General features: G+C 51.3%; 4 protein-coding genes across 4 annotated transcripts in view; 1 reads left to right on the forward strand and 3 right to left on the reverse strand.

Annotated features, from left to right (window-relative positions):
• The first annotated feature begins 12,599 nt into the window (after positions 1-12,599).
• CTSB (cathepsin B) lies at positions 12,600-29,666 on the forward strand. The gene is made up of 10 exons (XM_054179727.1): positions 12,600-12,722; positions 20,144-20,295; positions 21,029-21,114; positions 21,555-21,669; positions 22,506-22,624; positions 23,442-23,527; positions 25,419-25,565; positions 26,247-26,363; positions 28,055-28,183; positions 28,288-29,666. Exons 1-10 carry the CDS (start codon positions 12,605-12,607, stop codon positions 28,383-28,385), a joined length of 1,167 nt encoding a protein of 388 aa, XP_054035702.1. The 5' UTR covers positions 12,600-12,604; the 3' UTR covers positions 28,386-29,666.
• A 2,643-nt stretch (positions 29,667-32,309) lies between these two features.
• On the reverse strand, positions 32,310-48,707 carry FDFT1 (farnesyl-diphosphate farnesyltransferase 1). The gene is made up of 8 exons (XM_054179728.1): positions 48,537-48,707; positions 47,324-47,421; positions 38,878-39,061; positions 37,606-37,734; positions 36,935-37,126; positions 35,632-35,808; positions 34,306-34,458; positions 32,310-32,611 (listed from the first exon to the last, which is right to left on the reverse strand). Exons 1-8 carry the CDS (start codon positions 48,651-48,653, stop codon positions 32,390-32,392), a joined length of 1,272 nt encoding a protein of 423 aa, XP_054035703.1. The 5' UTR covers positions 48,654-48,707; the 3' UTR covers positions 32,310-32,389.
• A 3,574-nt stretch (positions 48,708-52,281) lies between these two features.
• Positions 52,282-57,226, reverse strand: NEIL2 (nei like DNA glycosylase 2). The gene is made up of 4 exons (XM_009907765.2): positions 57,089-57,226; positions 55,123-55,454; positions 53,538-53,734; positions 52,282-52,598 (listed from the first exon to the last, which is right to left on the reverse strand). Exons 1-4 carry the CDS (start codon positions 57,224-57,226, stop codon positions 52,282-52,284), a joined length of 984 nt encoding a protein of 327 aa, XP_009906067.2.
• A 10,906-nt stretch (positions 57,227-68,132) lies between these two features.
• The window catches only part of GATA4 (GATA binding protein 4), a 9,375-nt gene continuing 8,580 nt past the window's right edge, over positions 68,133-68,927 (reverse strand). The window contains exon 5 of the mRNA XM_009907745.2: positions 68,133-68,375. Coding sequence (XP_009906047.2) covers positions 68,193-68,375 — 183 coding nt within the window. The 3' untranslated portion in view covers positions 68,133-68,192. The remainder of the gene's footprint in view (positions 68,376-68,927) is intronic.

Genomic DNA, 68,927 nt, shown 5'->3' on the forward strand with positions numbered 1-68,927 from the left:
GAATACTGGGTTCAGTTTTGGGCCCCTCGATACAAGAAAGACATTGAGGTGCTGGAGCATGTCCAAAGAAGGGCAATGGAGCTGGTGAAGAAGGGTCTAGAGCACAAGTATTCTGAGGGATAGCTGAGGGAACTGGGGTTGTTTAGTCTGGAGAAAAGAAGGCTTGTGGACACCTCTTCCCTCTCTACAGCTATCTGAAAGGAGGTCATAGTGAGGTGGAGGTTGATCTCCTCTTCCTAGTTACAAACAGTAAGACAAGAGGAAAGAGCCTCACATTGCACCAGGGGGGGTTCAAGTTGGACACAAGGAAAGGGTTGTCAAGCCCTGGAACAGGCTGCCCAGGGAATCATAGAATCAATAAAGTTGGAAGAGACCTCAAAGATCATCAAGTCCAACCTGTCACCCAGCACCTCATGACTACTAAACCATGGCACCAAGTGCCATGTCCAATCCCCTCTTGAACACCTCCAGGGATGGTGACTCCACCACCTCCCTGGGCAGCACATTCCAATGACCAACAGCTCTCTCTGGGAAGAACTTTCTCCTCACCTCCAGCCTAAATTTCCCCTGGCACAGCTTGAGACTGTGTCCTCTTGTTCTGGTGCTGGTGGCCTGGGAGAAGAGACCAACCCCCACCTGGCTACAACCTCCCTTCAGGTAGTTGTAGAGAGCAAGAAGGTCTCCTCTTCTCCAGGCTAAGCAACCCCAACTCCCTCAGCCTCTCCTCACAGGGCTGTGCTCAAGGCCTCTCCCCAGCTTGGTTGCCCTTCTCCGGACATGTTCAAGAGTCTCAATGTCCTTCTTAAACTGAGGGGCCCAGAACTGGACCACAGGACTCAAGGTATGGCCTAACCAGTGCAGAGTACAGGGGCAGAATGACCTCCCTGCTCCTGCTGCCCACACTGTTCCTGATGCAGGCCAGGATGCCATTGGCCTTCTTGGCCACCTGGGCACACTGCTGGCTCATGTTCAGCCTACTATCAACCACTGCCCCCAGGTCCCTCTCTGCCTGGCTGCTCTCCAGCCACTCTGTCCCCAGCCTGTAGCACTGCATGGGGTTGTTGTGGCCAAAGTGCAGCACTTTGATGGAAGGGCATCCCTGGAGGGATTTAAAAGCTGTGTAGATGTGGTGCCAAGGAACATGGGTTGGTGGTGCCAGGGAACATGGTTTGGTGGTGTCTTGGCAGTGCTGGCTAACAGCTGGACTTGATGATCTTAAAATTCTCTTCCAACAAAAATGGTTCTTTGATTCTCTGGGCTGGGGTTTGTTTGAGTCTCTCCTGTAGGCACAGATAAGGATACTGAAGCTCTGGTATCTCAACACCTCCTGATTTTCCTGACCTCTGATGTGGATTTGCCTTTGTTTCATTTAGGGAGGGGCAGAAAGAGGAGGGGAACACCCAAACCCTCTCTGTAGCGACAGAGGTCGTCTGGAGAGGGCTAGGAATTAAGGTGAGGTGGACACTTCCTGCCCATCTTTCCCCGCTCCCTTGGAGGGATGCTGGAGCGAAGGATGTTCCCCTGTAGGAGCTTAAAATGAAACGGGATGAGTAAGCCCAGCTCCCTAGGACAGCAGTTCTCAGGTGTGGGATGAGGTGGTGGAAATCCTCCTCCAGGAATGAGACATGTTAAAAATGATGGGGCCAGGGCCAGCTTTCACAACGTGCTGGGGAGCAGCAACCAGAAATGCCTGACTGCAGTTTTCTGCCCAGCCAAGGAAATTTGCTCCACGCCTCCCTTTGTAAAGCCTTCGCAGACCACGAGGTGGCATCCAAAACCAGCGCAGCCTGACTGGTTTCGCCTCTCATCTGGCCTCGTCCAGCAAATCCGGAGGTCCTGAGTGAGATCTTGCAAGGTTGGAGACCAAGTGCAAGGTCCTGCATGTGGGTCGGGGCAATCCCAAGCGCCGATATAGGCTGGGCAGTGACTGGCTTGAGAGCAGCCCTGAAGAAAAGGACTTGGGGGTGCTGGTGGATGAGAAGCTCAACATGAGCCACCAGTGTGCACTTGCAGCCCAGAGAGCCAAACACATCCTGGGCTGCAGCAAGAGAAGTGTGGCCAGCAGGTCGAGGGAGGTGATTCTCCTGCTCTGCTCTGCTCTGGTGAGACCCCACCTGGAGTACTGCCTCCAGTTCTGGAGCCTCTATTACAGGAACGATCTGGAGGTGCTGGAAGGTGTCCAGAGAAGGGCCATGAGGATGATTAAAGGGCTGGAGCACCTCTGCTATGAGGACAAACTGAGGGAGTTGGGGCAGTCTGGAGAAGAGAAGCCTCCCAGGAGATATAATTGCGGTCTTCCAGTATCTGAAGGGGGCTACAAGAAAGCTGAGGGGAATTTTTAGGATGTCAAGGAGTGATAGGGCTAGGGGGAATGGAACAAAACTAGAAATGGGTAGATTCAGATTGGATGTGAGGAAGAAATTCTTCCCCATGAGGGTGGTGAGAGACTGGCACAGGTTGCCCAGGTGGTGGAAGCCTCATCCCTGGAGGATTTTAAGGCCAGGCAGGATGTGGCTGTGAGCAACCTGCTGTAGTGTGAGGTGTCCCTGCCCATGTTCCAGGGGGCTGGAACTGGCTGATCCTTGAGGTCCCTTCCAACCCTAACAAACCTATCATTCTATGGTGCAGGGTGTCTCTCCTCTCAGGCACACCCCTTCTGCTCATGGGAAACTGCCCATCAGCTTCCTCACCCTGCACATCTATTTATTTATTTCTAAATAGATTCAAATGAAGTAAAGAGTCCTTCCAGTTTCCCCTAAACCCCACACAGGCTCAGGCTGGCTTCTAGGTACCCATCTCACCCAGTCCACAGACCGTCACCGCTGACCCTTAGAAAAGCCTCCAAGCACTTTGCCCTTCCTGCCCCAGCTCCTCAAAAACGACTCTGATTTCCAGTCCCACCAGTCCTCCTCCTCTTTGCATTTCCTCCCCTGAGGCTTATGCATAAACAAAGCAAAGAACAGGGCAAATCAGGGTTACCAGGGAAAAACGGGTCCCGGGTGGCCTGGCCGCATGTGATGGACCCTCCCACGTCACCGAGTGCCTGGCATGATGCCTGCTGAGATAACCTTTCACTGGAGCACACACAAACACCCATTCCTCAAGAACCCTGGGTGGGTTCCCTTCCTTGCAAGAGCCAACAACCCTTCTAGTTTTGCAGCCAGGAGAAAGGTGCAGGCAGCATGATCAGGTGCTTGCAGCAGGGCTCCCCACGGGCCATGACTTCTGCTTTCACCACCTGGGCTCATCCTGAGATGGACTCTTTATGCCTCAGTTTCCCTTCTGCAAAGTGGACAAGGACAATGGCTCCACAGCAAAACTGATAGCTCCCTGAACCTCAGTTACAGGATGGTGGGGGTTGGAAGGGAGATCATGAAGTGTAATCCCCCCTGCTAAAGCAGGCTCACCCAGAGCAGGTCACTGAGGATCACATCCAAGGGGGTTTAGAATCTCTCCAGAGAAGCAGACACCACAGCCTCCCAGGGCAGCCTGGTCAAGTGCTCTGGAATTCTCAAAGGAAAACAAGCTTTGCCTCATGTTCAGATGGAACTTCCTGTGCTCTGAGTTTGTGCTCATTGCTCCTTGTACCGTCTCTGGGCACCACTGAAAAGGGCATTGGTAAGATTCCCTCTCAGTCTTCTCCAGGCTAAACTAACTGTGTAAGTTTAAGACACAGCTTTCCACCCCTAGGTCATCTACCAAACCCAAAGCCAGTACTGGACAAATCTTTTGGCCCTAAGGAACCCTCCACAATGCATTTTTCACACTTGAGCAGGAGAGACCAAATGATGGAGAGAAATTCAGTGGCACAGATAGGAGTCTGGGATGCTATTTGAATAGACAAGGGCAAGTAAAGCCCCATTCCTTGGCCAGTTCCTTTGGGAAAACATCCTTCCAACCCTGAACTGGGAGGGAAGACTTCCACAGGCATAAGAACAAGCCCCATCAACCAAGAGCCCAGGTGCCCACCTTGCTCATGCTCTTGTCTTGGCCATAGCCAACCTCTGAGCCTGCAGAGAAAGAATCATAGAATCAGGCAGGGTTGGAAGGGACCACAAGGATCATCTAGTTCCAACCCCCCTGCCATGGGCAGGGACACCAGGCTGGCCAGAGCCTCATCCAGCCTGGTCTCAAACACCTCCAGGGTTGGAGCCCCAACCACCTCCCTGGACAACCCATTCCAGGGCTTCACCACTCTCATGGTGAAGAACTTTCTCCTCACCTCCAGCTTCATTCCACTCCCCCTAGTCCTATCACTACCTGAGATCCTGAGAAGTCCCTCCCCAGCCTTTTTGTAGCCCCCTTTAGATACTGGAAGGCCACAATAAGGTCACCTTCTCTTCTCCAGCCTGAACAGCCCCCAACTCCTTCAGTCTGTCCTCACAGGAGAGGAGCTCCAGCCCTCTGCTCATCCTCGTGGCTCTCCTCTGGACACCTTCCAGCACCTCCAGATCCCTCTTGTAATAGGGGCTCCAGAACTGGATGCAGTACTGCAGGTGGGGTCTCACCAGAGCTGAGCAGGGGGGAAGAAAGGCAAAAGTGTTAAATACTCCCCAAAAATGCTGTAAAGTCAGGAGATGAAAGTCACTCTCAATAAGAGGCACTGCCACCCTGGTCCTGCAGAACAGCCAAGAACATGAAAGTGTAGGGCTGGTGGGGTTTTCACTGTTTGTTTATCTGTCCCTCTGTGCAGTGCCCACAGGAAAAATGCTTTGGATGCAAATTTTCGTGGTGTGTGTCAGCGCCCTGCTTTCTCTCTCACTTCCCCTTTTCACTCCATTTCCTCCTCCAGGGACAGCTGGAGGTTTCTTTTTGAAGCAGGAGAGCTGCTGCCAAGTGTGGCTTTTCTTGCACAAGTCTGTCATCTGAGTGGGGGATGACCACGGAGTGTGATGGAAGGGAAGTAGTTCCCACGTTCCATCACAAGCTGGGACAGACGTGATGGACAGAGACTGCAACTGAGCAGCTAGAAATTACAGGCTCAGCAAGTGATGTAAGGAGGAAGTCAGGATCAGGTGCCCAGGGAGATCTAGGCACCTGTCACTGCTCTTGAATTTCTTGACACATTCCAGCAGCTCAACATCTTTGCCAAACTGAGGGGCCCAGAACTGGACACAGGACTCAAGGTGTGGCTAACCAGTGCAGAGTACAGGTTGTTTCCTCTTGCCCTATTGCTTGCTCCATGTTGAGCAACTGCAGCTCAGTTTAAGAAGGACATTGAGACTCTTGAACATGCCCAGAGAAGGGCAACAAGGCTGGGGAGAGGTCTTGAGCACAAGCCCTACAAGGAGAGGCTGAGGGAGCTGGGGTTGCTTAGCCTGGAGAAGAGGAGGCTCAGGGGAGACCTTCTTGCTGTCTACAACTCCCTGAAGGGAGGTTGTAGCCAGGTGGAGGTTGGTCTCTTCTCCCAGGCAACCAGCACCAGAACAAGAGGACACAGTCTCAAGCTGCTCCAGGGGAAGTTTAGGCTGGATGTTAGGAAGAGGTTCTTCATAGAAAGAGAGACTGGCCATTGGAATGTGCTGCCCAGGGAGGTGGTGGAGTCACCATCCCTGGAGGTGTTCAAAAAAGGCTTGGATGTGGCACTTGGAGCCATGGTTTAGCAGTCATGAGGTGTTAGGTATTAAGTAATACATTGGACTTGATGATCTCTGAGGCCTTTTCCACCCTGCTTGATTCTATGATTCTATGACAGCCCTGCCATTGCCTTCCCACATCCCTCTAGGATCATCTCAGGTCTTAATTCACCCAGATCTTAATTCAGTCTGGGGCAGCAATGGCAGAAGCAGCTTTTTGCTTATGTCATCCATTCCTGAGTCACCCCTTGGCAAAGTCACCAGCTCCCTCGTGAGCTCGTCTGAGTCACCAGGAGCCGTGGGGTTGCACAACTGGAGTTTCCTGTTCACAAGAATTTGCAAAGGAGCAGGAGGGAGGATGGTGCATGAGCCTCCAGGTCTAGAAGGAACCTTCCATCTCTTAAAGAACCTCAGCAGCATAAGGCAAAAATGCTGCACAGGGGTTGGAGGATGCCAAGACCCCAAGATCTCCCCTCTCTTCCTGTGTGGATGGAAGGTGTCCAGAGAAGGGCAACGAGGCTGGGGAGGGGTCTGGAGCACAGCCCTGTGAGGAGAGGCTGAGGGAGTTGGGGTTGCTTAGCCTGGAGAAGAGGAGGATCAGGGGAGACCTTTTTGCTCTCTGCAACTACCTGAAGGGAGGTTGTAGGCAGGTGGGGGTTGGTCTCTTCTCCCAGGCAACCAGCACCAGAACAAGAGGACACAGTCTCCAGCTGCACCAGGGGAGGTTTAGGCTGGAGGTGAGGAGAAAGTTCTTCCCAGAGAGAGTTGTTAGCCATTGGAATGTGCTGCCCAGGGAGGTGGTGAAGTCACCATCATTGGAGGGGACTGGAAGTGGCACTTGGTGCCATGGTTTAATCATGAGATCTGTGGTGAGAGGTTGGACTTGATGATCTCTGAGGTCTCTTTCAACCTTGGCAATTCTGTGATTCTGGGTGATTCTGTGACATTTCCCTCTTGGCCAGAGACATCACCATGGCATTGGGGCAATTTGCTTGTCTCCTATCAACAACAGGAGCATGCAGCCCCGTCACCTGACCAGCAGCTGGGACACTCTGGACAGCTTCTTGCTCAATGCAGGCAGCAAAGCTCATTTTCTGTCTGGGTCAAAAAATTTGGTCAACAAAGCCCCAGCTGCCACTGGTCTATCCAGTAGAATTAGGCAAGAGTTGATGCAAGACAAGCTGCAGTCAATTTTTTACCTTTTTTAAGCCATAAAATCACAGAAACATCTTGTTTGGAAGAGATCTTTAAGATCATTGAGTCCAGTTGTAATAGAAATAGAAATAGAAATAGAAATAGAAATAGAAATAGAAATAGAAATAGAAATAGAAATAGAAATAGAAATAGAATTAACCAGGTTGGAAAAGACCTCACAGGTTATCGAGTCCAACCTATCACCCAACACCATCTCATCAACTAAACCATGGCACCAAGCACCCCATCCAGTCTCTTCTTAAAGACCTCCAGTGATGGTGACTCCAGCACCTCCCTGGGCAGCACATTCCAATGGCAAATCTCTCTTTCTGGGAAGAACTTCTTCCTAACATCCAGCCTAAACCTCCCCTGGTGCAGCTTGAGACTGAGTCCTCTTGTTCTGGTGCTGGTTGCCTGGGAGCAGAGACCAACCCCCACCTGGCTACAACCTCCCTTCAGGCAGTTGTAGAGAGCAAGAAGGTCTCCCCTCAGCCTCCTCTTCTCCAGGCTAAGCAACCCCAGCTCCCTCAGCCTCTCCTCACAGGGCTGTGCTCCAGACCCCTCCCCAGCTTTGTTGCCCTTCTCTGGACACCTTCCAGCGCTCAACATCTTTCCTAAACTGAGGGGCCCAGAACTAGACACAGTAAGCACTAACCCAGTACTGCCAAGTCACTTCTAAACCATGTTCCTCAGCACCACATCTACAGATCTTTTAAACCTCTCCAGGGATTGGGACTCCACCACTCCCTGGGCAGCCTGTTCCAGGGCTTGACATTTCTTTCCATGGAGAAATTCTTCCCTAGCATCCAACCTAAATCATCCCTGGTACAACCTGGGGTAATTTCCTCTTATCATATTGCTTGTCACTTGGGCAAACAGACCAACCTTGCTACCTTGCTACAACTTCTACCTTGCTACGACCTCCTTTCATGTAGTCGGAGAGAGAGAGAGGAGGTCTCCCCTCATTCTCCTCTTCTCCAGGCTAAACAACCCCAGTTCCCTCAGCCTCTCTTCACAAGACTTGTGCTCTAGACCCTTCACCAACTTTCTGCCCTTCTCTGGACACACTCCAGGATGTCGATGTCTTTCCTGTAGTGAGGGGCCCAAAACTGAACCCAGTATTTGAAGTGCAGCCTCACCAGTGCCAGCTACATGGCCAGGATCACTTCCCTAATCCTGCTTGCCACACTATTTGATACAAGGCAGGACAGTGGCTGCCTTTGCCACCTGGTCACACTTCTGGCTCATCTAAGACATAGTGTCAAATAACACCCCTAGGTCCTTGTCCAGTGGGCAGCTTTCCAGCCACTCTTCCCCAGGCCTGCACCATTACATGGGCTTCTTATGACTCTAGTGCAGGACCTGGTACTTGGCCTTGCTAAGCAGGTTCAGAGGAGGCCACAGAAATGATCCAAAGGTGGCAAAACCTCTGTTGTGAGGGCAGACTGAGAGCTTTGGGGTTGTTCAGCCTGAAGAAGAGAAGGCTCTGGGGACACTTTAATGTGGCCTTCCAGTACCTAAAGGGGGCTGACAGGAAAGCTGGAGAGGGACTACTTACATGGGCATTTAGTGACAGGACAAGGGGTGATGAAGAAGGGTAGATTTAAACTAGATATAAGAAAGAAATTCTGCCCTGTGAGGGTGGTGAAACACTTAAACAGAATTCACAGGAGAAGTTGTGGATCATTGGAGGTGATCAAGTCAAGGCTGGATGGTGCTCTGGACAGCCTAACCTAGTTGAAGATGTCCCTGCTTACTGCAGAGGGTGGAATGAGATGATCTTTAAAGGTCCCTTTCAACCCAAATCATTCTATGACAAACTGACACATTCCTAGCCCAAGGAAACTGGGAAGGGGATGGCAACTTCATTTCCCCATGGAAGGCAGGAAGACCAGCAGCATGCTGTGCACAGTTTTAGTCCACCCATTTGGTTCTTGAAAAAGCTGCAGAGTGGTTGCAGAAACAAAAAACCCAGGTGGAAAACCAGCAGAGGATATTGGTATAACCCAAAGGACAGGCTCCATGCTTCCCCAGAACCAACTGAAAGGTCTTGCATAGGACTGCACAGGCTTCAAATCGCTAATATGCAACTTCCAGGCAAAAACCTGTTTGGAAGTAAGGAGGAATTGGGAATAAAGAGGTAGCTTCAGCAAGTTATGGAGGAAAATAAACATTGTGATGTCTTCTCTGCAGCTCCCTGGCATCACACAACATTCTCACGTGGCTGGAGGCACCAAGGACCTCTGAGCCGCGTCGTGCAAAGGGCAGGGCCAAACCCAGGCTCATCTGCCTGTGCTTTGTGTCAACAGAACCTCACAGGCCAGACAGAAAACTCAGGGAGGAATGAGCAGAGCAGAGGAATCCTGTGTGAGTCAGATGGAGGTCAGAAGGCTTACAAGTGATTTATTTACCTTCTTAAGTTATGATTTTAATTGCCAAAGCACACCTGAGAACAGCAAAGAGCTGTAATCTCCACTGGTTAAATATTGTATGTGAAGGCAGACAATGGTCCAAGGGTCTCTGCACACTGTGTATTGGAGCAGAAATACACTTGGAAGACAGCAACAACATCTCCTGTATCCCTGAAGAAGTGCTGGGGGTCAGTGGGTTCAATGTTATTCTTCTGATCATTTTATTTTCAAGTCTTCTAAATCAAAACTCATCTTGAAAATACAAATGTGACCCAAAAATGATTGGATACAGATGGCACTAAGAGAAAAAACATGACCAAAAACCCCCAAACCAACCAACCAAAAGAAAACCTCACTGATTTCTGAGGGAGGTGATTCTGCCCCACTTGCTCCCCTCTGGTGAGAGCCCACCTGCAGTGCTGTGTCCTCACCACAGCAAAAACAAAACCCATGGACATGTTGGGGTGGGTCCAGAGGAGGCCACAAAGTTTATCAGAAGGCTGGAAGACTTCTCCTATGAGGATGGGCTGAGAGAGTTGGGGTTGATCTTCACTGAGAGAGTTGTTAGCCATTGGAATGGGCTGCCCAGGGAGGTGGTGGACTCACCATCCCTGGAGGTGTTCAAGAGGGGATTGGACGTGGCACTTGGTGCCACGGTCTCGTAGGCCTGAGGTCTGTGGTGCCAGGTTGGACTTGATGATCTTTGAGGTCTTTTCCAACCTTGGTGATTCTGTGATTCAGCCTGGAGATGGGAAGGCTCCAAGGAGACCTTATTGTGGTCTTTCAGTACTTAAAAGGGCCAATAAGAAAGGTGGGGACAATTAGGATATCAGGTAGTGATAGGACTAGGGGGAATGGAATGAAGCTGGAGGTGGGGAGATTCAGGCTGGATGTGAGGAGAAGTTCTTTCCCATGAGAGTGGTGAAGCCCTGGAATGGGTTGTCCAGGGAGGTGGTTGAGGCCCCGTCCCTGGAGGTGTCTAAGCCCAGGCTGGATTAAGCTCTGGCCAGCCTGATGTAGTGTGAGGTGTCCCTGCCCATGGCAGGGGGGTTGGAACTAGATGATCCTTGTGGTCCCTTCCAACCCTGATTGATATTATGATACTATGATACTAATCTTTCAGCAAGGTCTGTTGCCAAAGGACAGGGAGTGATGGTTTTAAACTAAAAGAGGGAAGATTTAGACTAGACAAAAAAGATTATTCTTTTTTTGTCACTGAGACTGGTAAAACACTGGCACAGGGTGCCCAGAGAGGTGGCAGAAGCCCCATGCCTGGGCATATTCCAGGACAGGTTGGATGAGGCTCTGAGCAAGCTGATCTAGTCGAAGATGTCCCTACTGCAGTGCAGGGTGACCTTGCCAGGCCCCTTCCAACTCAAAGCATTCTATGATTTTCTACTTATAGTATACAACAAACCTCCTGAGCAGCAGAATGCCAGTCCTAAAATGTATGTCAAAAACATGTCTGTGAGGCCCAAAAACCCAACAGAGAGAGAGAGGGATCCCACCAGCTGCCGAGGGATGCATTTGTCACCTTGCAGAAATGGTGACTGAAGAGTTTGGAGGAGCCTTGCCCAGGCACCACAGATGAAGCTGAGAAGAAATGGGGATGAATCACCTGCCTGGTGATTCCATCCTGCCTGGCATTTGCTTGTGCCCTGCCATAAAGCCTAAGCTCCTACAAGGCATGGGAAGCATCCTGAATGTCTTGAGAAGCTGGCCAGTAGCACTGCACCGCTCTGGTTTTGCAGACCAGCCCTGCTGCTCCATCCATGCAGCACCACAGACCATCCCTCTTGCTCTCTGTTCCTGCTAAGGAGGTCTCAGAGTTCCTCTTTTCAGCGATTAAAACAAGACCTGGGAGATCCCCTCTGTCACTTTGGGTTTTCCACTGGCTGCTGGATGTCAACAGACTTCTGTAGAGTTCTTATTTCCTATTCCAAGTCCATTTCTGAGGGTGGTGGTGAACCAATTTTATTCCCATCAAAGGGAAAAAAAATGCATGGTCTTTCTCATTAAAAAGGAGCTTCAGTATCATTGTGCTTTAGAACAGGGCTTGGAAACTGGCTTTCAAGATGACCTTTGTGTTGCTGTTCATGCTTCTGCAAATCAGTCAAAACCACAGAATCATAAAAAGAGACCCTAAAAGGACAACTAATCCCAACAGCCTGCAGTGAGCAGGGACAGTTTCCACTAGCTCAATTTGCTCAGAGCCTCATCCAACCTGGCCTGGAATGATTCCAGGGATGGGGCTTCTAGCACCTCTCTGGGCAACCTGTGCCAGTGTATCACCCTCATAGAATCATAGAATCAATAAGGTTGGAAAAGACCTCAGAGATCATCAAGTCCAACCTGTCACCCAACACCTCATGACTACTAAACCATGGCACCAAGTGCCACGTCCAGTCTCCTCTTGAACACCTCCAGGGATGGTATCTCCACCACCTCCCTGGGCAGCACATTCCAATGGCTAACAACTCTCTCTGGGAAGAACTTTCTCCTCACCTCCAGCCTAAACTTCCCCCTCAGTGTGAACAATTACTGTCTTATGCCTAGTCTGAATCCCCCCTCTTTCAGTTTAAAACCCTCACCCCTTGTCCCATCACAACAAGCCCTGGTTATAAAAGGTTGTCTGTCTTTCTTGCAGGCCCCCTTTACATACTGAAAGGCTGCAACAAGGTCTCCTCAGAGCCTTCTCTTCTCCAGGCTGAACAACCCCAACTCTCTCAGCCTGTCCTCACAGCAGAGGTGTTGCAGCCCTCTGATCATTTTTGTGGCCTCCTCTGGATCCACTCCAACAGGTCCACGTTAACACAGCAACAGCAAAAAACTTGCTGTACTTCCAGATGGAAAAGTCAAAGGAGACTGGTAGAGTGGTGGTGGGATGGGCAGCAGATGGAGATTGGATACAGGAGAGGAGCAGGCAGGATGAAGAATGGTTAGAGGAGGAAAGATGTCAGGATGGAATAGGGATGCAGGTGAGATGGAGGAAAACTGTAGACAGGATGCAGGCGGGATCAAGGCAGAACGGCAGAGAAAAGCAGGTTAGATGAGAGTGGAATTGAGGGAAAACTCGATGGAATGGAGGCAGGCTGGCAAAGGGATGCAGGAGGGATGTAGATGAGATGTGGGGAGGTGAGATGGAGGTGGAATGGAAGTGAGATGCGGTTGGATGGAGGTGGGCTGCAGAAAGGAAGCAGATGGGATGCAGGAGAGAAGGAGACGGGATGCAGGAAGAATGCAAGTGGGATGGAAGTAGTATGAGGTGGGGTGACAGTGGGATGAAGTGAGATGGAGGTAGGACGGAATTAGGATGCAGGAGGAATGCAAGCGGACCTGAGCTCGGACGAGAGCCGGGTGCAGCGGGAAAGCAAGAGGGAAGCTGGAGGGAAGCAGGCGGACCGGAGGCGGGGAGCCGGCAGGATGCAGTCACGCCGGGGGCGGGCCGGGCCGGGAATGACTCAGCCGCCGGGAGCTGCCCCTTCCGCGGCCAGCGAAGGGGAGCGGGGCTGGCGAGGGCCGTCCGGGGCTGTGCGGGGCGGTGAGTCCCGGCGGGGGTGGGCGGGCCGGGGCGGGCTTCGTGGGCATAAGGAGCGGAGCGGGGTGCGGGTGCGGGCGCTGCAGCGGCGGGCAGGTAAGGGCGGAGAGGGCAGGGGGGTGCTGCGCTGCGCGACCCCGGGGAGCGTGCGGGGGGGACATGCGTGGGGAGGGTGGCGATGGGACATCTACTGCTGGGGTGGGGGAGCTGGGGGCGAAGGAACCCCAGCCTGGAGCCCACGGCGGGGGCTACGAAACACGCTGTTGGACCCGCAGCATCAGCAGCAGCATTTGCCATGTTTCCCAGCTATATTTTGGGGTATTTGTGCCTCCAGGAAGGATGCCCTGCGGCTCGGGGGTGAGGTTTGGTGCAGGAAAAAATGCCATTAACCCTCCATAAAGCGGCCACCTTCCTGTCAGTGGCAGGGGAGGAGAGAGGAAGCCTTGTTTTCATAATCAATATGGCAAAAGCCAAACCCCGCAGCACCCCGTCCCCCCTGTCAGCTGACGCTGAGGAGGTCGGTTTGGCACCGGCTTCAAGCGCTTCTGGGAACATCCCGTGATGTGCGGCCAAGCTCGGTCTGGCACCGGGACCACGGCTGCGAAATGGTGCTGGATCTGTCCGTCCCGTCTGTGGTACACCTCTTGTCCCCATAGCTCACGGCCAGGGTCGTGCTGCGGGCAGGACGCAGCAAAGATCCCTTTCCTTCTGGTGTTTATGACCTCCCGGCTGCAAAGTGGAAGGTGAGGGACTTGGGTGGTGCAGGGTAGCAGCTGGGGTCTTGTGCAAGGCTGTGGTTTGTGGAGTGGTTTGTAAGCAGAAGAGGAAAAACAACAGATAAAAATCAGTGCAGCCCCACTGGGGAGGAATCTTGTGCCTGTGGTGCAGTCAAGCTGGAGAGGTGAGCTGTGCAGCTTGTCTCAGGATCTGTTTGTTTTACCAGATGTCTGTGCAGTCTGGGGAAGAGAAGGTTCCAAGGAGACCTTATTGTGGCCTTCCAGTATCTGAAGGGGGCTACAAGAAGTTTGGTGAGGGACTTTTTAGGGTGCCAGGGAGTGATAGGACCAGGGGGCATGGAACAAAACTAGAAATGGGTAGATTCAGATTGGATGTTAGGAAGAAATTCTTCCCCATGAGGGTGGTGAGACACTGGAACAGGTTGCCCAGGGATGTGGTGGAAACCTCATCCCTGGAAGGTTTTTGCAGCCAGGCTGGATGTGGCTGTGAGCAACCTGCTGTAGTGTGAGGTGTCCCTGCCCATGGCAGGGGGGTTGGAACTAGATGATCCTTGAGATCCCTTCCAACCCTGACAATTCTATGATTCTACTCTGTGCTGATAATTTGACTTTCCTGGGATGGAATGGAGAAAAGAGGTGCCTAATGCTTCTTTTTTTTTTCCCCTTTTCTAAAATGGCCAACAAAATCAAGCTCTGATAGTGGCTGTAATGGAGTCACCAGACCATGAGTTTGGGGCCACCAGGCTAACCTGGTGTTGCAGCAAGCTAAACCGGATTGGATTGTTCATAGGCTTGCTTTGTTGTGGTTTAAAGTCACCAACTGGCAGCTGGAACAAAGGACAAAGCTCAGCTTGGGGAAAGGGCTGCTTGCAGGAGGAGGACACATGACTTGGGCTTTTGCTGAGTAGCTCTGACTCTGGAGGGGTTGGGAGGGTTACAGCTGTGAGGTTGGGACAGTTTTTATCTTCCTTAATCCCTTGCAGAAGGGTGTGTGAGTGCCTCTGTCTGTGCCTGGAGGGGTTTGGTCCAGACAGTGAGGAGCTGAGAGGTGCCTGAGGGCTGTGACTTATCTCATGACCTACTGAAACCGAGTCATGTGAGCTGGGCTTTGAATAGCCTGTTTGGAGGGTTTTATTGACTGCTGCTGAGAAATGCCCAGGTAAAAGGGATTTATGACCTTTGCTTTCTGGGTGATAAAGAGAAGACCTTTGTGGTGGGACTCTGCAGTGGTGAGCTGCAGAGGGGTTTGCTCCTGGGGGCACTGTGCCACTCCCTGGGCTGCTGCTTCCAGACCTGGCTGATCTGTGGCACAATGTGGTACAGCAAGTGGGAGCTCTGTCCCTGAGAAAGCAGGTGGGCTACTGCCTCTGCCTCCAAGTTCTGCTGCTCAGGATGGATGGAGAAGGCATCTGGGTGATGTCACCACCTTCCCTCCTCCCCATCTCGGTGCAGAGGGACTGCGGGTGGGTGGTGCAGCATCAGCTGCAGCCATCTCGCTCCGGAGCTGCAGCTGCTCTGCTCAGAGCAGCTCCTGTTGGAGAGCCTTCAGCCTCGGTGCTTCCTCCTCACTAGCTGACAGGGCTGCACTTGGGTGGCCCAAATGCCCTCTTTTTAAGCAACCAGCTGGCTGAAGTCTGAGAGTCCTGCCCAGGGTCAGGCATGCTGGTGGGTAGCAGCTTCCTGGAGTTTTATCATAGAATCACAGAATCAGTCAGGTTGGAAGGGACCACAGGGATCATCTAGTTCCACCTCCCCTGCCATGGGCAGGGACACCTCACACTACATCAGGCTGGCCAGCCTTCTTGCTCATCATTCAAGAAGTTGCCTTATCAGATCATTCAGATCACAAAGCAGGGAGGGGGGGCCTCATTCTCAGCTTCCAGGTCTGCAAAGGAGGTGGAGCAGCTTGGGGGGACTCTTTGCAAGCCCCAAACATCCTCCTGCTACCTGGAAAGATTGCTAGGGTGAAGCTGCTCTGTCTTAAGAAGTTCAATAGCTGAGCTTTGCTTGGGTTTTCAAGCTACTAAGCTGTGGTGGGATGTGACCTGTGAGGACAGCTTTTGCCAGGGTCATCCTGAAGCTGCGAGGTACATCCAGGGACTTGGAGGGTGCAGAAGGAAGGGATCTGCTGGGCTTGCTGGAGGAACTTCTCTGGCCTGTGCACCATGCAGAGGGAGGAGCAGATATCTCCCAGGTGCAGCAGCTGTTATGTGGGTTTGGGTGCTGGGGTTTTTTTGGGTGGCATTTAAAACAGGCGTGGGGGTTGAGGGGGAGGGAGGCCTGTGTGGAGGAGATAGCAGTGCTGGGGGAAGCTTGTGCACGATAACACCGGGACGGGAAGCAGCAGCAGCCTCTGCTTACTGGCTCTGTTGCTGCTGTTGCTGCTCTGTGACTTCATGTGGGTGGAAATTTATCTTGAGAGTCTCCTGCCTATGCTCTCTCTCTCTCTCTTTAGATTTGCTGTGCACAGGGGGCTTGCTGAAATCATGGGGTGGGCAGAGAGGAAGCAATTGCGTGAGGTGGAGGGTCACCCCTTCTTTCTCCACCCAGCTCTTGGGATGCTCTCTGCTGTCCACAAAGTAATCAGCTTCCCTCCTGAAACTTCAAGCCCATAGGAAACTTCACAGCATCATGGAGTGGTTTGGGTTGGAAGACACCTCAAAAGCTCTCTGCAGTCAGCAGGGACATCTTCAACTAGATCAGGTTGCTCAAAGCCCCATCCAGCCTGTCCTTCAATATTTTCAGGCATGGGGCTTTTACCACCTCTCTGGACAACTTGTGCCAGTTTCCTCACTCTCAGCACAAGCAATGGCTTTTATCTAGGCTGTGTCTCCCCTCTTTTAAGTTAAACCCCTCACCCCTTTTCCTGTCACAACAGGCCCTGCTAAAAAGCCTGTCCCCATCTTTTCTTACAGGCCCCTTTTAAGCACTGGAAGGCTGCAATAAGATCTCCCTGGAACCTTCTCCAGGCTGAACAACCCCAGCTTTCTCATGGGCTGCAGGGAGGTTTCATGCCCATAGGAGGCTTGCCAAGAGGCTTGTTTGCTGGAGCAACCAGCTGGCTCCCAGCTCTCTGGGTTGCACTGGGCAACGTCTCGCTGCTGCTGCTGGGTGTGCTGGCTGTCAGCCACCTTGTGGGACGGATGTAATGCAGCAGAGCTTAAAAGGCAAGAGGCTGTCAGAGGAGAAACTGCCTGGTATCTGTTTCCAGCGTGGTCTCAAGTTGCCTGCAGCTTGCAGTCTGCAGCCAGTGTGGTCTGGGAACCTGAGGCTGTGAGATCTCCTGCGTCCATCCATCAGGAGCTTGGTGCAAGGCACTGTTTCAGTGCAGGAGGGTTTGCTGGGGGAGTTTCAGTATGTCAGCAAACTTGGAAGCATCCTGCTGAGAATGAAAGTGTGGCATCTGGCCTCAAAACTGTCTACCTTCTGTGCTACAAGAATACAAAGTCGAGTACAGGAGATACAGAGGATTTAGGGGTTTGGTTTGGTGGTGTGGAGTGTTTGTAAGCTATTTTTGGTTAGAAAAGGTGCTCCAGCTCAGGCTGCTCACCTGAAGGCTTCCTGTGGTCCTGTTGAAGGGCCAGCAGAAATGTGTATTGTTTTTTCTGTGCATGACCTCCTGTGTAGGCATGGTGGAGACACCAGCAGTGCCGCTGAGTCTCATGTCTGCAAGAGTGACAGAATCTCAGCATGGTAAGGTTTGGAAGGGACCCTCTGAAGATTGTCTAGTCCAGCCCCCCTGCTAAGCAGGTTCACCTAGAGCAGGTTGCACAGGATCTTGCCCAGGCGGGTTTGGAGACTTCACAACCTCTCTGGGCAGCCTGTCCCAGTCTTGCATTACTCTCCCAGGGAAGAAGTTTTCCCTTAGGTTCTGATGGAACCTCCTGCATTCTGGTTTGTGCCCATTGCCCCTTGTTGTATCTCTGGGCACCACTAAAAAGAGTCTGTCTCCATCCTCTCCTTTAGATATCCATAAGCATTGATAAGATCCCCTCTCAGCCTTCTCTTCTCCTGGCTAAACAATCCCAGGTCTCACAGCCTTTCTTCCTAAGAGGGATGTTCCAGTCCCCTCATCTTCACAGCCCTCTACCTGATTCTCTCCAGTAGCTCCTTGGAGAGTGAGAAACCACTAAGCAAGCAAATATATATGAAGCCTTTTGAAAAGGGCACAAGCCAACCTCATGAGGTTCAGCATGACCAAGTGCAGGGTCCTGCAGCTGGGTCGAGGCAATCCCAGGCACAAATCCAGGCTGGGCAGGGACTGGCTGGAAAGCAGCCCTGAGGAGAGAGACTTGGGGGTGCTGGTGGAGGAGAAGCTCAACAGGAGCTCTCAATGTACACTTGCAGCCCAGAAAGCCATCAGATCCTGGGCTGCATCAAGAAAAGTGTGGCCAGCAGGGCAAGGGAGGTGATTCTCCCCCTCTACTCAGCTCTGGTGAGACCCCACCTGCAGTACTGCCTTCAGTTCTGGAGCCCCTATTACAAGAGGGATCTGGAGGTGCTGGAAGGTGTCTAGAGAAGAGCCATGAGGATGATCAGAGGGCTGGAGCACCTCTGCTATGAGGGTGTTTGGGCTGTTCAGTCTGGAGAATAGAAGGCTCGAAAGTGACCTTATTGTGGCCTTCCAGTATCTGAAGCAGGGTACAGGAAAGCTGGGGAGGGACTTCTCAGGATCTCAGGTAGTGATAGGACTAGGGGGAATGGAATGAAGCTGGAGGTGGGGAGATTCAGGCTGGAGGTGAGGAGGAAGTTCTTCCCCATGAGAGTGGTGAAGCCCTGGAATGGGTTGTCCAGGGAGGTGGTTGAGGCCCCATCCCTGGAGGTGTTTAAGTCCAGGCTGGATGAGGCTCTGGCCAGGCTGATCTAGTGTGGGGTGTCCCTGCCCATAGCAGGGGGGTTGGAACTAGATGATCCTTGTGGTCCCTTCCAACCCTGACTGATTCTATGATTCAATGATTCAAACAGGTGAGCTTTAGGGGTAGGAGGACTCGAGTGCTACTGAGCCTCAACAAGCTGTTGGTCCAAGTAGCCTGCTGAAAGTGAAGTGTGGGAAGAAAAAGAAATAAGTGGTGGAAGGAGGAGAGGGAAGGGGGAAAAGAAAAACCAAACCCAAACCTTTTTATACAGTTAGCTGCAGCCGCCTGGGCTTGTTACTGGCAGAAAGTAGGACACTCCTGCTGGGTTTTCTTCTCTGGAAAGGCTAAACTTGGCTGTGTGTGGGTGGCAGCAGCCTGTATGGAAACCTGTGTGGATCTCTCCATCCCCTGCCCTGCTGCCATGGGACCAGAGAGCTGCTGGCAAGAGCTGCGTGCCCAGCTCGGGTGTATTTGTCCAGAAGGGTTTAAGCCTGGGCTCGCAAAGGTGATTATATGTTCAGATGATTGTTGGGGTGTCTAGGAATTAAGGTCTAAATATCTGCTCTTCAGGCTGCTGTGGAGTGTTTGAGGTCTTGGGTTGCTCACCAGGCTTGGAGTGGCTGTAGATAGGGTGGACAAAGAGCCCTGGAAGTGTCGAAGGTCAGGTTGGATGGGGCTTTGAGCAGCCTGGTCTAGTGGAAGGTGTCTGTGCCCAGCCAGGGTGAGGTTGGAAGCAGGTGATCTTGAAGGTCAAAGCGTTCTATGTTTGTAGAGATCAAGCAGCTCATGGTCTGGCTGGGTGTCTGAGTCAGGGAATGTGGAGCAGGCAGTGGCTGCTGGTGTAGGGAGTTAAGCTGGAGTGGGGCAATTTAATGTGAATCAGGTTGAAGGAGGCAGGAGAACCACAGTCATGCAGCATTTTGGATGATGCTTGTGCTCCTTCGTGGGAAGCTGTGGTCCATTCTTGCTGTGCCCCTGGATTTCAGGGGTGACAGAGCACTGGAACAGGCTGCACAGAGAAGTTGCAGAATCTCCTTCTGGAGAGATTCCAAACCTCCCTGGACATGATTCTGTGCAACCTGCTTTAGGTGACCCTGCTTTAGTAGAGGGGTTGCACTAGATGATCTTCAGAGGGCTCTTTCCACCCTACCATTCTGATTTTTCCCTGCATCTCTGTTCCCTGCACTGGGAGTTTCCTGGTGCCCCATGCCAAGGAATGTGGCTTCCCCCAGCCTCCATCATGAAAAGCCCCAGTGGGAAGGGAGCACAGCAGCTTTGGTGCATGCAGACCCATCTCTACGTGGGTAGTGTGACCCTGGGCAGAGTCCCTGGCTGGCCAAAACAAGGCCATAAAGTCCAGAAATGTGGTTCGGAGTAGCACCTTCCAGGGAAAGAGCACTGCAGTGGGGCAGGGGCTAGCAAGTCCCCAGGGCTGCAGTTTGCCATGGAGGTTGGCTGTCACTTAGTCCTTCTGTCACTTAGTCCTTCTCCTAGACCTTATTCTTGATTTTTGTGGAAGTAAACACAGCTTGTAATACCCTCCAAATCCCTTGGATCTGCTTCAGAAGATATCTTCCTGCTGCTGCTAATCCTTCAGTGCTCAGCAAACAGGGTTGCCTCACCTACTTTCTTCTGAGCTGCAAGACAGGGTCATTAGTCTGCTGCTGTGTCTCTCCTGACCTCTGGGGCAAATCTGGATCGGGAGGGACGTTGTGCAGCCCCATGTTTCTGTACTGCCACGTGCTGCTGAGGCACTTCTTCTGGCAAGCCCTTTCTTGCAGTCTGAGCCCTCCTTGGGAAGGTTTTCAGTTATGTCCCAATCTGTCTGCAGGTGGAGTGTCCTGTTCTGTAGCCAAGATGTGGCCGTCCGTGTCCCTCCTGTGTGTCCTGGTGGCCTTTGCCAATGCTCGCAGCATTCCTTACTTCCCTCCTCTCTCCAGTGACTTAGTCAACCACATAAACAAGCTCAACACCACCTGGAAGGTGAGTACTGCCTTGGTTTGGGTGTTGGGGTTTTTTTTGGTGTGTGGGGGGAATGCATTACTCAGCAGTCTCCTTGTAGGACTCAGCAGCTGAGACCCTAACCCATGACAGCAGCCTTGGTCTCAGCTGACTTCTCCACTGAGGAGTTATTGTCAGGGATGCCTGTGGTGACTGTAACTGTGGAGTTTCTCCCCTTTGGAGCCAAGCACTAATGAAGTTATTGAGTAGGAGCAATGCTAAGAGGAAGGAACCAGGAGGCTAGAAGCAAGCAGCAAGAGTCAGGCTGCACTGATCCCCTTGGCCAAACCTTCCTTGACTGGGCATTAATGAATTTATTGAGTAGGAGCAATGCTAAGAGGAGGAAAACAGGAGGCTAGACGCAAGCAGCAAGAGTCAAGCTGCACTGATCACCTTGGCCAAACCTTCCTTGACTGGGCATTAATGAATTTATTGAGTAGGAGCAATGCTAAGAGGAGGAAAACAGGAGGCTAGACGCAAGCAGCAAGAGTCAAGCTTCACTGATCACCTTGGCCAAACCTTTCTTGACTGGGCTGCTGTGGCCAAAGCCTAGGGTTGGACTTACTGGTCATGGTGCAGTGATTCTGAGTTTTATAGCAAGTGTTAGGCACTGGCTGGGTTTGAAGGTGATCTGGAGCACCAGGCTGGTCCCAGCACTGCACTGCACTGGGTGGCTGTGAAGAATCATGTCCCTTTTCTCTGTGTTTCTTCACAGGCAGGGCACAACTTCCTCAACACTGACATGAGCTATGTGAAGAAGCTCTGTGGCACCTTTCTGGGTGGGCCCAAGCTGCCTGAGAGGTGAGTGCTGGGAGAAGTTGAAAGCCCTGTAAAAAGCTTGTGTGGATGCTCCTGGTGCATCTGGAGTGGGTGAGACTGAGCGAGATTCCCTTGGGTGCAGCTTGGTGGACATCTTGCATGGAATGGAATAGAATGGAGTAGAATGGAATAGACCAGGTTGGAAAAGACCTTTGAGATTATTGAAGCAGAGAAGCATGCATGGGAGGAGTATCTGTCCTGCCAGACACTTGACCAGTTGTGCAATTTGTATTGCTTGAAACACTGGAGGAGCTGCTGAACTGCTCTGAGATCTTCAGAAGTATTTATTCTCCTTCAGTAAGCAAGCAAACCAGAGAGCCCTCATCCTTCAGGTTGCCTTTAGAAGAGGTGGGAGAGCCCTGTGCACCCAGCCCTGTCACAGTGGTGTTCCTGTAACAGGGCTTCCCTCTTGTCACTTGCAGGGTAGATTTTGCTGCAGACATGGAGCTGCCTGACAGCTTTGACTCACGGACGCAGTGGCCTAACTGTCCTACCATCAGTGAGATAAGAGACCAGGGCTCTTGTGGCTCCTGCTGGGTAAGAACATGGGTGGCTTTAACATCACATTGATAGGGAGCTTGCTGGATAAAAAAAGCATACCACTGAGTTTGTTGCTGAACTGCACAAGCTGGGGAGGATGGGGGGATCCCTCACCAATCTGTTCTTGGTGCAAACAAAATTGCCTCTCTGGTGGTAAAGGAGCACAGAGGCTCCTCTGCTGCTTCTGTGGCATCTGAGAATGCTTCCCTTTAGCTTCCTGGTGACAGCTGAATGATGGTGGAGTTACTCAACAATTATTATGTGCATGCTATTGGAGTAGCAGTTGTAAGGCATATTGTGAGGTGCTGCCTGATGCAGCTCGTTATCAATCAATCCTTTTAAACCAGAAAGGTTGAGAGCAGGCTTCTCCTGAGCACCAAAACCACCACAAGGATTTGTGTTCCTGCTGGGGGTTGGCACATGAGAAACACAGTTCCAAAATGAGGAAGAAGAGGTTTTCTTGTGCATGAGCAGTGTGGAGTTAGGTTGAACATCAGCAGGAAGCTCTTCACAATGAGGGTGGTGAAATACTGGAACAGGTTGCTCAGAGATGTGGTGGAGGACCCATCCCTGGAAGCATTCAAGGTCTAACTTGATGGGACCCTGATCTCATTGGAGATGTCCCTGCTTACTGCAGAGGGGGTTGGACAAGATGACCTTTGAAGGTCCCTTCCAGCCCAGTGCATTCTGTGATCCTGTTACCCTGCAGCATCTGAGCTTCTCAATGGGCTTCTCCCAGCCAGGCTCGTGCCTGTTGCCAGAAGGTTGTGTGGTTTCTCTACCATGGCCAGCTCTAATGTTTTTTTCTCTGGGGCTTTGGGGGCTGTCCACAGGCTTTTGGTGCTGTAGAAGCGATTTCAGACAGGATCTGTGTTCACACAAACGCCAAGGTGAGCGTGGAGGTCTCTGCAGAGGACTTGCTGTCGTGCTGCGGCTTCGAATGCGGCATGGGGTGAGCTGCTCTTGCTTCTTGTGCACTTCAGAGGTGGGAGGAGCAAGGGCACAACCTGAAGGTGCTGATTGTTTCAGCCCTGGCTTTCTGATCTTCCTAGTGAGCAGGAAACCCTACCAGTGGTTTGTGCTGTAGCTGCTGGGGTTAGGAGGGAACATGAAAGTGACTGCATGGACTGAAAGTCTCTGGGCCACAACCAGCCCTCAGTAGCAGTGGATGATGATGGCTGCTGGACCAGTGGTTTGTGCTGTAAATGCTGGGGTTAGGGGGGAACATAAAGGTGACTGCAGAGGGCTGCATGGACTGAAAGTCTCTCTGAGCCACAACCAGCCCTCAGTAGCAGTGGATGATGATGGCTGGTGGAGGGAGGGCAAGCACATAACAATGCTTTCCCATACAGAGCTGGCAGCTGCCTAAGTCAAAGGATGGATCTTTTAATAGCTCCAAAGCCTTGGTTTCCAGGCACAAATCTTTTGCCTGTGACTTTTGCAATTGTTGAGAGAAGGGTATGGGGTTTGGTCTTCAAGTTGTGTGGCTTCTGCTGCTCCTGGCAGCCTGGGCCAAACAGGGACTTGGTAAGGAGGCACCATTGCTTTGGGGTTTGGAGGCATGGATGCTTTTAGCTCCTTCTTGCCCCCAGGCTTTGGTTTTTCAAGGCCTAGAAAAGGCTGGAGAAGGCAGGAACAAACTTGAAAATGTTCAGTGTGCTGAAAGCTTTGCCTTCAGCCATCCCAAGCTGCCTTCATTGCCCCCTTCCCCGCCCCAAAGGGGATGGCTGTGATCAGGCTGAACCTGGAACTGCTGCTTCTTTCCCCAGGTGCAATGGGGGTTACCCCTCTGGTGCATGGAGATACTGGACAGAGAGGGGCCTTGTGTCTGGGGGTCTCTATGATTCCCATGTGGGTAAGTCCTGCCAGATAGCCTTGTGAAGCAGAGGAGCATCTCTGCTATTGGAGGTTCCTGCTCTTTGGGGTACTTCTCTCCTGCTCTTCATCCATGTGGCTGCTCCTTCTCCTCTGCTATCCCAGCTGGCTGCTCTTGTTCCTGGTGGCTCCATCTTTGGGGGTTGAATCAGATGACCTTTAAAGGTCCCTTCCAACCCCAAAAGTTCTATGCTTCTGGTCCCCCCTTTTGGACAATGGTCCCTGAGCAGCACCTAGTGGCAGGAGACCCATCTAGGAAGGCAGCACAGTAACTAGACTTAACCACCTCACAAGGTTCTTGCTTCCATAGCAAGAATGAATCAAACTGGGGTTTTTTTTTGGTTGTTTTTGGTTTTGGACCACTTCAATACACTTTGGATGAGGGTGGGAGTCTTCCTGATGTGTTTCCCCTTCAAAAAGCAACTTCCATGTTGGAAACCTCTGCTTCTACCTAGCATAGCCATGAGTTGGTTCATGTCTCCATCTTTTCAATCACTCTGTCAGGAGGGAGGTGGTAGGAAGCAGGTTCAGAGGGAGACTCCTTGCTGATGGGTTTCCATAGAATGGGGTCCATTGCTCACATCTCACTAACCTATAGGCTCATAGAATGTTAGATATTGTAAGGGACCTGCAGAGATCACAGTATCAGAGTGCATTAGAGGTTGGAAGGGACCTCCAGAGACCAAAATATCAGAGTACATTAGAGGTTGGAAGGGACCTCCAGAGATCACAGCATCAGAGTACATTAGAGGTTGGAAGGGACCTCCAGAGATCACAGCATCAGAGTACATTTGTGGTGGTTTGAAAGGAAAGGCTCTGCTTTCCCTCCCCCACTGAGAAAGAGACCACGGCTAAACCCAGTCGGAGAAATGAGATTATATTTTACAAGGAAACAGATTCTATGTAACACAACAAATACAGGTATTTTACAATATGTACAGGAATATACAGCAAATGAACTAAACCAGAAATCAGACCCCCCACAGAGGGGGATTCCCCCTGAGGTTGGAAGAGACCTCCAGAGATCACAGCATCAGAGTATATTAGAGGTTGGAAGAGACCTCAGTATCAGAGTACATTAGAGCTTGGAAGGGATCCCCAGAAATCATCAAGTCCAACCCCCCCTGCCAAAGCAGGATCACTTAGGGTAGTCCACCCAGAATGCATCCAGGTGGGTTTTGAAAGTCTCCAGAGAAGGAGACTCCACAACCTCTCTGGGCAGCCTGTTCCAGGGCTCTGTCACCCTCGCTGTAAAGAAGTCTCTTCTCATGTTGAGATGAAACCTTCTATGTCCAAGTTTGTATCCATTGTTCCTCATCTTATTCCTGCACACCACCAAAAAGAGCTTGGGCCCCCTCTGCTTGACTCCTACCCTTCAGATATTGATAGACATTGATGAGATCCCCTCTCAGTCTCCTCAAGACCAAATGCAGGGTTTCTGGGTCAGAAAAGTCTTGCACTTTCTCAAGCCATCTGGTGTCTTCTCCAGCATGGCTGTTGGGGACAGGGATGCTTAGGGACAGCCAGTTCACAGGATCACAGATCACAGGGTGTTAGGGGTTGGAAGGGACCTCCAGAGATGAGTCCACCCCCCCTGCCAGAGCAGGACCACAGAATCCAGCACAGGTCACATAGGAACACATCCAGATGGGGCTTGAAAGTCTCCAGAGAAGGAGACTCCACAACCCCTCTGGGGAGCCTGTCCCAGTGCTCTGTGACCCTCACAGTGAAGAAGTTCCTCCTCATGTTGAGGTGGAACCTCCTGTGCTGGAGTTCCTATCCATTGCCCCCTGTCCTGTCACAGGCTGCAAGTGAGCAGAGCCTGTCCCCTGCCTCCTGACCCCCAGCTGATGCTGCTCTGTCCTCCCCAGGCTGCCGTCCCTACTCCATCCCCCCCTGTGAGCACCACGTCAACGGCTCCCGGCCCCCCTGCAGCGGGGAGGGAGGGGAGACCCCCAGGTGCAGCCGGCACTGCGAGCCTGGCTACTCCCCGTCCTACAAGGAGGACAAGCACTACGGTAAGGAAGGTGGCCTCCAGCGCTGCTTGACGATGCACAGCAGCTCCAGAGCTCTGGGGAGGGGGCTGGCTTGTGGGGTTGGACCTCCCTCTCTCTTTCCAAGCAGCTTTCTGGTGCTTGGCTTCTGTGCCCTCGGGATGGGCGGTCCTGGGGCGAACGTGAGCCTGGCAGAGGCACAGTTCTGATGGCTGAGATCTCAGCTGGTGTGGGGGGAACTGGTCTGAGTTCTCACAGGGCACATGCCTGGGTTGAAGAGCCTGGTGCTGAGCCCTGTGGGAGTCAGGGGTCAAAGGCAGCTTCTCATTGCTCCTTGGTGGTAGCCAGATCCATACATGTAGGATAGCCTGGCTGCAGCTTGGAGATTTGTCTTGGCCTTGAGCAATTTGATTGTTCTGGAGATGAGGATATACAGAAGGAAAACTTCCCATGGAAGCTGTATGGAATAGGTCTTTGGGTACAGAACAGGACTCAGGTTAAGCCATTCCCTCAGGAAGGGGGATGCTTGTAGCCCACTTCTCCTGCCTGGCTGTGTGAGTGCCTCTGGAGCAGTTGGGTTTGAACTTAACCCTGAAGTGGAGCAGGCCTCATGCAGGGGCACACCGAGCAGACTTTGTCCAGCTGTCCCAAGACCCTTGTGGCCTGCCAAGGCTGTACTAATGGTGGGACTTTTTTGCTCCCTAGGCATCACATCCTATGGTGTCCCTCGCAGTGAGAAGGAAATCATGGCTGAGATCTACAAGAATGGCCCAGTGGAAGGAGCCTTTATTGTCTATGAGGACTTCCTGATGTACAAGTCTGGTGAGCAGCAGCACTGGGGCTGTAGGGAGCCCTGTTGCCTACTTCATGCCTAGGGTCTGTCATTTATGGCCCTTCTCTCTCTCCATTCAAGTCCAAAAGGAGATCTCAAGGTCACACTGGAGTATCTGGCATTGCAAGAAGATGGGCAGATACCATCTCCTCGATTTGTAGGAAGGGGAATAGATTGGTTGGGAATGGTTCAGGGATGAAACCCCAGGGGGGAACCTCCAGAACTGCAGCTGAGATTTGGGTGACAGCTAGGATTTGAGGTGAAATCCTAGCAGATGGTGTGGATCCCACTTTCCTGTTCTGGGCTTCTTGGGGTGTGCTACCTATGGGACCTTCTCCAAGTGTCTCTGGGTATCCAGAGTGCTGAGTTGACACTTGACATCAGTCTTTCCTCCAAAATCCATACTAAACCTCAGGTCTACAGAATCACAGAAACATTCAGGGTGGAAAAGACCCTCAGGATCACCAAGTCCAACCCAGAACCCTACTCTGCAAGGTTCACCCCTAAACCATATCCCCAATCACCACATCCAAACCACCTTTAAACACATCCAGGCTTGGTGACTCTGCCACCACCCTGGGCAACACCTTCCAATCCCTGACCACTCTTCCTGGGAAATATTTTCCCTACTGTCCAGTCTAAATCTAACCAGTTGTATCTTGAGGCCATTCCCTCTTGTTCTATCACTAATTACCTGTGAGAAGAGACCAGCAGCAGCCTCTCCACAACATCCTTTCAGGTAGTTGCAGAGAGCAATGAGGTCTCCCCTCAGCCTCCTCTTCTCCAAACTAACCATCCCCAGCTCCCTCAGTTGTTCCTCATAAGATTTATTCTCCAGGCCCTTCACAGCTTCCTTGCCCTCCATTTAGCACCCCCCAAAAAAACAACCAACCAAACAAAAACATCTCAGCTGGTCTCTGGCCTTTGATCTCATGTGTTTCACAAGCTGGCATGGAGCACCTCTCTTATGAGGACAGACTGAGGGAGTTGGGGCTGATCAGTCAGGAGAAGAGAAGGCTCCCAGGAGACCTTATTGTGGCCTTCCAGTATCTGAAGGGGGCTACAAGAAAGCTGGGGAGGGACTTCTGAGGGTGTCAGGGAGTGATGGGACTGGGAGAATAGAGCAAAACTAGAAATGGGTAGATTCAGATTGGATGTTAGGAGGAGGTTCTTCCCCATGAGGATGGTGAGACACTGGCACAGGGGAGGTGGTGGAAGCCTCATCCCTGGAGGTTTTTCACGCCAGGCTGGATGTGGCTGTGAGCAACCTGCTGTAGTGTGAGGTGTACCTGCCCATGGCAGGGGGGTTGGAACTGGCTGATCCTTGAGATGATCTCAAAGGTCTTTTCCAACCTGGTTATTTTTTTCTCTTCTCCTTTCTCCTTTCTCCTTTCTCCTTTCTCCTTTCTCCTTTCTCCTTTCTCCTTTCTCCTTTCTCCTTTCTCCTTTCTCCTTTCTCCTTTCTCCTTTCTCCTTTCTCCTTTCTCCTTTCTCCTTTCTCCTTTCTCCTTTCTCCTTTCTCCTTTCTCCTTTCTCCTTTCTCCTTTCTCCTTTCTCCTTTCTCCTTTCTCCTTTCTCCTTTCTCCTTTCTCCTTTCTCCTTTCCTATCCCTTCCAGTGCTATGGTTGTGAAGTGGGAGGAGAGGCGGTGGCTGTTGACCTGTGTGCCTGTTGCCTTGCAGGGGTGTACCAGCACGTGTCGGGGGAGCAGGTCGGAGGCCATGCCGTCCGCATCCTGGGCTGGGGGGTGGAGAACAACACTCCCTACTGGCTGATCGCCAACTCCTGGAACACCGACTGGGGGGACAACGGTGAGGCAACCCCCCAGAGCCTGCTGCTGCTGCAGGGAGCCCTTCCCCTGCTCTGGGCACAGTGCTGAGGTTGACTGGTTTTTTTGTCCTTGCTGTGCTCCCAGGCTTCTTCAAAATCCTTCGAGGAGAGGACCACTGCGGCATCGAGTCGGAGGTGGTGGCCGGAGTGCCCAGGACGGAGCAGTACTGGAAGAGGATGTAACCTCCTGGAGCACGACACACATAATCCTCAGCCCCTGATGCTTTTAACAGATAGTGGGTTGGGTGCAGAGCTCCCCCCTTCTAAGAGACTATAGTTGAGGTTACTTTATTAAAGCTTTTTATCTTTGGGGTGGGCTTTTTGGTTCGGTTTGGTTTTATCTTGGGGTTTTTTTGATGATGTGGTGGAGCTGGGGGTAGACCTGCCCTCTGCAAGCCCTCTGCTCTGGCACATTCCCTGCTCAAAGGACTGCTGGAGAGCTTGCTGGCCTCTTGCCATGTGGTATTGGGTTAGCCTGGACCCCTTCCAGCCCGGTCTGTTACTAGGGAAGGGAGGAAGCAGTAGCTTTGTGCTGGAAATAGAGACTTGGAGGGGGACCCTGCTGGGAGGCCATGGCCAGGTGTGATTTGGGCAGCCTTGGCTGGGTTGATCTGACTGTTAGCACCCAAAACAAGCAGGGTGTCTTAGTGTGTGCCTTGAACTGGCTAAACTTAGATCTGTTAATGACAAAATACTGACGGACTTGGCTTGGGGCTGGCTCTGGCTGGAGCTGCACTGAGGCTCTCCTGCCTGCAGCAAGTCCTTTGGGCATCACTTCCTCTACTCCATCCATTGGGCTGCTGGTTTAAAAACCACTTCTTGTTCCTCAACTGTTGATTTGCTTTTATTCTGCTGTAGCCTGGGGTTGTTGATCTTAGGGAAGGGCCTGCTTGGAGCTCCACAAGCCGTTGCTCAGGTGTCCTATAAGCATCTAGGAGGATGCTGGAAAGAGCAAACCACTTCTCCTGCAGTTTGGGGTGAGCAGCAGCAGGGTTCTGGGTGTTGCATCCCAAAGGAGTGTGGTGCTTTGGGGCTGGAGGTGCTGAACAGAGAGATGAGGAATGGGCCCCAAGGTCTGCTGCAGGGAGCTGATGCAGATGCTTGGAGGTATCTTAAACTTTCTCTTTGATTCATTTTCTTTTCTTTTGAGCCACAGGCACTAAGGAAGAAGATAAAACCCCTCATGTCTGTTACCAGGGGCAGGTGTAATAGCTGTGTGGGAGGAATCATGTCATTTACCAACACTAATATAGTGGAAGAGCTTTTTTTGTTTGGTTTTGTTTTGGTTTTTTCCCCTCTCAATTAGAGCACAAATCACCTTACTGAGGCTGCAAGCTTGGAATGTGTGCTGCAGGCTCTCCCTTGCACTGTAAAATAGCCTTTTACCTCTGCTTCCCTGGCCACCAGTGAGACAGCCATGGTGTCTGTGAGTGGAACAGCTGTGCCAATAAATGGTTTCTCCAGTGTCTTGTCTTCTTGACTACAAACCACCTCAAACTCTTCTTCTGTGCCTTTCTGCCTTGCTGTACTGGTTGATAGTAGGCTGAATATGAGCCAGCAGTGTGCCCAGATGGCCAAGAAGGCCAATGGCATCCTGGCCTGGATCAGGAACAGTGTGGCCAGCAGGAGCAGGGAGGTCATTCTGCCCTGTGCTCAGCACTGGTTAGGCCACACCTTGAGTCCTGTGTCCAGCTCTGGGCCCCTCAGTTTAGGAAAGATGTTGACTTGCTGGAAGGTGTCCAGAGAAGGGCAACAAAGCTGGGGAGGGGTTTGGAGCACAGCCCTGTGAGGAGAGGCTGAGGGAGCTGGGGTTGCTTAGCCTGGAGAAGAGGAGGCTCAGGGGAGACCTTCTTGCTGTCCACACCTACTTGAAGGGAGGTTGTAGCCAGGAGGGGGTTGGTCTCTTCTCCCAGGCAACCAGCACCAGAACAAGAGGACACAGTCTCAAGCTGTGCCAGGGGAGGTTTAGGCTCAAGGTGAGGAGAAAGTTCTTCCCAGAGAGAGCTGTTAGCCATTGGGATGTGCTGCCCAGGGAGGTGATGGAGTCACCGTCCCTGAAGGTGGTCAAAAAGGGATTGGCCGTGGCACTTGGTGCCATGGTTTAGTAGTCATGAGGTGTTGGGTGACAGGTTGGACTCGATGATCTCTGAGGTCTTTTCCAACCTGGTTAATTCTATTCTATTCTATTCTCCAGGCTAACCCAACTCTCAGCCTGTCCTCACAGCAGAGGGGTCCCAGCCCTCTGACCATTCTTCTGTCCTCTGGACCCACTCCAACAGGTCCATGTCTTTGCTGTGCTAAGGACCCCAGAGCCAGACACAGCACTGGGGTGAAGTCACACCGGAGCAGAGTCCCCTCCCTCTCTCCACCTGCTGGCCACACTGCTTTGGATGCAGCCCAGGATATGGTTGGCTTCAGGTGTGAGCACACATTGGTGGCTCATGCCCAGCTTCTCACCCACCAGTACCCCCCCAAAAGTCCTTCTTCTCTGCAGGGCTGCTCTCAATGCCTTCATCCTCCAGCTTGTGTGATACCACCACAGAGGTGTAGGACCTTACACTTCACCTTGCTGAGCCTGATGAGCTTCACACTTCTCAGGTTCCTCCAGGTCCCCCTGGAGAGATCCCATCCCTCAGGTGCATCAGCTGCACCACTCACTGTGGGTTCACCTGCAAGCTTGCTGAGGGTGTAAAAGAAGTGACAACTAAAGAAAGTAATGACAATGAGAGACATTTTTGGTTGTTGTTTTGGGTTGGTTTCTTCTTTTCCCCAAAGAAAACTTTTAATTTCCACAAGACAGGAAGCTGCACAAAGGGAGCTACCACAAGTTTCTTCTGAACAACAGCTTAGAAGTATTTACATTGGTACTTGTGGAGTAGGGATCCTCCTTCTGCAGAAGTCTGTCCACATGGGCCTGGCCTTCTGAAGGCCACTGAACTGCACCTGGTAGACAGTTTTGCCCTGCACCTGAACGTGGCCTGTCCTTCCCCTCACACAGGCAAAGCAGCATTTGAGGGGGAAGAAAAATCTACTCCAGGGAAACAGGACTTGCCTTTAAAGTGTTCTTTTGTCTTGAAGTCCAGCCTGATGTGTTTCATAAACAGCAGTGGAAGGCTCTTCCAGTCTGCACATCAGTCTGACCCTGATGCTTTCAGGTGGGCTAGGGAAAGCTGCCCTCACTACCTCTCAGTGGCTTAAGCTTTCCCAGCCCACAGCAGGGATCACCACTGCTTTTTAGGGCGGCCAGTGCACATAGGCTCCCCCAGAAGCACCCCATGAAAGACAGCATGGTGCAAATCCTCCTTCCTCAGCTTTGCAGAAGCACCAGGCACTGCTGCCACGACGCTGCTCTGCCATGGCACCATGTCTTGGGCTGAAGTGGGGCAGTGCCCAGACCCTGCAGCAGTCAGGCACAGGGTTGTGAGCTCGGGGCCACACAAGCAACTCCCTTCTCCTTTGAACCACCTCCCCAGCTGCTAAAACACAGAAGTTTTGCAAGTGCCAGACACCATCTGCTAGAGCATGGAGCTGCAGGAGCTGGCTTTCAGCTGGGAGCACGCTGCACACCACCTCCAACTTTAACGTTTCAAGCCTAGGAGCTGCCTGCAGCACAACAGAAAGGTGAAGGTTGCCTCTGCCTGTGTCCAGGATATCAACCAGCCTGGGCTGAGGGCCAGAAAGTGGCCAGTACTTTTCTTCCCTGAGCGAGGAAGGATGTTCCTCTCCCAGACGAAGCAGCATCCTTCCAGCAGGAAGCACTCACCAGAGGCATCAGGGATGAGGATGGAGGCAAAACCCAGAAGGTTTTGCTCAGCTCTGAGCTGGAAAGGTGTCTCAAATGTCAAGCAAGAGGAGAGGCAACTGAGTTTCTATATAAACCAAAACAAGATGCAGTTGGGTCTGTGGTGCAGAGGGGAAGAAGTGAAGCACACCGATTCAACCTCAAGCAGCAGGACTCCGACTGGCGTTTGCAACCACCCAAGAGGACGGCAAGGGCGGTGAGAGGCAGGCTCCAGCAACGCTGCACCATCACCCTGGGCTGCAGCTCACCGGAGACCCGTCCTTGTCGCTGTCCCAGGCCCCGTGGCACCCTGGTGCCCGTCCATGCCCACCAGCAGGGGACGAGGAGCCTCCTGCCTCCGCTGCCCATCCACCGCCCAGCTCTCCCCCCGCCCGCCCGCTGCCCCTCAGTTCTCGCCAGCCTGCACGTACTCCTCGGTGGCCTTGGAGATGGTGCTGAGGTACTGCCAGCTTAAGGCAGCCAAGAGCATGGCACAGGACAGATAGATGGGGGAGTAGTGGTGGCGGGAGGCCATGGGGCTGCCCGGCAAGCTCATGGCCCGGATGGAGGCGATGATCTGCTGCGTCTTGTTGGATGAGGGGTCTGTGCTGGGGATCTTCTGGTAGATCTGGAGAGAGAGACAGAAGGATTAGGCTTCCTACCCAAGGTTGTGGAGACAAATCACAGAATGTTAAGGGCTGGAATGGACCTTGAGAGATCATCCAGCCCAGCCCTGCTGCCAGAGCAGGATCACCTACACCAGGTCACACAAGAACTCATCTAGGTGGGTCTTGAATATCTCCAGAGAGGAAGACTCCACAACCCCCCTGGGCAGCCTGTGCCAGGGCTCTGTCACCCTCACAGTGAAATAATTCTTCCTCCTGTTTCCACCCATTGCCCTTTGCCCTGTAACTGGGAGTCACTGAGAAGAGCCTGGCTGCATCCTCGTGGCATGGCTACATGCAAAAGGAAGCCTTAACAGCTACTGGCCTCAAGAGCAACCTCAGTGGTGGACTGCCATGGAGCAAGGACTACCTGCAAGGGTTGCCTGGATGGGGCCAGGGCCCATTTCCCTTGAGAAGTGCATTAAGCCAAGCAGCCTCTTGAGGGCACCCCATGATGGGAGATAGGCCACACAGCCTCAGACAATCCCTCAGCCACCACTGGTGTTGCTGGAACCTGGGGCTCTTGTCCAGCAATCTTCACTGCAGCCCACCCCAAACCAGTGAGGACACCCCAGTGTGATCAGAAGCTGGTGTGATGGGCAGGAAATAGCCACCTTCATCAGCTAACCCCATGATCTTTGTGGTTATATTTTCATGGGCTGCAAACCCAGTCTGAGGTCCTAATACTCTTGTGGAGAAGTAAGACCTGCAGAAGCAGAGCCCCTGAGTTAAGGTGTCACTGGCCCTTGCCATGGGGTTGGCCAGCCTGCAAAGGCAGCTCTACTAACCATGATTTGGGGTAGCACAGAACCATAGAATTGTCAGGGTTGGAAGGGACCTCAAGGATCAGCCAGTTCCAACCCCCCTGCCATGGCCAGGGACACCTCACACTACAGCAGGTCGCTCACAGCCACATCCAGCCTGGCTGCAAAAACCTCCAGGGATGAGGCTTCCACCACCTCCCTGGGCAACCTGTCAGTCTCTCACCACCCTCATGGGGAACAACTTCTTCCTAACATCCAATCTGAACCTACCCATTTCTAGCTTTGTTCCATTCCCCCCAGTCCTATCACCCCCTGACCCCCTCAGAAGTCCCTCCCCAGCTTTCTTGTAGCCCCCTTCAGATACTGGAAGGCCACAAGAAGGTCTCCTGGAGCCTTCTCTTCTCCAGACTGAACAGCCCCAACTCCCTCAGTCTGAGCTCCAGCCCTCTGATCACCCTCATGGCCCTTCTCTGGACACGTTCCAGCACCTCCAGATCCTTCCTGTAACAGAGGCTCCAGAACTGGACGCAGTACTCCAGGTGTGGTCTCACCAGAGCAGAGCAGAGGGGGAGAATCACCACCCTCAACCTGCTGGCTATGCTTCTCTAGATGCAGCCCAGGATGTGATTTGCTTTCTGGGCTGCAAGTGCACACTGCTGGCTCATGTTGACCTTCTCATGGTCTCTGCTTCTTAGGATAGGCACAGACCAATGGCACCTTCAAGCACTCAGTTTGGTCCAAGTCAAAACCACATCAGGGTCACCGTGCCCTGCCACCACTCAACTTAAGAGATACAAGGAAAGGAATAACACACTCACATGTCTTCCCAATTCCACCCCTGCAATGAGGATGGGAACAGCCAGAAATGACTCAAAGCAAATTGTCCAACATACCTCTTCCACATACTGGTACATGATGGCTTTGACAGCTTGTATGCTTGTGGCATCCATCATTAGAGTGACAGCTTGGCCCTTCCTGATCTTCACGACCCCCCTGAACACCTGCTTGTTGTTATAGCAGGCAGCCAGCGTGGCAATAGCCATCACCTAAGGAGGAACACCAACAGCTCTTACTGCACTGTCAGGAGCTTGCCAAAGGAGTGTGGTAGTTTTAGGCTATGCCTTTAACATTTTTTTCATCACAGATCGTGAACAGAAAAGGAGTAAAATGTAAATAGGATAGGATAGAATAGAATAGAATAGAGTATAATGGAATGGAATAGAATGTAATAGAATAGAATAGAATAGAATAGAATAGAATAGAATAGAATAGAATAGAATAGACCAGACCAGGTTGGAAGAGACCTTTGAGATGATCAAGTCCAACCTATCACCCAACACCATCTCAGCAACGAAACCATGGCACCAAGCACCCCATCCAGTCTCTTCCTAAACACCCCCAGTGATGGTGACTCCACCACCTCCCTGGGCAGCACATTCCAATGGCCAATCTCTCTTTCTGTGAAGAACTTCTTCCTAACATCCAGCCCAAACCTCCCCTGGCACAGCTTGAGACTCTGTCCTCTTGTTCTGGTGCTGGTTGCCTCTAAATACAGCTTTCCAACTGGGCTGGTCTGAAGAAGTTACTGTTGGGGGGGAAATTTCAACCCACCACAAGGAGGAACCTTGGCCCTAGTGAAATCCATGGCAAAACACTTCAGAGTGAAGCCACTGCCTCACTGAGAGCAGAAAAGGCAGGACCAGGAAAGAAGGAAGAGACAGGAGTCATAGAATCATAGAATCAATAAGGTTGAAAGAGACTTCAGAGCTCACCAAGTCCAACCTGTCACCCAACACCTCATGACTACTAAACCATGGCACCAAGTGCCACGTCCAGTCCCCTCTTGAACACCTCCAGGGATGGTGACTCCACCACCTCCCTGGGCAGCACATTCCAACAGCTAAGAACCCTCTCTGTGAAGAACTTTCTCCTCCTCACCTTGAGCCTAAACTTCCCCTGGCACAGCTTGAGACTGTGTCCTCTTGTTCTGGTGCTGGTTGCCTGGGAGAAGAGACCAACCCCCACCTGGCTACAACCTCCCTTCAGGTAGTTGTAGACAGCAAGAAGGTCTCCCCTGAGCCTCCTCTTCTCCAGGCTAAGCAACCCCAGCTCCCTCAGCCTCTCCTCGTAAAGTCATGGAGGATAAAACAGGCTAACACCATCCTTCACCTCCAGCCTCTCATGCAGACAATGAAGAACCACTGGAAAGCACAACTCACCTGGGGGATAGCACAGAAGTTGAAGACACTTTGGTTCTTCAGGCGGGACAAGTAGGTGAGGACATCGGGGACGTGGCGGAGGGCGTTGGTGATGAGCTCATTCAGACACTGCACAGCCACATCAATGTTCTCTGCTTGGGCAAAATCTGAGAGCTTCTTGGCATATCTGCTCCAGACCTGCACATCAAGATAAGCACTCACAGCTTGGAGGGTACACTCATGCCAGAGAAGAGACATCAGCGACACTCTGAGGTCTAGGAGAGTAACAAGAACCGCCAGAGACCCACAACAGCCTTGATGGCTTGGGGGAGAAGAGGAAGAGAAGAGAAGGAGGAAGAGGAGAGGAGAGGAAGAGGAGAGGAAGAGGAAGAGGAAGAGGAAGAGGAGAGGAAGAGGAGAGGAAGAGGAGAGGAAGAGGAGAGGAAGAGGAGAGGAGGAGGAGAGGAAGAGGAGAGGAAGAGGAGAGGAAGAGGAGAGGAAGAGGAGAGGAAGAGGAGAGGAAGAGGAGAGGAAGAGGAGAGGAGGAGGAGAGGAAGAGGAGAGGAAGAGGAGAGGAAGAGGAGAGGAAGAGGAGAGGAAGAGGAGAGGAAGAGGAGAGGAGGAGAAGACAGACTAGACCAGGTTGGAAAAGACCTTGGAGATCATTAGGCTAAAGGAAAGAAGGCTGCAGACAGGACAGTGGCCTACCAAGGACTGTAAAGAACAAGCATGGAACTCATCTCCACATCTTCTCTAGGCAGGGTAAGAGAAAGATGGCACACATCAGGCTGGTATCTGAAGTCTAGGAGAGTAACAAGAACCACCAGACCTACAACAGCCTTGATGACCTTTGAGATCATCGAGTCCAACCTATCATCCAGCACCATCTCATCAACTAAACCATGGCACCAAGTGCCTCATCCAGTCTCTTCCTAAACACCTGCAGGGGTGGTGACTCCACCACCTCCCTGGGCAGCACATTCCAATGGGCAATCACTCCCTCTGTGAAGAACTTCTTCCTAGCATCCAGCCTAAACCTCCCCTGGTGCAGCTTGAGACTGTGTCCTCTTGTTCTGGTGCTGGTTGCCTGGGAGGAGAGACCAACCCCCAGCTGGCAAAAGTATTAAAGACTGTCAAGGGACACCAACAACTGGCAGGACAACCTCTGGCTTTGGGGATTCCAAAGGAAATCCCAGCAGGCACCCTTCTAGTGAGAGGATGCCAGTGACTGTGTCAGAGCAGCAAGGACTGCACCTTCAGCCTCGGTGCGCTCCTGAGCGAGGCACAGCAGAACAGCTCACCCCGAGGCGGCGCCGCCCCTCACCTCTCGGGGCCAGAACTCCCTTCCCTCCAGCTGGTCCTCCAGGTAGTCACGTATGATGTTGGTTTTCTGCAGGAAGAGGCCCATGGAGTTGGCCAGCTCTGTGTCCTGCCCCACGATTGGATCTTCCAGCTCTGACGCAGAGAAGAGCCGGGAAAGGCCGATGCCCACCAGCCCAGCAACGTAGTGGCAGTACTGCAGGGCACCCAGAGGGGAGAGGACAGAAAACAGACAAGAGGAGCAGTTACCCACAGCTGCCTGTTTCCTGCAATGGCCTCTACAGAAATGATGCTCAGAAGCTACTGGCAGTGTGTTCTCTGCAAGCTCCCACAGCCCCTCCCCTCCAGGAGTCTCAGCTTTCCCATGCCCAGCAAACATCTCACCAAGGGTGTCCCACTAAGGTGCCTCTCTGCCTCTGGCAGCCAACTGAACCACCCCCAGGGGGACAGTTCATGTGGTGAGTCACCCAAAACGTGCCACTGGGCAACACCAACAACCTGTGCCACCCTCCTGCTGCCCATGGGACCAAGCAGCCTCTCAAGGCCTTCCCATGCCCACACAGCCTTTCCTCATCCAGCTGAGCCTTCTTCCCACATGGATGCCCTCTCCTCTTGCACACAGACAAGGCAGGCCCTGCTCAGGTTCAGTCCACTCCTCTGTCCAGGCTGACTTACCCTGTCCCACTCAAGCTCAGAGTCCACCTTCTTCTCCAAGAACTCTGCCATCCCAACGCCCATCTTGTGGCAAACATCTGAGATCACATCCTGATAGACCTTTGACAGATTCCTGAACTCCATGGAGATCTGCAGCACAAACCACCACCAGGAAACACAGAGACATCACCAGAAGAGCAGAGCTCAGTATTTATTAAGAGATCAGAAAATGCCTGTTCACCTGGCTTCTATCCTCCCCTGGCTGGAGATCTAGGACAACTCCCACAGCCAGAGCTGTTTCAAGGCCCTTAAAGCACAGGCTCAGCCTGTTCCCAGTCTAAATGGTCTGGTGTCTGGCCTGAGATCATACACAGCAGTATCTTTGGGAAGGCTCTGTGGCCTTGGAGCTGCAGGACAAAACTAGCTATGCCTGGTGCACAGGCCTGGTTTTGTTGTAATTTGTAAGAGCCCTCTTGACAGCCATGGGGAAAGGCAGGGAGGTGCTCTGTTCTCCTGAGCCCTCTCCAGCTCGGGCTCCACACGTTCAGATGGAATGCCCTGTGTTCCAGTTTGTGCCTGTTGCTGCTTGTCCTGTCACTGGGCACCACTGAGAAGAGTCTGGCCCCATCCTCCTGCCACCTGTCCTATAGATTTTGCTAAGCATCAAGAAGATCCCCTCTCAGCCTTCTCCAGTCTAAACAGCCCCAAGTCTTTCAGGCTTTCCTTGTAAGAAAAGATGTTCCAGACCCCTCAGCATCTTTGCAAAAGGATCCTTAGAAGTAATAAGCTACTTGAGAAGGATGCTTAGAGCAGTAAGGCTTTGGGCAGTGTTGCTAGTAGCAGCAAGGCTGCTTTTTGTCTGGCATGCACATCACAGACCTGCAGACAGAATCCTGCAGCTCTAGAGCAGGCCCTGCAGGACCACTGCCAACGCTGGTCCCTCCGTAAGCCACATCCCAGATAAGCTTTCCTCCTCTCCCTATCTGTAGGGGTCAGAGGGCACCCATCCCAGGGAACACACATGGTTGGGCAACAAATCCCTACTTCTCTTCCCAAGACCACAGTCATTCACTGATAAAAAGCCATTTTTTTTTAGAGCTGGCACTTTTCCACAGCCAGGTTATCTCTGGAGAGAGCCTTGCACAAGATTTGTCTTTCTCACCCCAGCACTGCAGGTGCTTCAAAAAGCTACAGGCTCACCAGGGACTGAATGAGCTCAGGTGTAACACAGAGAGACAGGCATGTCCACAGAGGTGACAGAAGGCAGCTGGAGCAAGGAGGCAGATGCCTTACCGTTGGGAAGTCCTCGAGCACCTGCCGGTCCTTCTCCTTGCTCTCTGTGTATTTCCACTCCGGTTGATAGAGATAGGAGTGGAACTCATGCAGCATTGGGACCTTCACATCTAAGCTGATGGTCATGTCATCCTCTATAGTGTCCAGGGCACGGAGAACCAGGTAGAAGATGCAGACAGCATGGCTGGAAGGGGAGAAAAAAAAACCAACAAAGGGTAACAAACCAACAAAGGGCAACCAAGCTGGGGAGGGGGTTGGAGCACAGCCCTGTGAGGAGAGGCTGAGGGAGCTGGGGTTGCTTAGCCTGCTCAGGGGAGACCTTCTTGCTCTCTACAACTACCTAAAGGGAGGTTGTAGCCAGGTGGGGGTTGGTCTCTTCTCCCAGGCAACCAGCACCAGAACAAGAGGACACAGTCTCAAGCTGCACCAGGGGAGGTTTAGGATGCTAGAAAGAAGTTCTTCACAGAAAGAGAGATTGGAATGTGCTGCCCAGGGAGGTGGTGGAGTCACCATCCCTGGAGGTGTTCAGGAAGAGACTGGATGGGGTGCTTGGTGCCATGGTTTAGTTTATGAGATGGTGTTGGGTGATAGGTTGGACTCGATAATCTCAAAGGTCTCCTCCAACCTGGTTAATTCTATTCTATTCTATTCTATTCTATTATATTCTACTCTACTCTACTCTACTCTATTCTACTCTACTCTATTTATCCTATCCTATCCTATCCTATCCTATCCTATCCTATCCTATCCTATCCTATCCTATCCTATCCTATCCTATCCTATCCTAACCTATCGTCCCCTCCCTTACTTGGGCTCACCTGTTAGGCAGGACAAAGAGTTTAGATTAACCACACAGCCCTCAGCAGATGTGCTTCCGGCTCCACATGGCACACACTGACACCACAGGGTTGTTGATACCTTGGAAGATACAACAACTTTCAACACAATTTGCTTCTGTGTTTCAAGTGATGACAGTACTTCAGCCACCAAAAGTGGTGATGCAGAAGCCTTCTCCATTCCCACCATTGTATCCCTGTATCTCCTGAAGTTTAGAGACAAGGGATGCTCACATCCAGTCCCTCCTCTATCAGATCAAACCACCTCCAACTCCAGGATTTATAGAAACCATCCTCTACTATTTGCTGCTGTAGCATACTGAGGGTATGTAGGGGGACATACAAAATTAACCAGGTTGGAAAAGACCTTCAAGATCATGAAGTCCAACCTGTCACCCAACACCATCTAATCAACTAAACCATGGCACCAAGTGCCTCATCCAGTCTCTTTTAAAACACCTCCAGTGATGGTGTAATAGTTTGAAGTGGAAGGGGCCTTAAAAGGTCACCTAGTTCAACCCCCCCTGCTGAGAGCAAGGACATCTTCAATTAGATCCAGGGTTCAGCTTATTGGAAAAAGCAGATGCAAAATAAGGAAGGGGAAAAGGTACTTTCCCTGTCACTTCCCCTTCTCCACACCCAGCACCCTTTTATCCTCTTTGTGGGGGAGTAAGAGGCTGCCTTACTGGGCCACAGGAATATTAGGACTGGCAGACAAAGCCAAAACTACCTCATAGTTTTTTATCTCCAGGCACAAATCACTGGAGCCAGCCCACATGTCCCAGCCCACCAGTGGAAAGCTGCTGGAGAAGAGCTGCTTCTCACACCACTCCTGCCTTCCCCACCCGGGCTCCACATTTCTGCAGCTGAAGCACAAAAGTCAGCACTGGTGTCAAGAAATACCAGCTCAGACTCTAGGATTTATCTAAAATAATCTTCCAGCTCTAAAATGAGCACAGTGATACTTTGAGGAGATGATGAGCTCGTGAACTGCTTGAGAAATGGAAATGAGCTTGGACTGCTGACATGCTAATTAGCAGGCAAGAGCGTGGCTCTCCTAGGATGACAACGTGTGCAAGCGGTGATTAAGCAGCCAGGGAAAACTGACTGGCTCTTGCAGCCAATACTGTTCCATTGGGCATTTTTTTGCCTTAATTGCAGGGTATTTAGGGCCTCTGTCAAACCACACATGTGAGTGTTCACAAGCAGCTATCTTGTGCCCTCCTGTTCCTCCGCACCACTGAGTTTTTCCATTCCGGGCATCTGTTCAGCCAACACACTGCCGGTGCCCACGACTTCCCTTTCAGCAGCAGCCAAGGAAGGCAGAGCAGAACAGAATGACACAGAAATATTCAGGTTGGAAGAGACCCTCAGGATCACCAAGCCCAACCAATAGCCCTGCTCTGCAAGGGTCACCCCTAAACCACATCCCCAAGCGCCACATCCAAACCACCTTTAAACACATCCAGGGCTGGTGACTCCACCACCTCCCTGGGCAGCACCTTCCAATGCCTGCCCACTCTTGCTGGGAAAAAATGTTTCCTAATGTCCAGCCTAAACCCACCCAGTCTTAGCTTGAGGCCATTTCCTCTTGTTCTGTCATCACTAATTACCTGTGCAGAACCTGCAATGCCATCCCAGAAGCACCTCCCACATTGACACCGTGCCCAAGGAAGGGCTGTCACTAACTCCAGAGCCCAGCATAGTTAAAACAATTTAGATCATGGTATCATAGAACTGTTAGGGTTGGAAGGGACCTCAAGGACCATCTAGTTCCAACCCCCCTGTCATGGTCAAGGACACCTCACACTAGATCAGGTTGCTCAGAGCCACATCCAGCCTGTCCTGAAAAACCTCCAGGGATGAGGCTTCCACCACCTCCCTGGGCAACCTGTGCCAGTGTCTCACCACCCTCATGGGGAAGAACTTCTTTCTAACATCCAATCTGAATCTACTCATTTCTAGTTTTGGTCCATTTCGCCTAGTCCTAGTCTCCCTAGTCCCCACTTCCTGACACCCTCAAAAGTCCCTCCCCAGCTTTCTTGTAGTCCCCCTTCAGATACTGGAAGGCCACAATTAGGTCTCCTGGGAGCCTTCTCTTCTCCAGACTGAACAGCCCCAACTCCCTCAGTAGATCTATTCTCACCTATGCATCCAAACCTTAAGTGCATCCCCAACTTCCATCACACACTGAATTCAGCTCTGTGGCAGTTTGGGCAAATCAAAGGAATTTTGGTGATGAGAGTGGTGAAACACTGCCACAAGTTGCCCAGAAAGGTGGTAAGTGACCTATTCCTGGCAACATTCCCAGTCAGGGTGGATGGGGCTCTAAGCAACCTGATCTAGTTGAAGATGCCCCTGCTCACTGCAGGGTGTTTGGACTAGATGACCTTTAAAGGTCCCTTCCAACCCATCATCATCACAAAAAAAACTGTGCAGTGAGCATGGTCTGTCTGCAGCTCCCCATTTCTCTGTATGATTCCTAGGCACCAGCTGGTCTCCAAGCTGAGATCCATGGGGATGCCAGAGGCCAACCAAATCCACACACTCTTCACCAGAGAATGTGTGTGATGATGCTGGGAAGAGGCCACTCCAACATGACCTCCCCTTCACACAACTGTGAGCAAGCCTGGTTTCATCTCAGGGCTCAATCTCCAGTCCTGTCCTGGCTGTGGTTCCCCCCTTCCCAAAGTGGTCTCTTTTCTCCTTTACATAGAATACATAGAATACATAGAATAAACCAGGTTGGAAGAGACCTTCAAGATCATCGCGTCCAACCCATCACCAATCCAACACCGCCCAAGCAACTAACCCACAGCACCAAGCACCCTGTCAAGTCTTCTCCTAAAAACCTCCAGTGATGGCGACTCCACCACCTCCCCAGGCAGCCCATTCCAATGTGCAATCACTCTTTCTGTATAGAACTTTTTTCTAACATCCAGCCTGAACCTCCCCTGGCGCAGCCTGAGACTGTGTCCTCTTGTTCTGGTACTGCTTGCCTGGGAGAAGAGACCAACATCTGTCTGTCTACAACCTCCCTTCAGGTAGTTGTAGAGAGTAATAAGGTCACCCCTGAGTCTCCTCTTCTCCAGGCTAAGCAACCCCAGCTCCCTCAGCCTCTCCTCGTAGGGCTTGTGTTCCAAACCCCTCACCAACTTTGTTGCTCTTCTCTGGACTCGTTCCAGCAAGTCAACATCCTTCCTAAACTGAGGGGCCCAGAACTGGACACAGTACTCGAGGTGCGGCCTAACCAGTGCAGTGTACAGGGGCAGAATGACCTCCCTGCTCCTGCTGGCCACACTGTTCCTGATGCAGGCCAGGATGCCATTGGCCCTCTTAGCTGCCTGGGCACACTGCAGGCTCATGTTCAGTCTACCGTCGACCAGCACCCCCAGGTCCCTCTCAGCCTGACTGCTCTCCAGCCACTCTGACCCCAGCCTGTAGCTCTGCATGGGGTTGCTGTGGCCAATGTGCAGAACCCGGCACTTGGATGTGTTAAATCTCATGCCGTTGGACTCTGCCCAACTGCCCAGCCTGTCGAGGTCCCTCTGCAGAGCCTCTCTACCCTCCAGCAGATCAACTCCTGCGCCCAGCTTGGTGTCGTCAGCAAATTTACTGATGATGGACTCGATGCCCTCGTCCAGATCATCAATAAAGATGTTAAAGAGCATGGGGCCCAGCACTGATCCCTGGGGCACACCACTGGTGACTGGCTGCCAGCTGGATGTGGCACCATTCACTACCACTCTCTGGGCTCGGCCCTCCAGCCAGTTCCTAACCCATCGCAGTGTGGTCCCATCCAAGCCATGGGCTGACAGCTTGGCCAGGAGCTTGCTATGGGGAACGGTGTCAAAGGCCTTGCTGAGGTCCAGGTAGACTACATCCACAGGCCTCCCCACATCCACCAGGCGGGTCACCTGATCATAGAAGGAGATCAGGTTGGTCAGGCAGGACCTGCCCTTCCTAAACCCATGCTGGCTGGGCCTGATCCCTTGGCCATCCTCTAAGTGTTGTGTGATTGCACTCAGGATGACCTGCTCCATAATCTTTCCTGGCACTGAGGTCAGGCTGACAGGCCTGTAATTCCCTGGCTCATCCAACCGGCCCTTCTTGTGGATGGGTACCACGTTGGCCAGCTTCCAGTCATGTGGGATCTCTCCAGTGAGCCAGGACTGATGAAAAATAATGGAGAGTGGTTTGGCCAGCTCATCTGCCAGCTCTCTCAGCACCCTAGGATGGATCCCATCTGGTCCCATGGACTTGTGGGGGTCCAAGCTGCTGAGGAGAGCTCCTATCACTTGCTCATGGAACAAAGGGAAACCATGCAGCTCCCTGGCTCCCTCTGCCAGTTCTGCAGGCCAGCTGTCTGGTAGACGTTCTTTCCAGGTAGTAAAAACTGAGGTAAAGAAGGTGTTAAGTACCTCTGCCTTTTCCTCATCCTGTGTTACAACATTTCCTTCTATGTCAACCAAGGAGTGGAGGTTGTCCCTGCCCTTCCTCTTGCTATTAATATATTTATAGAAGGACTTTTTGTTGTCCTTCACATCAGAGGCCAGTTTAACTTCCAAATATGCTTTTGCCTCCCTAATTTTCCTCCTACATGCCCTAGCAACCTCTTTAAACATTCCATGGGTTGCCTCACCTTTCTTCCAAAGATGATACACCCTCTTTTTTTCCCTTAGTTCAATTAAAAGTTCATTACACAGCCAGGCTGGCCGTCTGCCCCGGCGGCTCCTCTTCCGGCACATTGGCACAGCCTGCTCCTGAGCCTTCATCAGCTCTTTCTTGAAGCAGGTCCAGCCCTCCTGGACCCCTTTATTTTTAAGGGCTTTCTCCCAAGGAACCCTCTGAATTGTTTCCTTGAGCAACCTGAAGTCCGCCCTCCGGAAGTCCAGAGTGGAGGTCTTCTTGCTGGCCCTCTTAGCTTGACTGAATACTGAAAATTCTATTATTTCATGGTCACTGGCCCCTAAACAGCCTCCGACCACCACATCACCCACCAGCCCTTCCCTGTTGGTGAAGAGGAGGTCAAGCAAAGCCTTGCCCCTGGTAGGCTCACGCAGCACCTGGGATAAGAAGCTGTCTTTTTGCCACCACATTCTTTCTTTCCACAAAGCAGCAGGACCTGCAGGAATTGATCCTGAAGGGTCAAAGAGGCAGGCAGGACCATGTGGCTGGCAGCAGAAGGCTTGTCTCCACCAGCAGGACAGGAGTTAGGATGTTGGCTCATAACTCCTCTCCACTACCAAGACTCAAGATGTTGGCTTAGCTGCAGTTTTCTTCCAACCTTCCACAAATATGCCCTAACCACGTAGCAATGGCCTGGACATGGTCCTAGCCAGAAAAACAGTTTATGGGGCCAAAAATAATAAGCAAGAAGGAAGCAAACAGTTTAGCTCAACTACCAATACTCTGGCCTGGGAAGCACTGCTCCTAGTACTTACCTAACTCTCCATTTTCCAGCAGTCCTTGGGAACTCTCCCAGGAACAGGGATGTGAACCAGTGAGAGCTTCATGCATCCCCAGCCTGCTAACAGGAGATTTCACCCCAAAGAAGCTGCAGCAGGAGAGGGGACCAAGCTGTGGCATAGGACACCACACTTGGGAGCAGTATTTGTATCTCAGCACACTGTGGTAGTTTTAATGCTTGAATCCTTGGAACCAGCAGTTCCTTCAAGCAACAAGCAAACATGAAGCAGTCTATAACCAGAGGGGTTCAGTTTAACCTCCCTAAAGAGGTTAACACCAGTGGAAGCACTTCTTTGATGCCATCAATCCATTCCTAAGCTCACTGCTCTGTTTCTGTGTTCTCTTTTTATTTACCCTGTGAAGAAAGCCCATGAGACAGCTGAGGCTGTTCAACCTGGGGAAGAGAAGGCTCCAGGGAGACCTTACTGCAGCCTTTCAGTGTTTAAAGGAACCTATGAGAAGTATGAGGACAGACATTTTAGCAAGGCCTGTTGTGACAGGACAAGGGGAGAAGGTTTTAAACAGAAAGAGGGGAGATCATTAACCTCATCATAAACCTCATCATAAACAGAACTGTTTATGATTAAGGTGGTGAAACACTGACCCAGGTTGCCCAGAGAGGTGTTAGATGCCCCATCTCTGGAAACATTCCAGATCAGGTTGGATGGAGCTCTGAGCAACCTGATCTAGTTGAAGATGTCTCTGCTCAGTGCAGAGGGGGTTGAACCCAATGACCTTTAAAGGTCCCTTCCAGCCCAAATCATTCCATGGTTTTTATTTTCCTCTTTGGTCCCTGAACTCTTCAGCAGGGCCACTGTGCTTTGAAAATGGCTTTCTCCTGCTCCAGTACAGAGATCCCTGTGCAGTTCTAGGCTGCAATAATCCAGCAATAGCATTTTTAGGATACCAGGCAGAATTTCTGTGCCCTGCAGGATGGGAGCCTTGCTGATTGGAGCAAGCTGCAATGCAAGGATTAAAGAGCAGCCAAAAAAAAAAGTTAACTGCACACAGATCAAAGCAAGCACACCACATGCAGACCCTGCTAACAGGTTTCAATGTGTTTTATTGACTGACCTCTTCTTTTTCCTTCTTAATTTTTTTACATTAGCTAATATGGAAACAAACACACACACACAAAAATGAAGTTTCATTCTTGGCTCTACTTTGCACCTTTCCACACAACCCCAGCCAAGCTGCTGAATTTCTTTGCCTTTCCTGTAAAACAGGCTGCAGAACATTTCATAAATGCTGGGTGCCAGCTACAAGGCAACAGCCCAACTGCCAAGCCAGGGCTCAACAGATAACCCAGTGTTCAGGCTGGTGCCTGCAACTGGAGTCACAACCACAGCCCTGGATGTGCCTGCTGCAGCTTCTGGGAAGCCCCAGTTTTGACAGTTAGCCCATTTTAAGATTCACTGGAGGCATCTACGTGCTGAAATCAGCGATTACCTTATGGATATAAGGATTTAGACAGAGCATACACTATCTGCATGAGGCCCCAGGCCAGCTCAAGCTCTGTGCCATCTAAAGCTTTCCTGCACAGGTCAGCAAAATCTGAGCAGCAGAAAAAAAAACAAGGGTGCAGCAAACTCCCTCTGATGATCCCCATAGGTCTGGAGGCAGCTGTTTCCAAAAGCACTTTCCAGGCAGGGTCTAGACTCTCAGTCAGCCCTGGGTATTTGCTCACCTCCTCCCTCCAGCCAGCCCGAAATCCAGAGCCAGGCTTGGCACTGCTGGGACACATTCTCAAGGTGTCACAAATAGCACATGGCCAGGAACTGTGCTGGACTGGCCAAGAAGCTGTAGTGCCCATTCTCAGGCCTGCTCAGCCAAGAAACCCAGCCCAGGGAGGGGGCACAAATTACTCCCACTCAGCTAGGACCTGAAAAACCTCACGTCCAGCTGCATGGGCTGGGACCGCACCGAGGGTCTCCCAGCCACCTCACCCAGTACCCCGGAGAGCTGCTGCACTTCCCAGTAGCTCAGCTGAAGAAAGGTAGCATAAGGGGGGCACTACATGGGCCATCTTCTGGCCAGCTCTGACAGGGCACCCCACTGTCAGGGGCCCAACTGCACCTGCCACCTCCCAAGGAGCCTTGGTGTTGGGGGACCACTGCAATCCCCAGCCCTCCACAACTCACCGCAGCTCTCCGTCCAGGGCCTGAATGACAGAGGCGAAGCTTCGGCTGGTCTGGTTGAGGTACCGGTAACAGGTTCGGAGGCCTCCTCCCAGCGAGTCCTGCAGGCACATTGGGGTGCAGGGTGGCGGCTGAAGGCGAGGGGATGCGGCCGGAGCGGGGGCCGTGGGGACACCCGGCTGCCGAACCCCCCGCCCGCCGCTTCGCAGCCGCCCCAAGGCCCTAGGGGACCCTCGATGTGGCGAAAAGGCCAGCGTCCGCTTGAAGAGGGACACGGCTTTGGTGCTGGCCGCCATGGGGGGCTACGGCCCGCTCCGCCCCCCCCCGTCCCGGCCCATCCCAGCCCGCCCGCCGCCCGCCCCCTTAACCCGAGCGGGGACCGCCCTGGGGCCGGACAGTGCCCGCGGAGGGGCTGGGCACGGGAGGCACTGGAAGCATGCACGGGAAGCATGAAGCCTGTGGGAGGCACTGGGACGGTACATCGCTCGGAACCGATGCAAGGCACCGGGCCAGTGCGATACCCGGAAGCATGAAGCCGGTGCAGGGCATCAGGACCGTGCAGCGCCCAGAGACGGTGCGATGCACAACGGGTACCGGCCCCATGCAATGCACGGGAAACGAGAAGCGGGGTCAAAGCACCGGGCCCGTGCGATACCCAGAGCCGTGCAATGAATGGGAAGCATGAAACCGGTGCAGAGCATCAGGACCGCGCAGCGCCCCGCGACGGTGCGATGCACAACGGGTACCGGCCCCATGCAATGCACGGGAAACGAGAAGCGGGGTCAAAGCACCGGGCCCGTGTGATACCCGGAGCCGTGCAATGAACGGGAAGCATGAAGCCGGCTTCATGCAAAACGCCGGGGGTTGTGCAACGCTCGGAGCTGGTGCAACGCACGCAAAGCACCGGGGTTCGGGGTATCACTCGGAGCCAGGGCAATGCACGCAGGGTAGGGGCCCCGAGCGAGGCATGGTAAGGACAGACCCGCATTAATTACTCGGGAAGCCATCGCCCAGTGAGATGAATGAGACGCCCGAGCCGGTGCTGCCCTCGGCTTAACACCGGGCTGGTGCTACGCACGGTGAGACCGTGCAGCGCTCATCCCTGGCAACGCCGCAGCCGCGCAGGATAATAACAGACCCCCCATGGCACAGTGCACTGCCCCATCGACGGTGACCACGAAGCGCATCCCACGTTACCGCCTCCCGGACCCCTCACCTGGTCGATCCGCGGCATGACGACCCGGTAGCCGCCCATTTTGAACCGCAGCAGGTTGTAGATCTCCTCGGGATGGCCAAGCCATTTCCTTAGTAGCTCCATGGGGGCCACGTTCATCCCCCCGCATCCGACCTGTCCGCCGTCACCCGGTGCTTAACCGTACTCGGGTGCGGCCGCCTCTGCTCCGCCCCTCAGCCAGTCAGCTTGCTCGTCCCATCGCTCGGTGGGCCGGATGGGCCGCTTATTGGTTGAAGTGCGCTCGCACCAGGGGAGCGTCAACCAATAGAAAGGCGGCAGGGCTGGTGTGACGGCAGCTGGCGGGCGCCGATTGGGTGGCGGAGCCCGTGGGCACACGCGGAGCGGGAAGGCGGTGGCTGGAGGAGCGGGGGGCCCACGCACAGCGGAGGCTGCTGGGGACAGCCCCTCTGGCTCGTGGGGGTGCTGGGGAGGTCACTTGCCTGGCTCCCGAGACCTCCAGCTCTGCTCCACAGCTGCTTTTCCAACCCCAGCCTCGGGTGTAGCCCCTGGGGTATAAGCAGCCCCCTCAGACGAGCCTGCATTTGTTTACATCACCTTCTGCCCTTTTCCCCCCTGAGGCTTCTCTGGAGTCACCTTTGTCAGCAGGGTCATCCCAGTGAGTCAGAATGAAACCTCACTCAGCAACCTGTGTTCCACTCAGCCATCAGTGTGCTCAGGTGGCCAAGAAAACCAACAGCATCCTGGCTTGGATCAGAAGTACCTTGGCCAGCAGTAGAGAAGTGACCATCTCCCTGTACTCAGCACTGATGAGGCCACACCTCATATACTGGGTTCATTTTTGGCCCTCTCAATTCAACTAGAAGTAGAATAGAATAGGAATAGGAATAGCAATAGCAATAGCAATAGCATAGCATAGCATAGCATAGCATAGCATAGCATAGCATAGCATAGAATAGAATTAACCAGGTTGGAAAAGACCTTTGAGATCATCAAGTCCAACCTGTCCAACCTATTCTATTCTTACAATAGAATATAGTTCCATATTTAAGATCATGTTCTGTGTAATGTATAACAAAGGACACTGAGGTGCCGGAGCATGTCCAGAGAAGGGCAATGAAGCTGGTGAAGGGTATAGAGTACAAGTCTGATGAGGAACTCCTGAAGAAACTGAGTGGGATTGCTCAGCCTGGTGGGAAAAAGGCTTAGGGAGACCTTACCACTCTCTGCAACTACCTGAAAGCAGGTTGAAGCAAGCTGAGGGTCAGTGCCTTCTCTCAAGTAATAAGCAATAGGACAAGAGGAAACTGCCCCATGTTGTGCCAGGAAGGGTTTGTGTCGGTTTTAAGGAAAGCTTTTCATCACCAAAAAGGTTGTCAAGCCCTGGAACAGGATTCCCAGAGAAGTGGAGTCGCCATCCCTGGAGTGATTTGAAAGGCATTTAGCTGTGGTGCTGAGGGGCATGGTTTAGAGGTGGACTTGGCTGTGCTGGGTTAATGATTTGACTTGATGATTTTAAAGGTCCCTTCCAACTGAAATGATTCTATTCCCTAAAGATACTCAACCACCATCAAGTTTCACCTTTTTGGAACTGGTTTTGGCTTTTTGTTTGTTTTGTGAAATTTGTTTGGTTTAGAAGGGCACTGGAAATACAATGCCTCATTCCCAGGCCTTTACTATCACAGAATCCCAGCATAGTACAGCCTGGAAGGGACCTCTGGAGACAATCTAGTCCACCCTCTCCTGCTATAGCAGGGTCACCCAGAGCAGGTTGCACAAGATCACATCCAGGCAGGTTTGGAATCTCTCCAGAGAGTCCACAAACTCCCTGGGCAGCCTCTTCCAAGTGGTCCATCACCCTTAAAGGAAAGAAGTTCTTCCTCATATTTGCGTGGAACTTTGTGTTCCAGTTTGTGCCTGTTGCTCCTTGTCCTGTTACTGGGCGCAACAGAAATGAGTCTGTCTCCATCTTCTTGATCCCTGCCCTTTAGATCTTGATGAGCATTGATCAGATCTCCTCTCTTCTCCAGGCTAAATAGATCTAGGTCTCCCAGCCACAATTAGGGCATGAGACCTCACCTCAGCTAGCCTCCTGCATTTGGCTCAGACATCTTCTGTCCCCTACCCAGCTGCTATCTCATCCTTCCATGTGTGAGGGTTTATGTGGGTTCTGTTTTGAAGGTTGTTTTCTCTGGTTTAGCAGGGGACTAAAACCACCATTCCTAATTTTCAGGCCTTCACATCCTGCAGGATACACTCAGAAGTGGTGATAAGCATCTCCTTTGGCATCATAACCCTATTAACTAGATTATCCAGCAGTCCTGTAACCAGGCTCCACTCAAGGGTGTCACACTTCAGAGGGGAGCGGCTGTGCAAGTCCTGTTTGGGAAGCAGCCTACCACAGAGGCGTTGTCCCAGCAGTTTACAATCCAGCTTCAAATCCACTTCCTATGAAGAGAGTTTTCCTGATGAGCCATCCTTACACAACTGAGGAAAGCTGCTGGAATCAACCTCTACAGGACAAAGGCTGAAGTTGCCCTGTACACTTCAGTTTAGCCAAGTAACTCTCAGACCAGATACACTGAACTTAAGCTGAACATCACCAACTCTGACCCCAGCTTTGATTTTTCAATCAAGTCAACAACCTATTGTTAAATCAAACCCAGATCCAGGGAGAGAGAGGACAGCAACACCTCACTACATGTTGTAGTGAGGTGGGTGTTGGTCTGTTCTTCCAAGTAGCAAGTGAAAGAGGAAATGGCCTCGAGTTCACCACAAGGGGAGGTTTAGGCTGGACATTAAGAAACATTTCTTCACTGGAAGGCTTGCCAGGCTCTGGAACAGGCTGCCCAGGGAAGTGGAGGAGTCACCCATCCCTAGAGAGATTTCAAAGATGTGTAGCTGTGGTGCTGAGGGACATGGTTTAGTAGCCAATTCAGTGGTGTTATGTGAATGGTTAGGTGATCACCTTACAGGTCTTCTCCAGCCTACTGCAGAGGGACATAGCTCAGAAAAGCAGAGCCCACATCAATTCTATCCCCAGAGCATTCTGCTTTCATGTTCCCTTGGAGATCATGATTTTATGCAATGCAAATCACACACACTACTTTTAATGTTTAGCTTTTATTTTTACAGTAATATCAAACTGACATTTTGTCACCAACCCAGTACCTGTGGGTGCAGAGATGAGCTCCACCACTGCTAAGGTTTATTTTTCTCCCCTTGGAAGGAGGCTCCTCTGAGAGCTGCCAGAGGGAACAGCCACTCACTTTTAACCACACCTGATCACAGTCCAGCACACAGGCACTGGGCAAGAAGCTGAAGCAGGATTATCCAATACTAAATTAACCAATGTTTAGGCAGAGGGATATGTTCCTTTCTGCTAACTCTACCATAAGCCATTGCATCCACACCAGGGTCAAGGGACAGGGTCACTTCAGACCACAGTAATCACCTGCTCCAACACCTTACACTTCCTATTCACTAGTTTGAACTGGGGGGCAAAAACACCTCAGAAATGGTCAAACTATTTACACTGCTGTCACTGTGACAGGAAGTGACAGACGTGCACAACCACTTTGCTTTTTGCATCCAGAGGCACAGAGTCCTCCAAGGATTCCTGTAACCTCCACTGGGCACAACTCACCAACTCACTGTCCCAAAGTATCAAACTCAACAACCTTAAAGAAACTATGAAGATCTCCTTGGGACAACTAAGACCATGATTCAGAGACCACTCTCCAGAAGAGGATGAGCACAGAAAGCCAGGTCACTCAGTGACTGAGGAATGATCCCCATCCCCTGACAGCAGCACAGGCTGGCACTGAGGACACCACCATGTAAGTCTCTTAAAGCCACCTGGGGGTCCAAAGGTTCCCTTCATCACTGCATGCCCGAGGGGACACTGCTGCTTCTGGTAGATCTGAAGGTGCAGCCCTTCACCACGCAGCTTGCTGTGCAGCCAGTCAGAGCTGAACTGAATGGCACAGTCAAGCAGCTGCTCCAGATCCGAGCGAGCCAAGAGCGAGCCTCGTGTTAATGGATGGATCTTGGCCAGGTACAGGATCTCATTCTTTATGATGTTTCCTGAAAAGGAACAATAAAGGTGTTTTTTGTCAAGATGATGCAACCCTATGGCTCCAGTCTGACATTTGCCTCAAGCTAACTATGTCATTCCCTGTATCAAAGGTGCCATGCAACAAGTAGACTTACAGCTTGAATCAGACTGGAAGATGTTCTTTCCCCACTACACTTGAAGCAGACCTTCCTTTCTTCCGAGCCACAAGCCAAAACACAGCTACCACACTAATCACAGAATAGTCCAGGCTGGAAGGGACCTCCAAAGGTCATCCACTCCAACCTCCCCACAGTCAGCAGGGACATCCCCAACTAGAGCAGGCTGCCCAGAGCCTCATCGAACCTCACCTTGAGTATGTCCAGGGAAGGGACCTCAACCACCTCCCTGGGCCACCTGTTTCAGAGTTCCACCACCCTCATAGTGAAGAACTTCTTCCTGATATCCAATCGAAATCTGCCCTTCTCTAGTTTGAAGCCATTGCCCCTTGTCCTGTCACTGCAGGCCTTTGTAAACAGTCCCTCTCCATCTTTCCTGTAGCCCACTTCAGGTACTGGAAGGCTGCTATTAGGTCTCCCCAGAGCCTCCTCTTCTCCAGGCTGAACAATCCCAGCTCCCTCAGGCTGTCTTTGTAGCAGAAGTGCTCTAACCCCCTGATCATTTTCATGGCACTCCTCTGGATCCTCTCCATCAGGTCCATGTCCTTCCTATACTGAGGGCACCAGACCTGCACTGGGTCTGGAGATGGCTCAGTAAGCACTGCACCATTGGCCTTACATAGTCCACTCAAGCATCTGAAGCCTGTGGCTACAGACTGCAAGCTTTTTCCTCAGCAAGATCAACCAGAAGCCACAAGGCTAAGGAATAAAAGGTTCAGACATCCAGAAGCTCTGGATCTGTAGACGTTCCCACCCACCTTCTTCCATTTCTTACTCTGCCCTGGAACTCACCCAACCCTGAAAAATATCTTTGGTCTAAGAGGATGTAGCAGATGGGACTGGGTTTGTGGAGAGCGTCCAACGCCCGGCCACGGTGGAACTCCACAGACAGGATGTCAGTAGCAGGATCAACCCTTGGAGAGGAGCACCAGTTCATCTGGCAGTTGTAGAAAGCAAGGAACCCTCCACTCTCAAAGTGCAGAACCAGTCTGGGAAAAGCAGAGAACCACAGAACGGTGGGAGTAGGAAAGGACCTCTGGGTATCATCTCTCTATCCCACCCCCCATGCTAAAGGGAAAAATGGCATTTCCAGGGTATGATTCACAGGATGTCAGGGGTTGGAAGGCACCCAAAGAGATCATCAAGTCCAACCCCCCTGCCAGAGCAGGACCATACAATGTAACTCAGGTCACAGAGGAATGCATCCAGATGGGCCTTGAAAGTCTCCAGAGAAGGAGACTCCACAACCTCTCTGGGGAGCCTGTTCCAGGGCTCTGTGACCCTTACAGTAAAGAAGTTCCTCCTAATGTTGAGGCAGAACCTCCTGTGCTGCAGTGTGCAGCATGCTTCAGTCTGGCTTTCTCTAAAAGCTCTCTTTGAATACAAGTCTCACCTAAGCTGGTGCCATGACCCTCAGGCTGGCAGGCAACATGCATCCCACAAGGGCACTGTGGATTTCCCAGCTGAACAAATCCCCATACCCACTCTATCTCTCATGAGCTAGCAGAGAAAAGACAGGGCTGAGAGCATCCCCACACATTCATAGGCTCATAGAATCAATAAGGTTGGAAAAGACTTCAGAGATCATTAAGTCCAACCTGTCACCACAGACCTCATGACTACTAAACCATGGCACTAAGTACCACGTCCAATTCCCTCTTGAACACCTCCAGGGATGGTGACTCCACCACCTCCCTGTCCCTGGGCAGCACATTCCAACAGCTAACAACTCTCTCAGTGAAGAACTTTCTCCTCACCTCCAGCCTAAACTTCCCCTGGCACAGCTTTAGACTGTGTCCTCTTGTTCTGGTGCTGGTTGCCTGGGAGAAGAGACCAACCCCCACCTGCCTACCCTTCAGGTCGTTGTAGAGAGCAAGAAGGTCTCCCCTGAGCCTCCTTGTCTCCAGGCTAAGCAACCCCAGCTTCCTCAGCCTCTCCTCACAGGGCTGTGCTCGAGGCCTCTCCCCAGCCTTGTTGCCCTTCTCTGGACACCTTCCAGCAACTCAACATCTTTCCTAAACTGAGGGGCCCAGAACTGGACACAGGACTCCAGGTGTGGCCTAACCAGTGCTGAGTACAGGAGCACAATGCTCCTGCTGGCCACACTGTTCCTGATACATGTATGTATACAGTCCAGGAGGCCATTGGCCTTCTTAGCCACCTGGGCACACTGCTGGCTCGTGTTCAGCCAGCTGTCAACCAGTACCCCCAGGTTCCTTTCTGCCTGGCTGCTCTCCAGCCACTCTGACCCCAGCCTGTAGCACTGCATGGGGTTGCTGTGGCCCAAGTGCAGCACCTGGCACTTGGACTTGTTGAATGCCCTCTCCAGACCGAGAGGCAAGGAAACAGCAGAGCTTGTGAGGACTTGACTAAGTACCTGGGTGTGGGATCCTTCCAGTCCCCTCTCTTGTTGGCTTTGTTTGCTCTGGAGAACTCGTTTGCCCGAACGCTGCCAAACAAGCCGAAGCGGAACCACAGCCAGCGGCCCAGACCCTCTGCTGCATCTGGGATTTCAGACCTGGTGTGCTGGAGTTCCTGCACTTCCTCATCCTGGGGATCTGCCTGTGCAGCACAAACCTCTTCTTGCCCTTCCTGGCCAGGGGAACTTGCCCCACTAGCAGCCTCTCTTTGCAGCACTGTCTCTTCTGCAGTTGGTGCTGAGGGACTTTCAGCTGCCACAAATGCCAGGAACAACTTCTTCCCATGAACCTGAGAAAAAGGATGGAATGCATGAAGGATCCATGTAACTTCTGGCTGTTTCCATACAAACCTGACTATTGTCTACCTCTTTTAGATAGAAGGCATATCACCCCACCCCAAAAATGAGATTCATTAGCATCTGAGCAATGCCCATCAAAGCTGCAGTCATCTTCTCAGCATCCTTTCTTTGTCTACATGAAACACAAGGTGTTCAGATGCCACTCCAGTGCAAACTCCTCTTAGAAGCTCCTATGAAGCCAGAGAGAGACACCAGGACAGACTCAGGGTTCCAAAATGTCATCATTGCTTCTCCTTTGCCCCCTTCACTTTGAGCTGGCCTCAAGTGCCTCAAGACAGGGCAGTCTAACTCAGAGAGGGCTCTGAAGCCACAGGCTAGGCACAAATGACCGTTGAGCAGCCCATGTCTGTGCCCCCAGCTGAGACTATCATGTTATCAGAGATGAGGCTGCCCTAGCATTTGACAAGATCAAATCATCATCTGACAGAAAGGAGGCAAGTGAAGCTGACCCAGTATGACTATCTCACAAGGACACACAGCACAGAATCATGGAATGGTAGCAGCTGGGAAGGACTTCTGAAGATCCTATTCCTAACCCCCTGCTAAAGCAGGTCCACCTACAGCAAGCTGCACAGGATCACATCCAGGCAGGCTTGAATGTTTCCAGAGAAGGAGATCACATCCTCTCTGGGCAGCCTGTCCCAGTGCTCTGTCACCCTCACAGGAGAAGTTGTTCCTCAGGTTCAGCTGGATCTTTCTGTGTTCCAGTTTGTGCCTGTTGTCCCGTGTCCTGTCACTGGGTACCACTCAAAAGAGTCTGGACCTGCCCTTCAAATATTGGTAAGCATTTAGAAGATCTCTTCACAGTCTTCTCCAGGCTAAGCAGCCCCGTATCTCTCAGCTCTTCCTAGTCAGAGAGGTGCTCCAGCCCCCTCCTCACTTTCCCAGCCTCTGCTGGACCATCTCCAGTTGTTCCCTGTCTCTCTTGAACTAGACACAATACTCCAGATGTGACTTCACTCTAGAACAGAGTAGAGGGGAAGGAAAACCTTCCTCAACTTGCTGCCCTTGCTCTTCTTAAAACTCCCCAGGACACCATTGACCTTTTTGGCCACAAGAAGATGGTGCTGGCTCACAGTTAACTTACTGCCCAGTTGCCAACCTAGCCAGGCTAAAACCTGCCTTCTGGTTTAAGAGGAGCAACTGTGAAAGTTTACAGCTGGGGCTGCTGCTTCTAGCACCCCCATACTAAAGAGGCAACTCTCATCTCTGTTACAAAGAGCCCTCACCAGCATCAACTCCTCATCCCTCGAAAGGCAGGGAACCAGCACTTCAGCACTCAAAACTGCAAACAGCTCTGTGCATCTCCATGTCCAGCCACATCACTGCAACATCCTCTCCTTGCAGGATCTGATCCCAAACTCTGCAGTACTCCAAAAAGGGCCTTCACACCTCCTTGCCTACCTGCACCTATGCTGGTGGCTATAAACAAAGCCAGTGGTCCACCTCAAACAAACTTGCTGCCATTCTCAGGTTCTGCACCTTCTGTGATCCAGATGCAGGTCAGCAGTGCTGTGTCTCAAACTTACCATGGTCCAATAAGCTCATCTTAAGTACAGCTCACCTGGGAGTCCTGGAGCCTCAGGGCGTTCAGATCATTCACATTGATCTTCCTTGTGCTTCCCCCCACCTTGGACACCACTTGTCCCACAAAAGGGGAGGTCAGCAGCTGGAACTTCCTCACTGAGGGGCCCTCTGGCATTTCCAGTAGCTGTGAAGGGAGCAGCAGGTCCCTTTCACACTCAGTGTCCTACACTTGAAGAGAACTTGCAACTCTGAAAGACAAAAACCACCCAGAGACTGAGCTTGCTACAAGTTCCTCACTTGCAAGACCTCCGCTCTCTGTAACCTACCTACCCTAAAGATCACCCTCTCAACCCTCACTCTTATGGAGGGGGAAGACCCTCCCCCCCAGTTAGGTCAGGAGTTCTCCAATTGGCTGGTGGGGAGGAAGGGATGGGGTTTCAAATGTTGTGGTAGGTTGAGAGAGGGCTTAGCTCTCCCTCCTCCACAGAGTAAGAAACCACAGCTAACTCAGTCGAAGAGCAAAAGCTATATATTTACAAGCATATATGGAAAGCAGGTTATATATAACACAATATATACAGGTATTTACAATATATACACAGAAATACACAGCAAAGACAAATAACACAACAAAAATCCCTCCCTCAGGGAGGGATCCCCTCTTTGGAACCCCCTCTCTCCCCCCCTTACCTCCCTTTTTCCCCAAAAAGGGGTTAGAGAGAGAGAAAGGCAAGTTACTAAGGAAAAGAGTTGTTAGCAAGCTTCAAAAGCCCATGCAGGATTAGTGTTTGCTTATCTGAAGGCCAAGTCCAGCAGTTCGCAGAAGAAGCAGGCAGGGAGAACAGGCTGAAACACCAAACTCCCCCAACTCCCAAACCGAACTGAACTGAGGAAAAAATTTTCCAACCGCTTCACAATCTAAAGCTGAATTTTTGTTTATCAACCAATGAAATTCGTTTAGAATATCAGAATGTTTTGGTTCTAGTACCAAAAACATTAGCCAGTGTGTTCCAGCAGTGTTTGTTCTTAAAGGCACAGCCTCAAACGACCACAGTCCACCCCTTTCTAAACAATTTCATTGGCTGTTCGTACTGTCCATCCAATCCAGAACAATATTTACAGTTCGTAAGTTAAGTTCATCGTCCATTCCGGCTATACTCAGATGTAGATGATTCAGAAGTCCAAGAAAATCCAAAATCAAGAAAATGGAAAACAGTTTGTCTCTCCGCAGACGAAGCGAAGAAAAAGGGAAACAGGGACTCAGGGACTCTCAGTTGACTCAGGGCTCTCAGGGTTCTCAGGGTTCGTGCACCGTAGATTCCTCAGGGACTCTTTCCTTTGGACGCGCTGTAGCTGTACAACATTCTGAAATTAAACTCTCTCAGCTAAAGTTAAATCTCTTTGTGGAATACACTGAATTTCACCATTCTCTTGCATTACCCAATAAGTGTGACCCGGACCTTCTGCTGAAACCACCCCTCGGACAGGTTTAGCCTCTCCTGAGGGCGAAAATACCCAAACAGTTTTACCTAACAGATTCTTTTCCCTAACAACAGGAACTCTATCACCTTCTACTTTCTGTAGCAGATCAGAATGTGCAGGTCCAGCTCGGTTCACTGAACCTCTACTGTTCACCAGCCAGGTTGCTTGTGCTAAATGTTTCTCCCAGTTTTTCAGAGATCCACCTCCCATGGCTTTGAGAGTGGTCTTCAACAAACCGTTGTAGCGTTCAATCTTCCCTGCAGCTGGTGCATAGTAAGGAATATGGAAAATCCACTCAATACCGTGCTCTTTTGCCCAGCTCTTTACAAGGTTGTTCTTGAAGTGAGTTCCGTTGTCTGACTCAATCCTCTCTGGAGTTCCGTGTCTCCACAGGATCTGTCTCTCCAGACCGAGAATGGTGTTGCGTGCAGTTGCATGTGGGACTGCGTAAGTTTCCAGCCATCCAGTGTTTGCCTCTACCATAGTAAGCACGTACTGCTTACCAGAACGAGAACGTGGTAGAGTGATGTAGTCAATCTGCCAAGCTTCACCATACCTGTATTTGGACCATCTGTCACCATACCACAAGGGCTTAATTCTCTTTGCCTGCTTAATAGCAGCACAAATGTCACAGTCATGGATGACTTGTGTGATGGCATCCATGGAAATGTCTATGGATCTGTCACGAGCCCATTGGTATGTTGCATCTCTGCCTTGATGTCCTGACGAATCGTGAGCCCACCGAGCTAAGAATATCTCACCTCGGTGTTTCCAGTCGAGATCAAGTTCAGAGTCCTTGTCTACTTGAGAAACTCTTGCAGCTAGATCTGCCTGATGGTTGTGCTGCTGTTCCTCAGTAGCTTTGCTCTTGGGAATGTGAGCATCAATGTGTCTCACTTTCACTGGAATTCTCTCGATTCGATCAGCAATGTCTTGCCACAGGTCGGCTGCCCAGATGGGTTTTCCTTTCCTCTGCCAGCCATTCTTTTTCCAGTTCTTTAGCCAACCCCATAGAGCATTGGCTACCATCCATGAGTCGGTGTAGAGATAAAGCTTTGGCCATCTCTCACGTTCAGCCACGTCGAGAGCTAGCTGGACAGCTTTTACCTCTGCAAACTGACTGGATTCTCCTTCTCCATCCTTCGCCTCTGCAACTCGGCGTGTTGGACTCCACACTGCAGACTTCCACCTTCGCTTGTTCCCGACGAGACGACAGGAACCGTCTGTGAACAAAGCATATTTCTTTTCATCATCAGAAAGGTCATTGTAAGGAGGAGCTTCCTCAGCACGAGTTACTCTCTCCTCTGGAGGTTTAGCACAGTTGGTACCTTCAGGCCAACTTGAGATCACCTCCACCAGACCAGGTCTTTCAAGATTTCCCATTCGAGCTCTCTGTGTTATCAGGGCCATCCACTTAGACCAGGTGGAATCTGTGGCATGATGTGGTGTGGAACCTTTGCCTTTGAACATCCAATTCAAAACTGGCAATCTGGGAGCTAAGAGAAGTTGTGACTCAGTTCCAATTACTTCAGAAGCTGCTTTCACTCCTTCATAGGCAGCTAGAATCTCTTTCTCTGTTGGAGTGTAATTAGCCTCTGAACCTCTGTAACCTCGACTCCAGAAACCAAGAGGTCGTCCACGTGTCTCACCTGGAGCTTTTTGCCACAAGCACCAGGTTGGACCATTGTCACCTGCAGCCGTGTACAAAATGTTCTTAATGTCTGGACCATCTCGCACAGGTCCCAGACCCACTGCTTGGACTACTTCTTGCTTTATCTGGTCAAAGGCTGCTTGTTGTTCAGGTCCCCAGTGGAAACTGTTCCTCTTTCGAGTCACATCATACAGAGGTTTCACAATCTGACTGTATCCAGGAATGTGCAGTAGCTCAGTTGGCAGTGCTTTGAACTATGAGTGCTGAGGTCATGGGTTCGAATCCTGCAGTGTGCTAGATGTAACATTTCTGTACTTTTTAACATAAAAGAATTCCAGGTACTGATCATACAGAAGCCGAATCTTGTACTTAAACCACAAATATAATTTTTGCATTATATATTTACCTATCTTATCGATAATCATACCCAGGCAATACTTGTAGATCAATACACCAAAGACCGAGAAGAACAGACGCTCAAAAAGCCAAAACACCTTCATGTTTGCTCGTTCGACTTAAGCAAGCAATAAATCAAACTAATTTGTCAGCAAGCCCCACGTTGGGCGCCAATAAATGTGGTAGGTTGAGAGAGGGCTTAGCTCTCCCTCCTCCACAGAGTAAGAAACCACAGCTAACTCAGTCGAAGAGCAAAAGCTATATATTTACAAGCATATATGGAAAGCAGGTTATATATAACACAATATATACAGGTATTTACAATATATACACAGAAATACACAGCAAAGACAAATAACACAACAAAAATCCCTCCCTCAGGGAGGGATCCCCTCTTTGGAACCCCCTCTCTCCCCCCCTTACCTCCCTTTTTCCCCAAAAAGGGGTTAGAGAGAGAGAAAGGCAAGTTACTAAGGAAAAGAGTTGTTAGCAAGCTTCAAAAGCCCATGCAGGATTAGTGTTTGCTTATCTGAAGGCCAAGTCCAGCAGTTCGCAGAAGAAGCAGGCAGGGAGAACAGGCTGAAACACCAAACTCCCCCAACTCCCAAACCGAACTGAACTGAGGAAAAAATTTTCCAACCGCTTCACAATCTAAAGCTGAATTTTTGTTTATCAACCAATGAAATTCGTTTAGAATATCAGAATGTTTTGGTTCTAGTACCAAAAACATTAGCCAGTGTGTTCCAGCAGTGTTTGTTCTTAAAGGCACAGCCTCAAACGACCACAAATGTGATCAACACTCTGCCCCACATTGGTGTCTAAGGGCAATTTGCAGTGGGGAGGGAGCTGGGCACTATTGAGGAGGGTTGGACCCTTGTGGGAGGGCTGTGCTCAGTCACCTCCACCCTTTGCAGAAGCCCAGAGCTTGCTGGTGCCTGGTTTTGGCTTCAGGGTAGTGTCTCAGTCTTCAGCTGGGAGCAGTTAGGCAGGAAACAGCATACTGCACAAACTCACATTGGTGAGCAGAGCGAAAAGAGAAATCAGGCTGCTGTTAAAGTGCCCTGAGGAGCTTTCCCCCTCTCCACTGTGCTAGGGGAACTGCCTGCTGCATGGAGAGCATACCGTGTGCCTCAGTGTAATCAGTGTCTTCCTCCTATCTAGTCTGTGTCTCCCCCTTTTAGTTTAAAACCATCACTCCTTGCCCTGTCACAACAAGCCCTGCTAAGAATATTGTCCCCATCTTTCTTACAGGCCCCCTTTAAATGCTGAAAGGCCTCAAGAAGGTCTCCCTGAAGCCTTCTCCAGGCTAAACAACTCCAACTCTCTCAGCCTGTCCTCACCAGAGGGATCATTTTAGTGGCCTCCTGTGGCCCCACTCCAACAGGTCCACATCATCCCTGTGCTGACAACCCCAGAGCTGGACATAGTACTCCATTCCCAACATGAGGGTGGTCAGGATGTTGACTTGTTGGAGCATGTCCAGAGAAGGACAACAAAGTTGGTGAGGGGCTTGGAACACAAGCCCTATGAGGAGAGGCTGAGGGAGTTGGGGTTGCTTACCCTGGAGAAGAGGAGGCTCAGGGGAGACCTTATTGCTCTCTACAACTACCTGAAGGGAGGTTGTAGCCAGGTGGGGGTTGGTCTCTTCTCCCAGGCAACCAGCACCAGAACAAGAGGACACAGTCTCAAGCTGCACCAGGGGAGGTTTAGGCTGGAGGTTAGGAGGAAGTTCTACACAGAGAGAGTGATTGCCTATTGGAATGTGCTGCCCGAGGAGGTGGTGGAGTCACCATCACTGGAGATGTTCAGGAGGAGACTTGGCAGGGTGCTTGGTTGCATGGTTTAGTTGATTAGGTGGTGTTGGATGATAAGTTGGACACGATGGTCTTGAAGGTCTCTTCCAACCTGGTCTGGTCTATTCTATTCTATTCTATTCTAAACACTGGAAGCAGGAACCTAGGATAGTTCTAGGATTACCATCCTTGGGGATATTCAGCACTTGGCTGAACGAAACCTATTCTAATTCCTTCTGATTTAATTACTCTGCAATTCTGTCATTATGAGCCCCCTAGAAGATGGACTCATTGCAGCATTGCTTCATATGTGATCTTTGTGATCTGAACATGAGCCAGCAGTGTGCCCAGCTGGCCAAGAAGGCCAATGGCATCCTAGACTGGATCAGGAACAGTGTGGCCAGCTGGAGCAGGGAGGTCATTCTGCCCCTGTACTCAGCAGTGGTTAGGCCACACCTGGAGTCCTGTGTCCAGTTCTGGGGCCCTCAGTTCAAGAAAAATGTTGAGGTACCGGAATGTGTCCAGAGAAGGGCAACAAAGCTGGTGAGGGGTTTGGAGCACAGCCCTGTGAGGAGAGGCTGAGGGAGCTGGGGTTGCTTAGCCTGCAGAAGAGGAGGCTCAGAGGAGACCTTCTTGCTGTCTACAACTACCTGAAGGGAGATTGTAGCCAGGTGGGGGTTGGTCTCTTCTCCCAGGCAGCCAGCACCAGAACAAGAGGACGCAGTCTCAAGCTGTGCCAGGGGAGGTTTAGGCTGGATGTTAGGAAGAAGTTCTTCCCAGAAAGAGAGATTGGCCATTGGAATGTGCTGCCCAGGGAGGTGGTGGAGTCACCATCACTGGAGGTGTTTAAAAAAAGACTGGATGAGGCACTTGGTGCCATGGTTTAGTTGATTAGATGGTGTTGGGTGATAGGTCTTTTCCAATCTGGTTAATTCTGTATTCTGTATTTTTTCATCCCCAGCCCACTCCAAGAAAGCCCCCAGGGGTAGTCAGAGTCAAGCAGCAGCCTCCTAGTTTTATTATCATTGTTTTATTTTCATTAGTTCCAAAAGTGTAGAAGTTAGGTAGATTGGCAGCCATACTACTTCATAATAGACAGGTTTTTACATTTCTTAAATAATTACAGCTTGTTCAGTTGGTTGATTTCCCTCTCCCCCCTTAGGAGTAAGCATCTGTTTCCATGAGACCTCCCCAGGTGACCCAGGAAGCTTCAGATTTTGTACATGGTGGGGAGGGGAAAAAAAGAAACAAAGGGCAAAATAAAACACCACCCCCTGACCTAGTCACAGCTTCAGGGTTGTATTGAGAATCGCTGATGGGTTTTCACAGCTCCCTAACAACGTTCGGGAGCTCCTCCTGACTGCACCCTCTCCAGTCAGCCCACGAGCTGGCAAGTGAAACATGGAACTCTTCAGACCAGCTTACAGGAGAAGAGCTGAAGCAGTTGGAGATACTGCCCTTCCAAAAAGAGGAAAGTCATTTACACGTGGTTAAATCACCTTTCTTCCCCTCTGGCTCCCCCATCCTGGTTCTCATCTACTCATTTTACTCTGGTGACCGCTGGGCTGTTGCAAAGGTCTGGCTTGGTGTGGTCAAACTTTGTGCTGGAAACTTCTCAGCATCAGCAATTTGCATGTGTGATTAGTGGTGATCTCTGAGGGAACAAATCCCAGGTATTTATAGATGTGCTTAAGTGTTTCACAGGGCTGGGCCCTTCCCTCTTGCTCCCTTGGGCTGGAATGGCTCTTTGTGCAGGGCCTGGCCTGGCCAACAGTGGGTTCCTCAGCCACACCTCAATGAAATAGATTATAACCATAACAATAGCAATAATTATCTTGCCTAATAACTGTATTCAATTCCATTAGCCAAACAGGCTCTAAATTGCTCTTCTGTCATGGAAAGGAAACCAGGGCTCACATGGAACCCAGAGTTGTGTAGATTGCTTCTCTTGATGATCTCAAAGGTCTTTTCCAACCTGGTTAATTCTGTATTCTTGCTAGAATGAGCTGGATGTCCTGAACCTGGTAGCACTTTGATCCTCTCATCCTGTGAGTATCCCTTCATCCACCACTTCTGGTGTTTGTTATCCTACCCCACACCCTCCTCCCCCCCCCCAGCTCCTGCCTAGGAGAAGGGTCCCTGTGTGACTCGAGGGCTCCAGTCTTCTGCAGTGACTCCTTACTTGGGGGCCTTCAGGTCTGAGCAATTAATTCATTGATTGCTTTGCCTCTCACTAGAAGCTAACAATTATTTGGAAAAAGAACATTTCCACCATGAGGGTGGCCAGGAGCTCTACAACAGCTTTAGGTGGTTGAAAAGAACAGAACCAAGCACACCTGAATTTCTACTGCTTGTGGTGCAAAAGGGCTCAGTTCTGCCACTACAGAGAGCCAAGTCATCCTCAGAGCCTCCAGAGCTTTGCCTTCTTCATGCAGACATCCTGTTCTGTCACCAGGGCTCTCAAAAGTGCTCCTTTGCTGTGTTTCAATAATTAGTTTTAAGGCTTTGAGGAAGACTGAAAACCAATTAATAAATCTCTGCCGTGGTCATTTAGGTAACCTGAAGGAGCATAAAGCAGACCTGTGTTCTGCAAGGGTTTCCCCCTCTTGCATTGCAAGCAGATTCCTTTATGGGATTTCAGAGTGTGCTCTAAGGGCAGGAGAAAAATTCAGCCAGGGAATTCAGCTTTGAGGCCAATAGGAGGAGTGCACTAATGAGGCAAGGTGGACAGAGCCTCTGGGAGCATCTGTATGGAAAAGGAGGTGAGGCATGTTGTTGAGCTGGACTTTTGCTCCCCTCCAGGAAGCCACCTGCTCCCCTCCCTCTCAGGTTGTCCAGGGTAGCTCTAGGGCTCTCAAAGGTGTGCATTAGCCAAGGGGCATCTCTATGGTGCATGCTTCTCTGCTACAGACAGGAATTCACAGCCAGAACCCAAGAGTTCAACTGCCATTTACAAAGGAATAGAGTTCATAGAATCAGAAAATGTTTTGGGTTGGAAGGGACATTTAAAAGGACCCTCAGTCCCCTCTGCAGTTAGCTGGGATGCCTTCCACTAGATCAGGCTGCTCAGAGTTGCATCCAGCCTGGCCTGTAATGGGTTCCAGGGATGGGACATCTATCACCTCTCTTGGCAACCTGTGCCAGTGTTTCACCACCTTCAGTGTAAGGTTTTTGTTTCTTTCTCTCTAGTCTGAATCTCCCCTCTTTTAGTGAAAGCCATCACCTCTTGCTCCTTTCACAACAGGCCCTGCTAAAATACTCTGTCCCCATCTTTCCTGTAGGCCATTTTAGGTACTGAAAGGCCTCAAAAAGGCTCCATGGAGCCTTTTCTTCTCCAGGCTGAACAACCCCAACACTCTCAGCCTGTCCTCACAGCAGAGGGGCTCCAGCCCTCTGATCCAACAGGTCCATGTCCTTCTTGCGCTGAGTACCCCAGAGCTGGACAAATATTCTAGCCAAGCTCTCACCAGAGTGGAATAGAGAGGCAGGATCACCTCCCTCAACCTGCTGGCCATGCTTCATTTGATGCTGCCCAGGAGGAGGAGGAGGGTGGCTGAAGACCTCTATGCCTTCAGGTTTTCACCCCAAATTCATTATTCTTGGCCTCTTCACTGCAGCCAACCAGGCCTGAGCAGAATCATGCATTTAACTTAATTTTATTCATGTTTCATAAATGTCTTTTCATTGTCCTTAATTAACACTAATGAGGCTGGAGCCTGCATCAGCTCAGCAAGACAGAGTGGAAACTCTGGTGCGAACACCATCCAGCCCTTCTCATGACACTGCTGCCATGATGTTTTTCTCTGAGGAGCACAGGGGCTCTGTCACCCCTCCAAAACCTTCAAATCTGAGTTATGCACAGCATTAGGGAATGTAGAAAGGTCCAGATCCTACTGTGACTCCAGTCCCAGTCTTCATCACAATCAGTCCAGTTGAATCCTTCTCCTTAAAGAAGCTTTTCTGCCATAAGGAGGAAACCGACGAGTTCAAAGAAAGGCAATGCAATGCCATTCTTTTGCTTCAAACAGGTATGTGGCTTTCCTCTTCTCCAAGCCATGGATCTTGTTCTTTGGGTGGAAACATGCTCTGTGGGAATGTTAAACAGTAGGAGATGGAGGATGGCACATTTGGGAGGGATGCATGATCCCCCTCATGGGTTTTTGCTTGGTAGTTCTGTACTCGAGTTCTGGATGCAGGAAGGAAAGGGAGGAGCTGGGAAGGCAAGAAAAGTGACAGAGTTTGGGAGCAGACAGGAACAAAAGTGGAGACTCTTGTGGGATGAGTTCTCCCAGAGAAAGCTGAGAGGTCTCCCAGGCAAAGCTGTCTCTCCTCAGAAATGTTGATGATAATGCCATGGCACGTGTCTGGCGAAGCACTTGGACTGCACAGGGGAGCTGTGGCATCTGTGGTGATGGAGTTTGTTAAGCACATGCTAGAGAAAAGAGCAGTCAGGGCTAGGTTAGGTAGATTTGATCCCTTTGGGGAAAGGGAATGAGTCAGTGAGCTCTCAGCATCTCTTCCAGCTCCTTTTGATAGGGTTCTCTGGTTGCTGAGAGCCTTGTGGGCAATAAAGACCACGAGTTTTGTTTAACACTCGTGCATAACTGGAGTTGTGCTTCTCTTGCAGGCAAGCAAGTCTCTGCACATGTTTGGTAGAGAAAATTACTCCTGCCTACCTCCATGAGAGGCTGAAGCCTCTGTTGTTGCAAGTGGTGGGATCCTAAAGGGTTAGATGTGTCAAATAGCCATGAGCCAGCTGTTAGGGGGGAAAGCAGGCACTCGCAGCACAGCCAAACAGAAAGGACAATCGAATTGCATGAATGACATCAAAACCAACACAGAAGTATGCAAAACAATTAAGAGTCTCAAAAGCAATGGCACAGCAGCACTGGAAGAGCATCTTTCACTTGCTGTATGCTCTTCAATACTCTCTAAGCCTGGCTTGTAGCTATCCATAAGGGAGGATCCCAGCACTTGCCTCCAGGATCCGATGACTAACGTGGGTCTCCTCTACCGGCTTCCAGAAGGTTCCTTCTTCCAAAATCCCCCTTTGGCTTGGGACAGAGCTTCTCCAGGCTCAGCCAACAACCACAGTCCCATGATTTTGTCATGATAAATAGGAAAGGAGTTACTATTAAATAGGGACTTCCATTAGCTTTTCAGGCCACCTAGGAAAATGAAGACAATGCATTTGGTTGTTGAGCTTAGACAGTGGTGAGGGGTTTTTTGGTTTGGTTGGTTTGTTTGTGTGGTTTTTCCTCTGCTCTAGATCATATCAAATCCACTAAAGCCACCACTGCATGCCTACTGAAGTCTGTTCAACAAACTGTCCTGGAACTGGCTCCATTTGGTGGAAGATCACTGAAGTGTGTCTGCTAAGAAGATGGTGGCATGGCATTTGCTTCTGGTCAGGAAAAGAACAGGTGGTGACAGAAGAACAAAGAAAACCACCCCTGTCCCTGCCCCACCACTGTCTGAGTCTTAAATGCCAGATGGTTTTAAATAAACAGAACTCAAGGACTGTGTCCATCTTTGTGTGGCTGTGGCTGTGTCACAGAAGGTGGTGACAGTCAAACAGAGAGACTCCTTTGAAGTGGGAAAAGAAGTTTCAGATCCATTAGTTACTTTCAGATGTGAGTCTTCTCCACTGGTTGGGTTAAGTCCTCAGCTAAGTCCTCTTTACCTCTTTGCTGGAACATCTCACAAGGGGAGAGAAGACAGGAGAACAGGGGAGGTGGGGAGCAACGTTGAGTTGATTACTTTGCATCTTCTTCATCTCTCTCGTGGAAAATCCTGAAGTTCGTGGGGGGAAGACCAGGTTATGCAGTTATGATGTCCCCATGGTTTTCAGCTAAGACCAGGCTGTTCCAGGAGTCCTGTTTGGAGCTGCCTTGTGGAGACTGACTGATAGCTGACTGGTAGGCCTGTGGGGAAAGCTTCAGAGCTGAAATTGCAGGATGAATAGATGATCCATGTCCAGACATGGCAGAGACTGAGAATGCCTATGGAAGAAGAAGAATCCTGTGAGCAAAGCTTCAAACCAGAGAGTACCATCAGAATCCCTGCAGCAGGGCTGATGCTGTGGTTATAACTTGTCTGAATTTGCTGTAGAGCTGCAAATTGCAGCTCAGGTGTAATGCTTTGGACAGACTCTTTCTTTCTTCTTCTAGATCCTGGCTCTTCCTACTACTGCACACAGGCCATCTTGTTCTCTTCTAAATGTCAGAAGTGCTCATTTTACCTCCCAAGGCTTAAGATTTCTTTGGCCATGGGCTTTCCTAGTTTTCACATAGCCTTATGTGTATTGCAAGCCACATTCGCAGTGCTGCAGATGCTGGATCAATCCAGCACAACACTGAACCACTTGGTTTTCTCCAGGGAAATAACTGAGCTTCCCTGTATGAACCCAAAAAGAGAAGCAACTATCATATCATATTGATGACACTAAGATGGGTTGAAGTGTTGATCTGCTTGAGGGTAGGAAGGGCCCACAAAGGGATTTGGACAGGCTGGATCCATGGGCCAGAGCAATGAGGTTGAAAAAGACCAAGGGT

Source organism: Dryobates pubescens, chromosome 3 (assembly GCF_014839835.1).
Source record: "Dryobates pubescens isolate bDryPub1 chromosome 3, bDryPub1.pri, whole genome shotgun sequence".
Lineage (NCBI taxonomy): Eukaryota > Metazoa > Chordata > Aves > Piciformes > Picidae > Dryobates > Dryobates pubescens.

Coding starts and splice junctions, on each gene's coding strand:
- CTSB (XM_054179727.1), top strand. CDS start 12,605: ATGCAGTCACGCCGGGGGCGGGCCGGGCCGGGAATGACTCAGCCGCCG. Junction 21,115..21,554: donor GGGCCCAAGCTGCCTGAGAG/GTGAGTGCTGGG, acceptor TGTCACTTGCAG/GGTAGATTTTGCTGCAGACA. Junction 23,528..25,418: donor TCTCTATGATTCCCATGTGG/GTAAGTCCTGCC, acceptor TGTCCTCCCCAG/GCTGCCGTCCCTACTCCATC.
- FDFT1 (XM_054179728.1), bottom strand. CDS start 48,653: ATGAACGTGGCCCCCATGGAGCTACTAAGGAAATGGCTTGGCCATCCC. Junction 47,422..48,536: donor TCATGCCGCGGATCGACCAG/GTGAGGGGTCCG, acceptor ATGTGCCTGCAG/GACTCGCTGGGAGGAGGCCT. Junction 32,612..34,305: donor TGTACCAGTATGTGGAAGAG/GTATGTTGGACA, acceptor CTCTCTCTCCAG/ATCTACCAGAAGATCCCCAG.
- NEIL2 (XM_009907765.2), bottom strand. CDS start 57,226: ATGCCAGAGGGCCCCTCAGTGAGGAAGTTCCAGCTGCTGACCTCCCCT. Junction 55,455..57,088: donor TGAGGCTCCAGGACTCCCAG/GTGAGCTGTACT, acceptor CCTTTTTCTCAG/GTTCATGGGAAGAAGTTGTT. Junction 52,599..53,537: donor AAGATATTTTTCAGGGTTGG/GTGAGTTCCAGG, acceptor GTTCCTTTTCAG/GAAACATCATAAAGAATGAG.